Below are 72089 nucleotides of genomic sequence, written 5' to 3'. Positions count from 1 at the left end.
AGGTGAGTCACCATCATATTTGGCTTAATTCGCGTCCTGTCTTCTAGAGGCAAGTGTAAACTAGATACCTAATGGTAATCCTTTTGGAATCAGTTGAGCCCTAATGATGAAGGGACAGCTCTGACCCTCTTAAAAATTTACAGGTTAAAAAGGGTTCAAATTCCACAATAAATTATGTAGATTTTATATATTTTTTAAACTTAGTATCCAAAAAACCCCAAACAAACAAACAAACAAACAAACAAACGTGCAAACAAAATCCCCAAAATGTATTTTTCAAAGATACAGTACAAAAAGATATTTAATTCAATTGTCTGTACAGAGGCATTTATTGCTATTTTACCCCAAGAGATCAGAAGCAATCAAGCAGAGCTGATAAATTTGGTGCACATGATGGCCTTTTACTCCTACAAAATAGCAGCTGGAAGCAAAGTTGAACACTGCATGACGTCTCAAGCGGCACTTTGTGCAGGTGTATAGGAAATGTCACACTAAAATACTTGTCACAGGCAAGAAAAAAAAACCACTGAGAAGGTAAGACAAGAATTTATTCTTATTGTAATGAAAATCTTTGCGGTTTAGTTCAAAAAGTATTATTCAAATATATTTGAAACAAAATGAGACAAAAATAAAAGAAGATAAAGTATACTATTGTACAAAGCATCTCAATAATAATAAAAAACCCAATAATAACAACAACAGCAACAATATAATTCAATTTAAAAATGCTACACACTTAATCGTTACTGTTACTTTTCTTCTGATGGTATGCTTACGCTTTTGGTAGGTACTGTACATTTTCTGGGTACCAAGAGTGTACAGTACTCATCATCATCACACAGGAAAAGGGAAATTCCAGCAAGCTGTAAGTGTCTTTTACAGGAAGAAGTGAGAGTTGCATGATAAAGTTTCTTCTTCTCTCTAATATTCAAATTGGACTATTTGTCCAACACACTTTTACACCTTGATATTTCTTTCAAGGATGCTGATCTGCATCTTCATGTTGCATCCAAATTTAGTGTACCATATGTCGAATGTTTGTTATTCTTTTCTCCTGTTATCCCTATAACTGTTCCTTTCCAATTCCTATTTCTTTTCCTGATGATTGGTGAGTTATTCATAGCCTTGTAATCACCAGTAACAAGCTGTGCCTCCTTTCTCATCATCCCATGCACACTATGATCACTTTCAAAGCCCTTGTTTTCATTCCAAGTATTTATTTCTCTGTGCTACATCAATATATGAGGAAGTTATAAATACTCTATTTTTACAGAGAATAACTTTCAGCTGCTAATAGCTATATAAAAATTATGTTTCTACTAATTAATTTTAAAGATCTGATTGTTAGGAAAAGAAGTTATTTTGGCTAAATTAGGTAAAAGCAAAACTACAGACAGGTTTAGAAAAGCTCAGACAACCTGATAAATTTCAAATCTGAGGCCTTTCAAACCTGATAGTAAGCCTTTGGCTGGCAATTAGTAATGGCAATGTCATATTTACCGGTTTTCTGAGCTAAAGAAATAATTAAGTAATGAAAAACTGAATATAAGAATGGGAAATAAACCTCTGACTTACACTAATATTGATATTCTACATTTACTTAAGTCTTTACTGTTCAACTGTCATGATACTCTCTCCACTGAATATTTCTTTACTTTTTTTCACTAGCTTTTCCTTTATCACACTATTGTTTTTGTTCACAGTTCAGTACACTGGAGGAATTTGTAAAGCATGAAAAAAAAACCCACTCATGTGCAAGTCAAGAAACAACAGCATAAATCCAAATTAGAGGAAAACTGGGGCTTCATTGTACAGAGGTCAAATATCAGTAAATTTTTATTGCCTAAAGTCTGAAGTATTATATCAGGCCTAAGATTATTAATACTTTTAGAAAGGTCTCCCACATAACATTTCCGCAATATTTTTCTTCCAAATATGATACAGAAAACATTTAAGGGATATACAGGGACTTGAGCTCGTATCTTGCTTAAACTCACTTGAAAGTCCTTATAATTCATAAAGTCCAAATGAGAACAAACCAACCAAACAAACAAATTAAGTAAACAAAATTAAGAGGACAGTCTCATTGCTAATGTCAAAGCACATCTGTATTTTTCTCTGCATATTTCTACAGAAATCTGAGTTTTAAAGTTCATACTTCATCTTGTATTTAAAGTAAGAATAAATAAAATAAAATAAAAATAGCAAATGCCAGTAAGCCAATCTGAAATGGAATAAACAATATTCCCCCCTCAAAAAATATGGTAAAAAAAGGCTTTAGGAGGGTATGTAAATGAATAAACATAATTTTAAAAGTCTTAAATCCACAGTCTCAGTTCCTTCATACAGAGTTTTGATGCCCTTAACTTTGGACAGCAGAATATGATTTACATCCAAATTTTTGCTAAAACCCCCAAAATGGCCTATGATACAAAGGAGAATTGATGCACACACTGCAAATTACATGCAGTAAATTATATGGAGTTACAAAACTCTGATATAACAGAATTCTGTAATTTGTCGGTGAGACTGCTAAGAGGAACTCATCAGGATTTCAATATTTAATGAGAAAGCTATGATTGTGTTTTCTTTACTGGGTAAACAATGAAGATACTGAAACAATGATATGAGGTAATGCAGAAAGAGGATGCAATACAGCATGCTATTTCAGGAGACATTTCAAACAGATATTTACTATTACTATATCAGGAATATATTAGAGAGATCTATTAAGATGATAGGGAGAAGAAAGACCCTAAGATATGACTTAAGACTGAAAGAATGTCTATACCAAATAGAAGACAGTGGCAAAGAAATGTGACTTATGCAAAGGAACCTTCTTGAAGACATTGCCTTAACTTTGAAAAGAGATTTGCCTTCTCAGACTGGCATTGTGCTTATGGATGGGAGATTATTTTTATGAGGACGTTTGTATTATCATGCAAAGATATGCCTTTCACAGGATGTCAGATTCAACTAGGCTGGAAAAGACCTTTGAGATCATCAAGTCCAACCTATGACCCAACACCAACATGTCAATTAGACCATGGCACTGAGTGCCAGAACTAGTCTTTTCTTAAACACCTTCAGGGATGTTTACTCCATCACCTCCCTGGGGAGCTCACTCCAATCCCCAATCACCTTTTCTGTGAAGAACTTGTGGCAGTATCTCTTCAGCAGTGCCCAGTGAGAAGACCAAAAGCAATGGCCACAACCAGAAACACCCTAGGTTCTGTCTGAACATCAGAAAACCCATTTTTTTCTGTGAGGATGACCGAGACCTGTGCCAGACAAAACAGGCACAAACAGTGTTTGTGAAGTCTCCTTCTTTAGAGATGTTAAAAATCCACCTTGAGATCATCCTTGTAAAGCTACTCCAGATGACTCTAAGCAGGGGGAAGGGAGGAGGTGACCTTCAGTTATCACTTCCAACCTCAACCATTCTTGCGATTCTATGATCTTACGGTTCTAGAGAAATTTAGTTAAACTTTGGTAATTTTTACACCATCATTCACTGTAAAGTACAGTCCAAATCCCAAAAATATTTCTATTATTAAAATTGGAAAAAAAAGGTGGAGGGAAAACATGGCTGATAATCTAGAAATATAATTGCAGAAATAGCACCAGAGAAGAAAGAAATCAATGTAAGTGAACAGATACTGCTGGCATGAGATTGGGAAGGTACAGGATGCCAAGAATAAATTTGCATTCCAAAGTAGAGGTAGATTCCAAACAAAATGTTGTAGTAACCAAAAATAGGTAATAGTAAAGTTTTCTGGAAGAGCAGGGAAATTGTCTCAAGCTGCTTTTAATGTGAAGTTCACACATTTAAAAATGTGAGACTGACAGTCTCCTAACGACTGAGACTTGGCTAGACTTACTGAGAATATCTACACTATAAAAAAAAGGCCAGTGGAAAAGTGAGCTTGGAAGATGCAGTTTTGATTGTTATGCACCACACTTGAAAATTTCTTCTGAAATAATTTGATTTTAAGGTTACACAAGGAAAACAGGATGATTCATACTACCATTTCATGCCAAGATGCTCTGACCAGAGATAGTGTTTTATAAAAATAGCACAGGATTTAAAGGTCCAAGTGATTATTGGTAGTTTTGAGATATCATTACCTAGTGTCTTGCGAATAAGAAATTTAAGGATTTGAAACTGCTTAAAAAGCTAAGGAGATAATGTGAAGTTCTTTTGGGCGTGCATGGCAAGATTTTGGTAGCAGTGAGACAGGAGAGGTGGCTTCTCTCAGAAACTGCCAGAGGCCACCCTGTGTCCAGTAGATCCAATGTGAGCTGGAGCCAAAGAGGACCAATCCCTGGCCAAGGTAAAGCACATGAATGACAACAGTAGAACTCCTAGGATAAGTTTTAAGTGGAAAAGTTACTGCAGTACAACAACTGCAGCTGTGACAGAGAAATGAGAACATGTGAGAGAAACCACCTTGCAGACACCAAGGTCACTGGTGAAAGATGGGGATAAGGTGCTCCAGGCACTGGAGCACAAATTTCTGTGCAGCCCATGGTGCAGACTGTGGTGAAGCAGCTGAGTCCCTATAGCCTGTGGAGGTGTGTGGTGCCGCCTGTGAAGGACCTGCAGATGCATCAGAAGGAAGCTGCAATCCTGTGGGAATCTCACACTGGATCAGGCTCCTGGCAGGACATGGGGTCCTGTAGAAAGGCATGAATCCATGCTGAGTCAGGTTTGCTAGCAGGGTTTGTGACCACATGGAGGACTGCTGGAGCAGTTAAGGAAGAATTGTAAAGTAGGACTCACATTGGATAATATAGTGGAGAATAGTCTCCTGAGAAAGGGATTTCTCACTGGATCAGGGAAGAGTGTGAGGAGTCCTCCCCCTGAGGAGGAAGGAGCATCAGAGACAATGTGTGATGAACTGATCACAGTGTCCAATCCCCATCCCTCGGTGTTTCTGGTGGGGAGGAGATAAAGAATTAGAGAGCAAAATTAAGCCTAGGATGAAAGGAGAAAGAGAGAGGGAAGGTATTTTAAGATTTGTGTTTATTTTTCCTTAGCCCACTCTGATCTGGTTGTTAATAAATTTAGCTAATTTCCCCAAGTTGAATCCGTTTTGCCTGTGTCAGTAATTGGTGAGTGATTTCTGCCTGTTTTATCTTAATACATGAACCTTTCTTTATATTTTCTCTCATCTTCAGGGAATGATAGAGCAGCTTTTGTGGGCACCTGGAATCCAGCCAAGGTTAAATCACCACAGAACTGGAAGCAGAAATTGCAACATCCTACACATACTGAGATCTTTTGTGAAAATAAAAAATTATTAAATATTCAGTATAATACAAGCTGAGGTAATTATCAAATAAGTGTGTTTGCTAAGGTTTAACTATTATTGCTCTTAGATTGGTATAAACCTCATAACAATTTAAAGCTGACCATGCTACCCTGTCTTTCATCCTTCCAGACTGCTAAGCAGCACAGGATTATAACAGCAGGGATATTAAAAGTCCAATTAGTTTTAATAAGACTTCAGGTTCTTATCAGTGCTGATCTATTTCTACCACATTTCTGGATGTAGTTAAAATATCTAATGTCAGGATAAGTAGTATAAGAATTTAATAAAAAATCTCAACAAAACAAACAAACAAACAAATCACGAACACAAAGCAACCCCCCCAGAAGTCCTGATTGTCCTGGACCAGGAGCATTTGCTCAGAATAATATCATTGGGGTGTTGGAGAAGAGGAAAAGAAAAATTCAGTGGGATACCAGGAAGCCTAGATTCCTACATTAAGATCTTAGCAGATATAAAAGATTATCTAATTTGAACATCTGAGATCAAGTCTGTGATCCTGAAAAATTTACAGCTGTTGATGTGTGGGACTGAGCTCCATGGAAGACTCAGGTTTTCACTGTGAAATGTCTGCGGTATAAAATTTTCTCTATTCATACATCTCATAAAGTGTTTAATCTTGAAACAGGAAGAAAAATTTGCTACTTCTATATTGACTAAATAGAGTCTATGTCCAGAAATTGGGCATTCATCCACCAAGAAGCACAGAGCTTTCAACCTACTGGGCATAACTTGTACATAAATAACCACTTCAATATCTACTTTCTTTAAAAAAATGACTGGAGAGTGCTTCTTGCTTTTATACAAAATTTTTATGAGTATTACAGTTATGAAGCTTCCAAGCAACATAAATCTGGTTACCCATGTCAGTTACAGAATATTTCTTATGAATACTTCAGCATGATACAGAGAAGAAGTAGTCCATAAATAGTCAAAAAAATATTTCCATTTTCAAAAAATGAATGAAAATTGAATTAGGTGATAAATAAAGTTGTGGAGAACATATGTGAGATGAAAATAATCCAACAGCCCATTATTTAATATACTTGCTTAGAAAGGAAAGTCTTAAAACTGTTTAAAAATGTGGCATGGATTATTTGTTAGTCAAGATGAACAACATGACACCCATCAATATAAGATTCTTAATTTCCATGAGGAAGGGGATTTAGGATATGCCAAATCATACTGCTTCCCCCATATATAACTGGAATCAGCTTCCCAGTCAGCAGGATAGATATTTTATACTGACAGATACAGAATACCAATTAGTGAAATGCTGAATATCCCTAAATTCAATGTAAGGACAACACATGGTCTCAGGTAGTTAAATAGATATGTAAAATTCAGCACCTAATAAATTGTTCAGAAACACCTAATAAGTTGTTCATCCCAGTTTTACTGATTCAGTTTAGCTGAATCTTGAAGCACACCTTTTTGTATTGTAGTCACAGAAGAGATGGGCTACAGAAATCTGCTACAATAGTCTGCAAAAAACTTTATATGAATTTTAAAATAGCCAGACACATGGATCTGTAAGCTGTCAATCAATCTTACATGTATGTAAGGATACATACCAATATTGACAATTATCCCTTCATGTTCTGTGGAAAAAATGAAAGATGTATTTTTTCCCTTTTTTTTTCCTTTGGAAACAAATAGGAACTTCAGAATGTTTTAATTCCCTGGTTTTAATCTGGAATAAGTTAAAGTATTTAAATATAAGATTTTGAAAGCACTAGTCACTGGCTAGATATGAAATGTGTTGTGTATTTAGTCTTCCTCTAATCTAACTACAAAAAATATAATGGTAGACATGTACCAGTGTCTTTATGACAGCAGTCTACACATAATGATCTCATGTATCCTTCTGATTGCACACTGTAAATGCTGCAGAGCAGGTGGTCCTGCAGATCAGCTCAAATTCCTTCAGGTCTCTATGTTGCCACAGTACATAATGGAGTGAACAAAATAAATGGTGTGAAACTACTAGTTGCTATGCTTGAGCACCATGCTTTCCCATTTTCATGGACAAAAAATCTGTAGATATTAATTTTTTGGTTTGGCACATACTCTAAAAATGACTGCCGAAACACAATTTGTCAACAGAAGAGATTGCAGTTTATTGAGGTTTGGATATTAATATGCTTGAGCAGCCCTTGGAACAATAGTAATCTTTGCACAGTTAAGCAGAAAAGTGTTATCATTTGTCTTCAGAGAATACTTTGAATAGATATTTTGCATAACCTTTTGGTACCATGCTAAAAAGATTCCTGGAAATAATGGACCTCCAGACTAACTATAATCAGGCATAGCTATCTGAATGGTAGTTTTCAAATTAGCTCATTTGGTAAGCTGATTAACATCCAAATTAATTAATTCAGTTCTATCTGAAAATTAGAATGAAGTAACTCATGTAAACATTTATCTCTTTAAGATGTTGTCTATTAGCTCAAGTCAGTGTCAGAGGTTATCTCTAGGTTCAGTAATAAAAAATTTATAAATAAAAAAAATAATTATTTCCTGTCAGATAGGTGAATTAAACTGCATCTATATCCACTTACATATAAATACTTTAGCATTCCTGGATCCAGATGTACATACTAGAGACCAACTGACTGTACACAAAAGCCATAAGGGGATAGACATCAGCATTTTTTCCCATTTGATTTTCTGATGATATTTATACATATAAATTACATGTGTGTATATATAAATATATACAATATAAATATTATATATATATATATAAAAAATAAGAACTAATGTTTACCTAAAAATTGACTGCAAAAGGGTATCAAAGATAGAAATTTGTGTATTCTACTTGTTGCCACTTAATGTAAATTATATATTACACTTCAATTAGAAGGCATAGTAGACTTGAATTGATGTGACAATTCTGACAGGAAAGGCAGCAAAAATGACTAAATTATCCTGATTGATTGAATATTCTGTCAGATTCCATCAGTATAGAGATACTGCTGGTTTATATCCTATTTTCTGTTAGATTCCCATTAAGAAATTATGTATGAGGCTAACACATTAATTTAATATGCTTTATAAATAGGGACACATTAAATATTAATATGCATTTTAGTATAGGCTGCTTATAGTATATAGCAATTATTAATTTATACATATGAATACTATAAGAGTGTGTTGGAAATAGATATAAGTTCAACAAGGGAACATAATGAATGCTGGTTTAGGACTATGGTTTCAGGCAGATTGCTCACTTACAGAACAGTAGAAGTGGGGTTAATATTACTTTACTTTAGATGCCTAAAGCTCCTCTGAAATTCTGGTGAGCAATGGAAATCATGCAATAATCTTCTCAACCTTTCAATAGCTGCCAAATGTCAACATCTAAGTATGGTGAAGTGAATGCCACCACAAAACCTATGGAAATTGAGTAAACATACAAAGATCTTATTTATTTAAATGTAATATTAATAATGTAGACTGGTCTCATGTCTTGCAATAGACTTCAATAAATTAACTTTCTAGAAGTAAACTTTCATCTTTTGAGGGAGAGAAATACTTTTATATGTTACATATTATGAAAAAGGAGGGTAGAGACAGAGAGGAAAAAAAATTCATAATAAAACATTGAGTAGCAAACAATTTTCTGCAGCAAAAAATGTGTTTGTGAAGAATGTCTTTATCCTCACTCATTTGTGGGGGATCAATCTTAACTAACTTTAATCATCTAAACAATGTTACTCAGAATTCATTTATTGACTGACAGAAACCTTTTAAAGGTAATTCATTGGCTATATATCCAATTTTTAGATGGCAAAAGTAGAATCGGTTTCCACTTAAGATTTGTAATTCTCTTAACCAGGTAACAAAAATATATTGGTGGTGACATTTTTTTTTTTAAGGATTTAGAAATCAAGGATAGAATTATACCTAATACATAATCTGTGATGAAACTGTAGTTGATTTAATTCATTATTTTAGAATGCAAATGAATCTTCTTGTGGACAAAATAATAAGCATAGATGTAAATTTGAGCATATATTCTCCTTAATCAATTTTTTCTATTCTCCAGAACATGAAAGGTTCATATCCTATTAAATAGCTAACATCCTAACAATCTATTAAATAGCTAACATCCTAACAATCTATTAAATAGCTGCATTGAGCTGTTTGCTGAAAGTCTCACCCACTTCATCATCTAAATCAGGTGGTTTGTAGCAGGTGCTCAATGTGATCTCCTTGTTGACATCTTCTCTGATCCTGTGCCATATATGTGAGCTGTTCCTTTGCATAGAACACAATCCTCCCCCCTTGCTTCCTCTTCCCAATTTTCCTAAAGGGCCTGTGAACATTCATGAAAACCACCGTGTCCCTGTGATCCTCTGTGATGAGGTCATAACTGTGCAATTATTAATAGGTTTTCAGTTCCTTCTCTTTGTTTTCCATGTTGCCACAACTCATATAGGCTTCTAGACATACCATTCATTCCAAAAAGACATTGAGGTTTTTGCTTTTATTGCTGTCTCTGGTGTGCTTCCTACAATCTCCCCCTCTCTCATTATCTGCAGGCATTTATCTCCAGTGCCTGAAGACCTTGGCTCAAATAACTCCTCACAAGGTTGGCAAGCCAGTTGGGAAAGATAGTCTATGCCACTCTCCTTGGCAGCATCTCCTCAAAGAGTTTTGCACAGTCTCAGAAGTCTGCAAAGGACACCTGCTGTCAAGCCAGGAGTAAGCGTGTAAATGCATCCCTACTCCTGATTTGGCCTCTCCCATTTAATGGTGGTGCCAAGAACAGCATCTCCATGCTCATCCCCTATAATGTAGATTAAAGACCCATATAGTGACTATTCATTCAAGGTGAAGACTGCCAAGATCTCCCCTGGCAGTGATCATCAGAGTCTGTGCAGATGAGCAGCAAGGAGCTCAAGGTGACATTTTGGCTCTTGCCTCTGTAGAAACTCCACAAACGTCCTACTGATTTATCCTTCATCTGCGGATGTTGCTATGCAGTACTCCTACTTCATTATTCAGCTCCATCAGCAGGTGCTTATCTCAACCGGAGTGCTGGTCTTGAAGGGGAGGCAGTCAACACTCCAAACCCTGCTGGCTTCTGGAACAGAAGGCAGTACCTACAGTCTGTGATTGAACATCTGCATCCTTCCCTAAGATCTCCTCCTAGATTAAGGTCTTTGATGTGATGGGGTGCTCACAGCAGGCTTTACTCTACAGTTACCACTACTGCCCCATCAACTTTTGCAGCACTGAAGAGAATGTGCCATTTGCCCCTGTAGACCAATGGAAATGGTAGGTATACCTGTATGCCAGTCTTAGTTACAGGGCTTTTGGTCACAAATGTAGACAGATGTTAGTTAAATAGGAAGCTGGCCATGAGCTTATCTCCAGTTTCTGCATAAATTCCCACTCAGTAGGCAACTTATCATAGCCTCTTTTTATTCTCAGCTCCTGTAAATGCTGGGTTCCTAGAACTATCCCTTCTGTGCTGTGTTCCCCTTCATCTCATGCTGTGCTTGTCAGACAATGCATTTGCAAAAAACCTCTGGTGAGAATGAAAGTGTTCCCTAGCTATCTGTAATACTTGTCTTTTGGTAAAGGAAATGAGGAACTAACGTTTTCAGGACTAAAATATTCAAAAAACATCTGAAGATTTTGTGCAGGGTGCTGCTGTCATTGAAGTCAAAATTAAAAAAAAAAAAAAAACAGCAAAAGGAAATTCAATGAAAATTCTCACTGAATTTAATGGAAAAAGATCAAATCCTTTACAGACTCCCAGAATCCTGAAAGAACTTGGTCTTAGGGGAAGTCATTTTGGAATATGTTTTCTCTTCAGAAAAAAAAATGTTCTTGTTATTCTTTTGAAACAAACACAATTATAATTTTATTTTCACTTTAGCATCCGTGGCAGTGAAAAGCTGCTTGGTAAAAAAAAAAAAAATAAAATTAAAACATGCAAGCATTTTCTTATTAGCAGTCTAGTATGCTTTCTGAGACCCAGGGCCTTGAAAGATAAAATCACAGGACCATATGATAATTCAGGTTAGAGAGACCTTCAGTATATTTTAGTCTGACCTCCTGCTCTGAGCTACAGTGAAGTCAAGGCAGGTTGCTCAGAATGTGCCCATTTGGGTCTTGAAGCACCTCCACAACAGAGGCGACAAAGACTCTCTGGCCAACCTGTTCCACTGACTTTTTGTTCACATGAGGAGTGATTTTTCTTTATATGCAGTTCTAGACTGCCTTGTTTTAATTTGTGTGCCTTGTTGCTCACCCTCCCATAGTGCACAATTTTAAGGGGCTGAATCTGCCCCTTCTACGACCTTCCCACAGGCACTGCTGGCTGTTGATAGGTCCCCCTTCTGTCTTGGGATAAACAGGCCAGTCCCTCCACTATTTCACATGACACCACATCTAAGGCTTCCATAGATTATTATGTCACAAATCAGTTTTGCCTCATTAGTGAAGAGGAGATCCAGCTGTGTGTCACTCTTGCTCCCAAACCCAGCATCTGAATCAAAAAGTTATGTCAGAAACTATCCAGAGATATCAGGAGTCTGAATTTTACAACATTTTCTTTTCCTGTGTCTGGTTATTTAAAATCTCCCATACAAATAAGGAACTGTGATACTGAAACTCCCTCATGTTTTAGAGAAATTTTATCCACTATCTTGTTATGATGGTTTGAGGTTGGGTGGATGCCAGGTGCCCACCAGACCCAGTCTGACTCCCCTCCTCAACTGGACAGGGCAGAAAAAATAAAACTAAAGGCTCATGGGTTCAAATAAGGGAAAGGGAGAGATCAGTCATCAGTTACTGTCATCGACAAAACAGACTTGTCATGGGGAAATTATTTGAATTTATTACCAGTCAAAATCAGGGCAGGATAATGAGAAGAAAAATCTTAAAACCATCCACTCCCCACCCCTCCCTCCTTTCCATGCTTAACTTTGCTCCCGGTTCTGTCTAAGAGAATCAGAATCCTTCTCCCTGGAATGGTGTAGGGAGACAGGGAATAAAGGTAAGTCAATCCCATATTGTTTCTGTTATTGCTTCCCTCTCAGAGAGAGTCTTTTCCCTGATTCAGTGTGGGGTCCCTCCCATGGGATACAGTCCACCATTACCTTCTCCAGTGCAAGTCCCTCCCACAGACTATAGTTCTTGATGAACTGCTCCAACATGGGTCTCTTTCAATGGGGTGCAGTCCTTCAGGAAAAAACGGTCCAGTGTGATCCTTATAGAATCACAAATCTTTTCAGCAAACCTAGTGGGCCCCTTTCTCCAAGGGTCTGCAGGTCCTGCCAGGAGCCTGCTCCAGTGTGAGATTTCTACAAGGTCACAGCCTCCTCCTCTCAGGCATCCACCTGCTTTGGCATGGGGTCCTTCACAGGCTGCCAGTGGATCCTGGCTCCACCACGGACCTCCATGGACTGCAGGGGCACAGCTGCTTCACCATGGGATGCACCACAGGTTGAAGGGGAATCTTTGCTCCAGTGTCTGGAACACCTCCTCCCCTTCCTTCTCCACTGACATTGGTGTCTGCAGGGCTGTTCCCCTCACATATTCTTATTTCTCTCTTCTATGGCTGCAATTACTTCTGTGCCATAATATCTTATTTCCTTCTTGTTAAATATGTTATCCAGAGTTGTTACCAGCATCACTGGTTGACAGCCCTGGCCAGAGGAAGATCCATCGTTAGCCAGCTGACATGGGCTCTGTCAGATACAACTTTACCAGCTTTTTGGAACACCCACTCCTATAGTCCTCACCACTACTGAAACCTTGGCAGATCATCCTGATACAAATCCTCACGTTCATATTTCTGCATTCTGGAGTGTGGAAAAAAGGTAGAAAAAAATTAAAAAGGAAAAGAGGGGGAGTGAATTAAGTAGGAAGGTTCAGAATAGAATAAAAACATGAAATAGAAATATTTTCCTGACATTTGTCTTTCATATGAAATGTAGTAGGCTCAATCCAGCTAGCTCTAACATGAGTATAACTGCATACAGTATGACTAGAAGAGTGCTGCAAAGCAACAAGTTGAGTATTAGATGCTTGTGGATTTCCCTGGATTATATTAACCTTTCTAGTGTCCTACAGCATGAACTTTTGTCACAGGTTTAATATTTGTTGCATATTATTAGGTCTGCATAGCAGTGATCAGCTGCCTTTGCTTCCTGGAGTTCTTCACTTACTGTGGGAAAGACCCCTTGCACCACAGAAAATAAACTTGAATCCAAAATCTCTTTTTGTGAAAGATTGTTTGGCTTTCAGCTGCATTAATGTTGATGGCAAACAGGTGGTGATATTCTGAAGAGTCTAACATATTTTAGAAATGTTATTAAACATGAGTGTCACAGTGGTATGTTGTCACTGCAAGACCAGTACAAATAAAAGGCAAACTGTAATACAGCACTTTTTTGCATTGTATGCAATTATCTTAACAGAGAAAAAACAAAAAAATAATAATATTTTGAGATGACTGATTAAAACATTTTACAGTACTTTAACTGGTGGCAAAAATATAAAATATTTCAATATATAGACAAACTCATATTTTGATTAATGATGATGTTTTATATGTAGGTGTCACTAAATGTCATTAGGCAGGTGACATTTTATTAAGTTCAAAACTTCCTGAGATCTAACTTTTTCTGTGGTTCAAATTCTGTTTATGCTATCCTTTTAAGTCCTGAAGTTAAGTAGCCATTCCCAGAAGCCAGGCTTTTTTAAGGCAGCATTTTTGAGAATGATTTTATAGAAGCAAGAAGATCAGCATTTTCAGCAAAGACATTGCCAGAATTACTGAAAGCATCACTTACAGGAATTGTTAAAGAAACATACAACTTTTTTCTCTCATGTAGATGAACTCCCAGCTAATGAAATTACTAATATACCTGTGGGCCAATATATGCCTGGATATCCTAAGGTTCATGAATGTCTCTGTATGAACCAGAATTTAGTAGGCAACAAAATTTATCTTATGTCCTAGAAAAAAAAAAAGTAATTGACTTGAAAGAAAGATACAAAACTATATATATTGACATCTCTATTTGTCAAATTAACTATCCAAATTACTGTTAGGGAAGAGCTCATATATCCTTTCTAGTCAGATATTTCCTTATATTTCCTACTTGATTTTTTTTTTTTTTTTATTTATGAGACTATTCTGATATTGCAAAGGTAAACTTTCTGTATTTATTCTTAAAATATTTTCAGAGTTTCAAGTTGCAGCTTTTCGTATATTTATATGCTATTGTGCTTGTATCTGTGGACTTATAGATAGGTATACAGCTCTGATATTAATTAGGAAACTGAGAGAAAGATTGTTAATGAATGACCAATCACATGTTCATACAGAGTATTTGGGGTATGTTCTGACTACAGATTACACAAAAGCACAGTTTGGCTATACACAAAATAGAATTGGAAGGGGATGGGGAATTAATGTTTAGGTTTGGAATACCTATAGCACATAGATACTGGTGTTTCTTGGCTACCAGGAATAAAAGTTGCCAGCTATCACTGCAGAGTAACAAACATGTAGCAGAGCAGCAACCAAGAACTAATGGAAAAGTGACATTAAATATGGACAGAGACATTAACTACAGGAAACCCTATTTGTTTGAAAATTATGGCAAAGAAATAGCTCCTTGCATAATGAGATTGTTAATTTCAAGGCCTTCCTACAATTCATGCTCAAGAATACTAAAGGATAGAAGGGAAAAAAAAAATCATAAAGACAGACTAGGGAAGCTGAGGGGAAAATGGTTTTAAACTCAACCTGTCTTTGAAGCACTTAACTTTGAACTGATCTCTCTGGACCTATTTTTCTCATTAGGCAGAGATGACTAAGAGCAGCACTCATTAAAGAAGCATGAGATTCCCTAGGGCTATTGAAGTTAAAGCTTGAAGTTAAAAAATGTCTTAATCATCTCTTTTTAATCTCTGTATTTCACTCTGTCTTTTTTGCTTACTCTCCTTTCACCCATCACAGCTACATAATTACCAGGTGAAAAATTTTCTAAATCCTGAATTCAAAATGCTAACGTTATATTTTTTAAACAGTAAAACCCACACAGTTTTGCTGTAATTTTTGATTATTTAGGTGAAAGGATGGCAGAAACACCAAAAAGGTATGTGTTATCTATTTAAATGCCAAATGTGCTTCATGTTGGTTATGTCTATACTGCAAGACAAAGGATGTGACTTCCCCTTCCTTAGTTGCTCAACTGTGTGCTGATGTCATCTTGGGAAACAGTCTGGGTTTCTCTGAAAAAAATAAACCTAGTGACTGGATAAGAAGGGATCACAATAACTACTATAACTGTCTTCTTTGGATACTTAAGTGGGGGGAAAGTATTGTATGATTTATAGAGTGTAAGCAACCCACAATTAGAATCTAGAGAAGTTTCAAATGTTGTTAAAGAAGAGGAAGTTGTATGAAACAGCAGACTCCTTGTGAAGCTGACAGCACATAGCTTGGACAGCAGCCCTCCTCACTGGGTTAAGAACTGACTGAGTGGTCAGGCCCAGAGAGTGGTGGTAAATGGTGTCACAACCAGTGCACAGCCAGTCACTAGTGGGGTTCCTCAAGGCTCAGTACTGAAAATGTGAAATAATAATATTAACTATGTTTAATATCTTTATCAATGATCTGGATGAGGAGATTGAGTGCACCCTCACCAAGTTTGCAGACAACACAAAGTGGCGTGGGAGTGTTGGGTAAGAAGGCTCTGAAGAGGAATATGGACAGGCTCCATCAATGGGCCAAATCAAGTGATATGAGGTTCAGTATAACAAGTACCAAGTCCTGCCTTTCAGTCACAAAAATATCAGGCAAAATTACAGAAATAGTGTGGCCGGCAGGACCAGGACAGCAATCATCACCCTGTCCTCAGCACTGATAATGCCACACATTAATTTCTGTGTCCCACTCTGGACCCCTCACAACAAGAAAGTCATTGAGGTGCTGGAGAGAGTCCAGAGAAGGGCAACAGAGGTTCTAAAGGGTTTTGAGCACAACTTAGGAGTAGCTGAAGGAATTTACTTTGTTAAGTCTGAAGAAAAGGGGGGCTCAGGAGAGACCTTATCACTCTTTATAACTCCCAAAAGGAGGTTGTAGCAAGAGGGTGATTGGTCTCTTCTCCTGGGCAGCCTGAAAAAGGACAAGAGGGTGTAGCCTCATTCTGCAGCAGGGGAGGTTCCAACTGGATATTCAGAAGAATTTTTAATTAGAAAGGTGGTCAAGCATTAGAATGGGTCACCCAGAGAGATGCTGAAGTCGCCATATCTGAAAGTGTTCAAGAAACAATTGGACATGGCACGCTTGCTATGGTTTAGTTGATAAGGTGGCTCTCTCAAAGGTTGGACTTGGTGATTTGGAAGACTTTTCCAGATTTAATGATTCTACCCCTGCTTAAGACAACTGGTGGAATGAAAGAAACCGTTTCTGAAAAGTTAGGAGACAAAATGGAAGGCAAGATTTAATTGGTTTATGCATCTCCTCTCCCTCTTCTGCATATTAAGTAAAATAGTTCTTTCCAGTTCAGTGTGCTAGCTAGCTAGTTAGCATGACTTTACAAGGATAAAGCAAGCACCAAAATCCTGTGTAGTATCATTATAGCAGATATTGGTTACCGTTTCCCTAGAGATGGGAACCAAGCTCCAAATGAATTCACCTAAATTTAGTTTATTGCATGTGTGGTGGGTGTCTGAAGTACCACAACTGTCAATAGATATAAGCCCTGAATAAAACCTCATCCACTTGCCCAAATGTAAGTATCTAGTGTCATTTTAGAGCCTGTGGAATACTCTTCTCACCTCCAGATCTGTGAATGACACAGATCTCCTGTAAATTTTATGTCATAGTCTCTCATCTTTGACAGATGTATTGGATGACTTAGCTTTAGGATTATTTAGCTTTGTGAAAGTAAATTAATATCTGGATTTTTATTGATTTAATAGATGTTTATGTTGAGGAATACCTTCAGTGCTGATATATGTAGCTTAGGAGGCAGCTGTAGTTTGGGCTGTGGGTTGAGCTCCAGGTATTGGAGCCCCAGACAAGAGACTGTAAATGGCTGACCCTTTGCAGAACAGAGGGCACAGGGGCCTGTGTCCCAGCCAGGTGACCGGGAACTGAAGCACAGCCAGAGCCAATGACCCCACAATTTCTCACTGAGACTGTGAGGGTATGGAAGCCCAGGGTTTCCTATTACTGAGACCCCTCTCTCAGAGGAAGTAGCTCAAGGTGTTTTTTTGTTTTATAGTTATTGAACCAAGACAACTCTTTAAAATATCAAGAAGCCTGGGAAACCTCATGCAATTGTGTGAGTGGGGGGTGTGTAGCTGTGAAGGGGCATTGGCCCCAACTCAGGCGGTGCAGGTATCACTACCAGAGTGGCTCCTGGATGATCAGGTAGGGAAGTTTCCTTAACATTTATACAAATTTTTCCTAAAATTTATACACAAAGCTTGAGATGTAAGACTTGAATCCTGCCCCAGAAGGTAGTTAATGCAGGATTTAGATTTTTAAATATATTGAGACATATCAAGCAACAAATGAAAATGGCTGAGATGGCCACGCGAACCAGCAATTGCAACAGAGGGCTGACATAAATCAGTTGAGTCCTGTTACTTATTACTTCTGTGTCACCTCAAAGTTATTGCCTCTATTCTACTATGTGGGCAGAGGGAACATCCAGCCTGTAAGGGAATATTGTTAGCATATTTTCGTTGTTCAAAAAATAAAGACTCAATCTTTACTTAAAAGGACACATCTCATTCTCTTGTCAGATGACTGTTCTTGATTAAATCTTGAAAACAAAAAGTGATGCTTTCCTTTAAAAAAAATAGGGGATTTTACCTACTCTCTGTCTGTCTGTCTGTTTTTATCTCTCTATATATATTTATGTATACATATAAACCTGAAGTAGATAAAATAAATAAATAGAATACAAGAAATAAAACTTCTGGATGCATCTGCACTGCCAAAGAGGGACTATGAGTAAGCTTTGATCTTTTAAATTGGACACTTGCTTAGCTGTGAATTCATTTATTGACTATTTGGACAAATTCAGGTATTTTATTCCAAGACAGTACAAGGCATGTTTCCAAGGCAAGTTAATTTCAAGGAATATGACTAGAAAACAATGAGCCTAAGACTCCATTAGGCATAGCTTCAAGAACCTTACAGTCTGTCATTATTAGTCAATTCTACTCATATTTTTCACTTCTTTAAACTGAATTATTTTATTACTGATAAAATGCAAAAGATAAGTTCAAAGTTTATTTATACATAGTAATTAGATATGGTCAGTGTTGGTGTATGCAAAGAAATAAGTTTTCAAATGTGTCTTTTGTTTACATCATATGATAGCTTCAGTATCATAAATTCCACATGATGAATGAGGCCCAGTATTTTCAGTCTTCTTGCAGATAAAGGATAATGATCCAAGTGTCTGCTTTCAAGATTTTTTTGTTTGTTTGTTAGCCTCAGATCCATACACGTGTCATGGGTATGATAGTGGCATAAGGTGACACGTAAGTTTTTATGTGGTTTTAAAATAGGTAGAATCAAATTATTTTATCCTGAATTATCACAGGGACTAGTGGCTGCCATTTGTCTTATTCATGGGAGAACTGACAGATGTAGGACACTATATAAATAGAGTATATGCTAAAAAATTTTACAGTACTTCTCAAAGTTTTGCAACTAGAAATGACAGGAAAAACACAAAATAAAAGTGAGATGCCTGCATTAATCTATTTTAGTAGATTATTTGACTTAACAGCAGATATGTTTTTTACTTTATGGTTCATCTACTGTCTTGCTGGAACACATCTGTGTAAGGTCTTATCACACATTCTGCACTTGGAAGAGCAATCAAACAGATACAATGAGTTTTATTTTTATTAATTATTATTTATGTCTTAAACATAAACATCTGTGTGTTAATTTACTACCAAAGAACTAGAAATACTAATAACTGCTCAACTGATTATTAGGACAACTAAATTCAAACATATTAGGAATACTGAAAGGATGCAAAAAAGTTTGTACAGCCAAACTGTGTAAACTTCAGCATTATAGAACCACTTGTCCCGGTTAGTCGCAGACAGCAACTAACCATGCAGACAGCAACAGCAACCATGCAGCCTCTTACTCACTCCCCGTCACCCAGGTGGGATGGGAAAGAGAAATTGGAGTGTTCCTGGCTGAGTTCCCTCTTGGCTTCTTGTGCACCTGCTCACTGGTTGAACATGGGAAGCAGGAAAGTCATTCACTTAGAAGTAAGCATTATTCAGCAACAACTCAAATATCAGTGTGTTGTCAACGTTATTCTCAGACTAAATCCAAACTACAACACTTTACCAGCTACTAGAAAGAAAAGTAACCCTTAGTTAAAACCAGGACACCCCTTAAACAGAAAATACTATCTGTGAATTTGGAACAAATCACTTCATCTAAGATGAAAGAAAAGTGAGAATTAGGACTTTATCCAGCTAATTACTCTAAAAGTCTACAGCATAAAACATAATTAGAGAAGTTATGCTTCACTACAGGGTTATAGCACTTTCTGGATCCCTCTTTCTCATCTTTCAGAATTAGAGTTACCTTTTTCCCAACTGTGACAAAAATAGATGACATTCAGTGACGTAGCCATCACTTTGATTAAAAAAACTTCAAGATACTTGTTGGCTATGAGACATTATTTTTATACAGGAAGTCATGTTCTTGTAAATTTAGGTATTTTTTAGTGATAATGACACTGATGATTAAGTTATAATGTGATACTTTCAAATCCTGAATATTTAATTCACATTTAAAATACTAGAATTAATATTTTGCTTTTGAGAAATAAGTTTTCTCTAACTCCTGCAATATTGTTTTTTCCTTGTGAAGGTGTTGGCAGATAGAAGCTGATTTCACAGGAAATCATGTTGGATTACTTAAATTTGAGAAAAAGCTGTATAAACACTGCATGATGAATAATTATCTCTCTATCACAACAGACATTTTATAAAATATGTGTGCATAATTTAGAAGCTATTAGCAAAAAAATGTTCAACTAAAATATCATGAAAACTGAGTTAGTTTAATTTATTAGAAGACATAGCAATTAATATGTGCACTGCTATTTGTAGTGCAAAATTATGTTTGACTGTAAAAAGCTTAAATTAGAGAAACTTTGTAAATTTAAGTTATGTGATGGCTGACTTTCTAGATGAAATTAAATCCAATTTTGAAGACTGGGTAGCATATGTAGTGATTAAAAGAAATATTATAAAATATGGCGGAATAAGGCATGGCCTCTGCAGTATTAATAGAAAGACCTTTATTGGTTTCAAGCACTTCTTTTTATACTTTCCAAGGCTGGGATAAGATGCTCCACTTTATGCTTATTGATTACCTGCTACCATGCTTGCCTGGTGAACTGAGTGTGCTGTGGTTGCACTGCATGCACGAACAGGATGAGATGTTTCATCTTGGTCACAAGTCGTGCTGCCTGATCAGCTTCAAGGTTGCTGCTGCACAAGCTTTAACAAATCAGCCATGCTGCTCATGTCATTTAACTCATTCTGCTCTGCAACATATAAGTGTGTATTTGTAAATATATTAAAAGTGGTAGCAAATTTAATTTTGTGATAAACATTAAGGAGAGACAAAAGCAGAGAGGTTGTAGAACTTCCCTCCTTGAAGATACTCTAAATTGTTTGGACATGAATCTAAGCAGTCAGCTTGAGCAGGATGGCAGGTGAAGATAACCTCAAGAGTTCCCTTCCAAATTCAACTGTATTATGATTCAGTGATTGTCACTGCCTAAGGACATTGCTGAAGTTCATCAACAGAACTTCAGACCCAAGACCCAAAACAGAAAACATAATATCTCAATGAAAATTCAATAGATATGTTCCTATCCTTTCAGGTCTAATTAAAAAAAAATACAAACAACAACCAAAACACACATATTTACAGGAAAAAAAATACCCAAAACCCAGAGTATTGTGCGCTTGACTATTTTACATTTGTAAGTAGGTAATTTTTATTTGCCTAGGGTAAAATAAAATATTTTTTTCTTCAAAGTTGAGTGAATATGTCAACATGAAATCAGTAGAGAACAGTAAAACTCCAGTTCAGTGAAGCTTGATATTTACGTAGAGTCATAAGCACACCTCAAAAGGGAAATTAAGCACAATGATTTTGGGCTCTGCCTCTCCACTGACTATGTAATAGGTTGCTTATCTTAAAAGATATGCACTTCTAGAAAGATTCATATTGACACGAGTTGGGATGGCATGTGAATAAGCAGTTGCTTCCTTTCCCACAGTTTGCCATGGTGGGCATTTTTGTCTCAATAGGTTACCCAGATCTGTTTCACCAGGCCTGGCATCTTCCTGTTGCATCTGTGCTATTTCCACAGTCTGCACAGTAGAGTCTTGTCTGGTGTGCTAATTCCAAACCCTTCACCTCTGTGTAGGCCTAAAATTAACACCTTCCTTTTTACCATCTGTGCCTGTCTTAAGTTAGCTTATCTTGTGGGAACTTCCTCCTTTGTCAGTGTTTGAGAAAATTTATTGCATTCTTTAAGTGCTGACAAGAACATCTAGTGAAACGGAGCTTTGAAGAGTCCAGACACAATCCTTACCAGAAAATTTTGCAGCAGTAGTGTATGAAAATGAATAAAGGAATAAAATGAAACAAAACTAATTGCATGAATGGGATTCTTTCACCTCATCACAAATGTCACTGTTTTGCACCTGACTGCTCAAACTGAGAGAATCAGACTCTGCCTTTCTGTTTTCTGCTTCTTGCACTCCTGGCTGACAACAACACAGCCTCGGGAAGAGGAACACAGTGATTTTGAAAGGTCTCTTAGATGGTGAGGGCACCAGTCCTCAAGGGCTACAGAGCAGGAACAGTGTGCACCTGTTGCAGTGTGCACTTCACTTGATGGGGTGGGTAGGGAGGCTGGGCTTGGGGTTAGTATGAGTACACTCTGCACTTTGGACAAGAGGATATATAATGAAGACAGATTTTACAGAATATTTAATGTTTTAAAGGGAATGCACTAAACTAGTATTATGACAAAGGCTGGACCTGGATACTTGGCTGCAGTGAATCTCTTTTTTATCTGAATGTCTTATAACCTAGTCAAGAGACCACTTTCCCAAAATGTGAGCCATGACAGTTTATTGTCTCTAGGCTGAGAGGTTTATTTCCTGAAAATTTTACACCAGAAGCCAAGTCTTCCAACATCCAAAAATGCTTTAATAATTAAACTTAAATTCATAATGTAAATATCAGTCTGTTAACCTTATGCTCACTTGTCTGGGCAGGCATTTGACAGTTTGTGTGAACACTGGCAAAATTTAAATAATTAAATAATTAAATAATTTAGTTAGTTAATTAATCAATACTGAAAATTAAGCAATGGGTGAATTATCACACAGTCATTAAACCAATATTGGAAATGAGCATCACTTAATTTGACTCTAGGCATCTTCAAAATAGACCTATGTCTGAGCTACTAATGCAGTCATCCTAATATCCAGGAAATACACATGGAAATTTTAGAAATCTTTCAGTTGAACCATTTTTTGAAATAATCTCTTATGTTATAATTAATTCTACCTTCCATATCTAACAGCTAAATCTTCACTGCTGATAAAGTCTCAGATGTAAGTAAATCTAGATACAGTACAACTCCATTGTTAGAATACCTTTTATGACTAAAGTCTGTTTAACTAGTAAAGATATTTGGGGCACCAATTTTCTGAAACAGAGGACTTAGACAACTGTAGTGTATCTTGAAAAAACCTGCCCAGTCAGAATCAATAACTAAGAAAAGAGTATCCAAGTTGATTGAGCAAGGCACAAGGAAAAAAAAAAAGTGTTAGGATTCTAAAAAAATTCTGCAGATAAGTGAAAGAAACTGAAGTGTGTCAGATAGGGTTACTTGTTATATACCTGTCAACAAGCAGTGTTATCTTGTCAGCAATTCTTTTGGAAATGTCTATAGTATGTGCTTTATTGAATATGATTCTGTGAGAAACTAAGTTATACAAAGCAGAATACTATGCATAGTTAAGGTTAGTACATGACAGCTTTGGCTGACCTATCTCAGATGACCTGAGAACACATCAACCATGAACACGGATCTAATTAAATACTACAGAAAGGTAATCAAAGAAGTGAAACCAATTAGATTATAATTATAACAAGCACAATTTGAACACTGGGTTGTTTTGTTTCAGGTTTTTTTCCCCCTGTAGAATGTAAGGAGTATACCTCATGAAACATCCATAAGCTGTGTCTTTTTAATGATATATCAAGTCTTCGAGTGTGACTGAAAAGTGTAAGAGAAAACATGGCTTATAGATTGAGTGATTGTAGCCGTAAAAAGATATAATATTTCAATATGAAAAAAGACTCCCTATCAGGACCACTGTGTGTTGAAGTTAAAGAAAAAAATTTGCCTTGCCCTCAAGTAAAATAGCTTTATATATAGGCCCACTGTGCTATGTTATTGTTTTTTTAAAGCTAGAATAAGCATTTTCCTTATGCATTTAGTGGATTCCATCTCCTGAGATGCTCCATGATCTAAAAATACATCTGTATAAAGAACAGTTGATATGCTTAAGCACCATATGTGCTTAAGGCACCTTGACATATTGGACCCTATAAATGTAATGCATGGCTACTCTGTATGTTTATATTGAAAGAAAATGAAGTCTCGCTGCTGAACATAATTCTGGCTCAGAAGGATAACCAGAATTCAAATCAAACTTATAAAAAAATAGCAATTCTTTTCAAAGGCCAACATGACAGATCATGATCTGTAGGATTATTTTATTTTTCTGTCAACTTTATATATATATCTTCAGACTCCACATCTACATCATACACACTGGTAACATTTATCCTGAAAACAATCAAATTAAGGGAAGCATTTTTTCCTCATTATTCTGAATTAATTACAGTGAATTTTATCACAGATCAAGCTAAGATGAAGTATTTTTATTTAGTTATGATCTTGTATGTGTGTGTTGCCCTGAAAAGTGGAATCTAAAATACTTTCTCTCAGTGAGACTGTTATGGACATTTACCTTCTCTGTCTGGATTCATATTTTTACTAAATATACAATGAGTTAATTTCTTTTAGATTTTTTTGCCTTTCTTTCAAATTTCATAAATAGCAGACTGCTAGTTCAGAAGATATGAGAGATAAAACCATAAAAAAATCTATGTGATAAGCATTTGTAGTAAGACATCCACAGAGTTAATTAATGGCCTCCACACATTCTAGTATTTACATCTATCATCATAATTGCTCCTTGGGTTTGATCCCACAAAATTCACATGCAGAGCAACGTGTGCATTAACAAGTGTAATTTAAAGCCCTGCAAGCACACAGGAATTTATATTAATGAGAACCCTGCTGGAAGTCACTGCTGAGAGCCTCAGAAAAGGTAAGGCTTCTAAGAGGAACCAGAACACAAACATCCTATTAGCCTGAGAAAGCTTTTATTTTTTCTTCATTTTATTTATTTTTCCTTGTGTACCTGTGTGTGTGTTAGTCTTTGCACTCCCATTTATATCTACAGCTATTGTTACCCATATCATTACGTGAAGGACCTGTGTAGATTCCTGCATAACAGATATTAAACATGTACCTGATGACTGATAATAAAATATGTGATTCTCCATTCCTTTTAGGCTTCTGATTTATTAGACAAGGGGCAAAACTTTGTATATTTATGCAGAATAAATCAATACCAACCAAAGTAATTACTGAAAGCTACTTCCTCACCACCCAATTAAGGTAACCCTCACATTCACAGCCAATATCCAGCCAGCTCTAATGTGAAATCTTTTCTGTCCTTCAATTAACTTAACTGTTCTGTTTTATAAGTCTAAATTAAAAACAGGCAGATAAAGTAAAGGTCATGACCAGCTTTTGGTGTTTGATCTGTTTACAAAAAAATAAAACCCCACACAAATATGCCCACCACTAAAAAATAACCAAAGAGCAAAATACAAAATAAAAAATAAAACCCCCAGTAAACTCTTTCTTTAGAAACAAGACTGACAGCCAGCAGGATATGGTAGAGCAGGTAATATGCACAACAGGCCATTCATGTGGTGGCTTGTGTATTTTATCAATAAATAGCTTTTTCATGAGGCTTTTCTTACATTTAGGAAAGTTGAAGAGAACTTCTACTCCTCAGAATGCCTAGCTATTAAATGAAATTATTCCCAAACCTAAAGTTTGTTGAGACAAAATTGAATTGAGAAAACCATCAGTAATTTAAAGAATAAAAAGAAACCCAGAAAAGAATAGTAGCAGTTATTGGATAACTGACAAAATAAGACTCTGATCTTTTAGTTAGATACATACTTTTTTAAAAGCATAAATTTGTTAAAGAATGAAGGTGCTCTCACAATTATTTCAAAACACCTTTATTTTAAGGTTGCAATAAATAAGTGTTTGAACAACAATCTGTTTTACATTATATCAGAAATTATATTTAATGATGTGCTCATCACAGGGCACATGTGCTTAGGTCACAATGAACCCAGAATTTTTGAAGAATTAATTACTTGATCCTTTTCCATTTTGAAGATTTTTTTCTTCCTTAAATGAGGTATTCATGCATTCAAATTTAGTCTGGCTCGTCTTGTACAGTTGCGAGCAGATTTTTTGTTTCTTTTTGTTTGTTTGTTTGTTTTGGGTTTTTTTTTGTTTTGTTGGGTTTCTTTAAATACAATTATTGTTATCAGGAATGTTATTAATTAATACCCTCACTTTTAAAAAAAGTCATGGTAGTTCATATGTAGCTTGGGTATAAAATCTTAATATATGCATGAAATTTGAGGAATGTGTTCTTTCAAATAAAAGATAAATTTCTTCTTTTGAAAAAAGTGGGAGATTGATAATGCAGCTATATTTCAAAAAAATATTTACATTTTGAATTCTTTTAACTCCCAATCACTTGCAAATTCTCATAACACTTATCTTGTCCTCAAAGGAAAGACCAAGAGATATCTCTAGGTACTTAGATGTCTAATTTAAGACATTGTCTTATTTAGAACAGACAGCTCATATAGCAAAATAACCACCTCAGGATAGGAATTAACATCCCCAGAACAGCTGAATCTTTCCCTGAAAGAACCTATATTCCTCCATTGAAAACTTATATGGATATCTTTTAGTGAAGTACCTCAAGTTAGGCAAGATGTATGTAGTACTAGGGTTCATGGAACAAAGCTAAACAGTATGTCATTTTTATCATTTTTAAGATATTCTGGTTAAAATTATGATATTAATTTTGTGATCAAATTTAACTTTTTGAGAAAAAGTTAAAACCAGGACCAGTTATCTCATCTGAAAGGCCTAGACATGTGTGAAGTATCATCTTTGAAAAACTGCAAACATTTGTGGATGTTGTTTTGTGCATGTGGAAGACAGATGAGTATAAATTTTCAATTTGCTGATTTTCAGGAATAGCAGAGGTGCTGGGAGCTATGGCATCTGCATCAGGCCAGGTGAGGTGAACAGGGTCAGACACAGCCCTGGGACATAGATGGAGTGCCATGGGAAGAGGATTGTGCAGGCCAGACCAAGGGGTCAGCCCAGTTTTGGGGTCTGGCTCAGCAGGGCCAGGCAGGGCAGGGCTGCACTCGGCCAAAGGCAGAGCTCAAGGGCAAGGGTGGACCTCAGCTGTGACCATCCTGCAGCTCTGCCAGGGAGTCTCTTCCCACCACTCCTGGCTGTGCTGGCTCTACTTTGTTCTTGAGTTCCAAAACCTCTGGGGAAGGCTGGGACTGAAATAGTCTCAGAAGACTTCCGCTGATAAGCTTTGCAGATATAACTATCTGTGCAACTCTGTCTTATGTAACATTAGTTGTTACTTTCTTTTTCACATGGTCTCCTTGACAGGTAAATTAATTTTAAAAAGGACTGGCCTCAAAACTTTGACTTCTTCATAGCAAGGGAAATGACCATTTTCATGATTTTCACATCACAAAGCACAACAGCATGCTCAGAAGAGTTTCATTCAGTAGTTCTCAATAACACTGAATAAGTCCAAAATTAAATGCAACTCTTTGAAAGCATCAACCATAAAATTATTCACTGTCCATCATACATTATAAGATACATCCTGATACTCTCCAGGTTATACATATTACTTCAAAAGTGATATATGACATTTCTGTATTTGACTGTAGCTGTTAATGAAGTGCAAAAAAATTAGAGATATTTAATGCAGAATGTTGCGCATTTCAAAATTAATCTAAATTAAATCTTCCATTGTTCCCCTAATGACTGTCAAAATTTTAAAAGTAGTTGTTTGGTAACTTACATGATTTATACTTTTTAATGCCTGTATTTGGAAATTTAGATATAGCAGCTTTCAGGGTAAAAATATCTAAATATTAAATAACTATTGCTTAATTAATTTAAAATCATGCATATTCTCCATGGCTATAGTTCACTTATTTCTGAAGTGGTCCTCAGCATTAAAAGAAAAACTCTCAGAAACAACAATAACATAGTTACTGTAGCACTCTGGCTTCTGAGGCCCCTGTACATTTAAGAGTGAAATTACTGAGTTTCCTTTTTTCTCTCTCTTTTTTTTTTTATTTTAGCTAAATAATAAGAACACATAATGCAACAATTCTCTAAGCAGTTCTTAGGAAATTATCTTATATTGATGAAAAGAGAAAGAATCCCAACTTCAATTTCTATAAATGCAATACTTGATTGACATCTACTCAGCACAGTTGAGTTTACTGAACTATAGGAGCTCTTTCAAAGAATATTGTATTGGTCTAAGTCAGTGTTGTCATAGTTTAACCTCATAGACAGGTAAACAACACATAACCATTCACTCACTCCCTTACAGAAGGATGGAGAAAAGATTTATAAGGATAAAAGTGCAAAAACGTGGGTTGAGATAGTGATGGCTTAATAGAAAAAGTTGCTCATATGAATAAAGCAAAAAGAGGAATTCATTCACGACTTCTCTCAACAGGCAGGTGTGCAGTTATCTCCATGAAAGGAGGGTTTCATCATCTATATCAGCTATGTGGGAAAATAAAGGCCATAACTGCTGATGTTAACCCCCTCCTCTTTTTTCTCCTAGCTTTTACTGTTGAGTACAATGTCATGTGTACAATTGGCCAAAGGAATATCCCTTTGGTCAATTGGGGTCAGCAGTCCCAGTTCCGTCCCCTGCCTAACTTCTTATGCAGCCTCATCCTACTTGATAGTGAGAAGGCATGAAAAGAAGTAGAAAAAGCCTTGATGTTGTGCAAGTACTGCTCAGCAACAGCTAAAACATCAGGGTATCATCAACACTGTTTTCAGCACAAATTTAAAATATAGATCTGTATAAGCTACTACAAAGAAAAATCAGGACAGCCAGTTAAAATAGTTATATACATTAGTTGGTATTAATAGATGAAGATCATTTTGTGTCTTGTCATCCTGCTTCCACTGGCAGGGAAAGAGTGAATACTTCCCAGAAACAGACAGAAGTGTATTTATTAAATGCTGCAATCATTCAAAGACAAACAGATGGCTGCTATTCAAACAGGGAAAAGCAGTGATTATCCACATCTGTACAATACCAATAAACTCTAATATATTCGGAAGGAATTAACAGCTTTTTTTAGAGTAAAGCAAAGAGTTACTCAGAACAGCTTTCATTTCATTATTTGGTCAATTTTACATAGGAGTTCTAAGTATGCATAAATGGTTTTCATAATAGTGAACACAGTAGGCTTCAATGATTGCTTACTGTGAGCTGGAAAATGCTCACATGGAAGAATATTATAATTTCTTTCCGTCACAACCCCCCCCATTTCTCTGATTTGCTGTTAATAGGAATTTGAGTCAAGATCTCTTTGTAAAATTATTTCCCAGTTCTCTCTTAGCCCTTCACTGGACTGACATGCCAAAAATGTTAGGCCCAAATTGCATGCCATATGTCAAGCTGGAAATGTACATAGGAGATGAAAACTGAAAGCTCTTGCCTCAAGACTTATGCTCTCTTGTGAGTTCAAATGTACTGGCATCTATGGCTGCTACTGAACTTGAGTTTCACAGTTCATAGTACTGAAACAAAAGTTCAGCCATCTGGACAGATATGTTAATGGGTTATATTATCCTACTACATTCCTGTGCAGCTTTTCCAATCAGACTTTGAACAACTAAATCCCATCTCTAGAGTTAACATTCATAGGCAATGGATTGTTGTTTAAGTAAATTATTATACTTTGCCTAGCTAACCTCATTTGTGTTAACATCCAACCGCCTTTGACTATCCAATCCAAAAATATGTTATAAATTCCCAGATTTCGACCTATATCCAAAAAGCACATCTAAACAGGGGACTCCAGTTACCCACTGTCTTAAAGAGTGGGTTTGTCTCTTGACTCCATTTTGGAACATCCAAGCGGGTATAACCAGAGAAAATTTGTTTTTCACAGAACTAGCTTTAGTAATAGAGATGTAAGGTAGTCTGTCTTAATTGTCTTTGATGCTTGGTTATTTTTTCATTTCTTATACACTTTTGTTATCAGTGGTACAGTCATGGACATCAAGGTCAAGAGAGAATATCACCTTATTCAATTTTACTTTATGAAAATAATACACTTTATATTTCATGCAGATATTTGATACTAAGCACAATCATATTGGGTATCTTTACTTGGATAGACAGACCTTTTGCCTGGAATAAGACCAAAGCTTTGGTTTGGAATCCACCACAAGACTGTGTTAGCATAGACCTCTGAGAGCATGCTGATTTCCTTCTTCTCTAAAGCAGTGACAAAAATTCAAGGACAGATGTGACTTTCATCCTATTAGGTATACGTCAAGACAAAGCAGTGTGTGTCTGTGTGTTATCTTTCTGGGATAGTGAAAAAGTCCTTATTCTTTAGTAAGTCACTTATATTTTTCTGGTCTAAATCAGAAACAGATCAAAATTATTTAGTTTGTTCTGCAATATTAGTCTGGTAGATTTTTTTCTTAATTAGTTATTTTGTTTATTTTTAATAATTCTATAAACTCCAAATCACTTTTAAATTTTACTAATCAAATATTTTCCAAAATGAAACTAGGCATAACTAAGCCCAGCAAATGATTTCTCAGAGACTCCCTGAGAGTACGACATCTTCTCATTATAACAAGGTTAGTGGGTATTTGACAGGAAACTAGTTTTTTGTCTCATCTAACATACCTACTGTGAATTTTGCCTAATTTACATTTTTAGCAATATATAATTATGAATCCTCTGATCTGTAGATATCCACATATTGTCTTCACTATTGCTTCCATCAACCAGGAGATGCAATCCTATGGAAAATAAAACTATAAACATAAAAAAATCTTTAAAACTTTAAATTTATATTTAATAATATAAAAAACTTGAGTAAATTAGCATTCTTCATTTTTTTTACAGCATAAGTGTTTATATGTCCAAGTTAAGGATTCTAGTATTGTATTATTTAACTGAAATATGACTAATCATATTAATACATAAAGAAAAATATATTTTGTAATACAAAGAAAAAGAAAATTGGAAGAAACATCTCATAGACCAAATTCATGGAGACATATCAGTTCCAACTGCATTATTTTTCTATAGGATATGAAGGGGAGATGGAAAGGGAAAACTGAAAATCAAATTTTAACAGTTGATTGAGATCTGAAAGAAAGATACATTTTAAAATGTGAAAAAATAACCAAACAAATAAAAAAACCCCACCAAAAAATCACAAAAAACCAACAACAAAACTCCTATACAAACAAAAAAGCCCCCAGAACAACAATCATCACCACCCCCTTGCCCCTCCAAACCCTAATCCCACATATTACAAATAATAGCTACTTCTGAAAGGACAAATATATAGAAAGAAATTGAAGCTTTACAGGTAAAACCAGGCAACCTTCAGGAATTTGGTCTTGACATGCAGTGTTAAAAAATAAGGAAGAAAGAATTGCTGTCAACATATGCATAACATTTTATACACAGTAAAAATGCAGAGATAGTAAGATGTTAAAAAAGGGTCAGAGTCCCTACAAGAAAATGCACGCAGGATGGACAGAGAGAGAAATTCCATCAATATTAAGCATGCTGTGCCTGATCAGTGCTATTGCTTCTCTATAGCAAATTCCTCTTCACTTCCAGCAGGGAAAACTCTGCTTTTTGATGTGCCCCTCAGCACATTTTGCAGAAGGCATGTAAATATTTACCCACATAACTCATACTGTCAATATTGCAGGCACATATAGAGATGCCTGGGGCACAAACAAGCTTACCAGAGGTGTCAGATGTAATCTATGCAATGCTGCAATCAATTCTGAAGCAATATTAGATATTAATTTATAGAAAGCCAATTTTTAACTGTAAGATCACAATTACTTTGAGTAACAAGTGTGAAGGGAAACATCACCTTTCTCACACTTAATTCCCTTCTCTTTCGTTATCATACTATTATTTTAATAAAGACACAACATAGGGGAAATATGAAAGGGGAACACAACAAAGAGCTTTGATTGTTTGGGAATCTATAGATTTTGAATTACAAATACATTAAAAACCACCCACATGTTTAGGCAACCTGGAAATTCAGTCAGTATCTATTTATTAGGATATCTGTTCTGTTGTTCAAGGAAGATTCAAACTCTTCATGCCCTTTATAGTAATTGTCACCTGATTCACATAAGAAATAAATCTGGAAAAGGTGCTACTTATAAGTTACATAGAACTTAAAAATCAAGTTCATTCCCTAGTTCTTATCTGTATACTTTTTCAAGTGGATTTTTCCAAGACAACAATATTCAGCAATAACAATTTCCAGTATAATGAGACTATGTCTAAACTCTGAGAGTATAAACTGGTGGCCTGCCTTGGAGAAAGGCACAGGCTTCTGGCACTTTTTTATTTAGTATTATAGATACTGTCAAAGAGAACATCTCCCCTTCTGATTCTCCCCAGCAACTAAATAAATATGTACATGTGCATGCTAATGAACTTGCCTGAGTTTATAGACTGTGGAGAGGAATGTATTACCTTCAGATCTCATGTACTCTGAGATTCAACACAAAATAATGATGTAGCTTCACTAAATTGCTGGACACTAACCTATAGGATATAAACTATCAATATCAGTTATATTTTGGCATATTTCAAATTATAATCATAGTTGAGGGAAATATATGCAAAGTTTTATAGATGTTTTATACCTTGAATACCAGTCTTTCAGGTTATAGCTACTGAACAGGGCACCTAGTTTATGGTTTTCCTGTAAGGCTGGAAAATACAACAAATAAAGACTAATATTTCAGTATTAACTGAACAAGGTCTTACTTCTATGTCTGTCTGACAAATAAAAATAATTCAGGTAACTCAACATCTAATGAAATAAAGTGCTAAACTGGGTTTATTTCTGGCCAACTGAAAAACATGCAATCCTAATAACTATATTGTCTAATACTACCACAACACATTAAGTCATAGCTAGGTCACAAAACCATTGTCTTGGCTTGAGTTCAAACAAAAATATGAATGTCGGGGGGTCAGTGAAGTTGCAGACACATGAGCTTTCTTGAGCTTAGCAAAATTCTGCCTTTCTGCTAAAATTCTCAGTGAAGTCCAAATTTCCACTCTTATTTAGTTATACCAAACTGTAATTAGTAATCCTTTCATATTGACTTTGAATACTGTAGGCAGGTTTCTTTTAATTTTGAAACATTCAGCTATGTTTCAAAAGTAAGTTTACAAAAAGTGAAGGAAAAATATTTTGTAAATATAACTGAAAAGAAATGAAATCTTTTTTGCCTACTTTATCTTTCCCTAACCTCTTCATGTGAACATGACACCATTTTGCCTTGCACTGGTTACGTGTTTGAACTTCCCATTTTGGCTGTCTCAAAAATTAGCAATGTCCACCTTTTGGCATCCTAGACTCATCTGAATGGAAATCTGGTAGAGTTTCCTGCAACATTTCTTCAACCTAGAGGCCCCGCAGTCCTTTGTTTTCAAAGGAAAATGGCATTTTAGGTCTTAATCTAATTTCAGATGAAGAATCCAAATCTTAACTGAAAGTTTATAGCATAGGAGCAGGTTAGAATAGTAATAAGTTAGATGAGCAGAGAAAAAAACCCAAACATCTTAACAAGATTCTCATCAGAGACATATGTTTCAAAGAAAATTAAGATATTGAGTCTACTCAAGTTTTCTGAGTCTCCTAGACCTATCAGAAATTCAAAATGTAAGAGACTGATAACAAGAAAAGAATCTAAACACATTAACTTTGGAAAAGAATCACTCCTTGTGTAAATATTTCTGGAAAACATTTTTTAAAGCATAAAGAATTACATTTACAATGAATATTGGTGAAAATAAAAAGAACAAAAATCTCATGTTTTGTTACATCCTAATGATAGTCATTCTTGTTTATAGCAGCAAATATACAGCTTGTAGTGACAGTCATATTGAGTAATTTTTCCTTTATTTTCCCTCTCTATTTCTTAATGTTTCTTTTGCATTTGTTGTAACCAAAATGATTTGGTTTATATTGCAATGCTGTTCAGATTCTCCTAGATGAGCATCCCATCATTGATGGTAATTGATGTTGGCTGCCATGGAAATGCTAATTTGAAAGCAGTCAGTGTCAATCAGTCCTCGTTGGTTTTATTCACAGGAAATATGTGGTGGTCACTGTGATGACTCTAACATGTAATCAATGCTACTGACAGGAGAGGAAACTCTTAAAATACAATTGTGCATGTAGGTTCCTGGTCTTTTTTCCCTGTCATGCTCATTTAAGCATCATAAATAGATGTGATATGTAGCAAAATAGCTTAAACTCAGTATGAAAATTTCCTTGTCTCTCATGTGCAAATGGCAAGCAAATATCTACTTTTGAGTTTTAAGAAATTCAGTGTTTAAAACATAGTCTTCCACAGTAGGATTTTATAGTCAAATGCTTAATTATTGAAGGAAAAAAACCAACCTCTTTCTTCTAACATTGTCATTGCTAGTACTACAAGCATTCTAAGCATCTGTACCTGTAGGATTTCTCTAGCAGAAAAAAAATGTTTTTAAAGTCAATAATAAATGACATATTGAAGAGCTGTACACACCACAAAAATATGCACAAATTCACCAAGCACATTTTTGTCCTTTTATTCACTCCAAATGATTTTTTTGGTTTTATTCACTCCAAATTGGACTAACTGGAGTTGCTACTTTTTTGATAGAACTGTGCTAGCCATCATAAAGAATAAAAAGGTTCACTAAGATGTAGTTCTTCATAATTCTGCATGGCCTTCTGACAATGTGATGTGATCTCATTTTAGAATGACTACCAGCTTCTTCAATCACCTGAGGTAGGTTAAGATGAAAATATTAAATATTATAATTTACAGTGGGACTTATTTTCATCATACTGACAGTGTAAACTATTCCAATTACATTTAAATGGCATAGGGAACTATCAATAGAGCAAAAGAGGTCTTGGGGCTTGTGTGAATGCTTTTCACAATTTTCCTTGCAAATTTTAACCAAATATTCTTGCACATTTATTTCAAGACCTCTACCTGTTTTATTGCAATTGGAGGTAGTTCCTACAAGGAGCAAATCCCATAGCCATTACTGAACTTCATCTTGATTTGCTGAGACTAGGGAAGAGAAAGCCAAGGGGGTTTTAATTGTGTTCTTCAGCTACCTGATGTGTGAGTACAAGAAAACAGTCAAAGTTTTCTTGGAGAAGCACATCAAAACCCAGGCTGCACTATCTCCACCCTTGGAGTGTTTCCTACTTTCCCTGAATGAAGATTGATCTTTGTTGGTCCTGACTCGAGCAGTAGATTGGACTGAATTATCTCTCCCTTCAATACAAAGACATTAACTTTAAATATAACTCTTGAGAAATGAGAAAAAAACTTCTAATTAAAGGATATTGATGTAGTAATCTTAAAAGCTTGTTTGGTCTTGGTGTTGGTTTGGGGGTTTTGGGGTTGGAAGATGTTATTTTATTTCACCCTTTACTTTTAAAACAAAAACTTTGGTTGAAGTTCAGCAAAATTTTCATTTCAGATGTGAATACATCCAAAAGAAGAAGACAGAAGAAGACATGGAGACTGTGTCTATGCTGTAAACAAAAGAGAGTGAGAGACACATGTTTTTATAAAGCAAAGAGTGTAAAAGACTGTATTGCTGGTGTTTTTTCTGTTTTGTTTTCTCTTGCAGCCCAAACACCTTGGTATCTATAAATTATGAACTTCAGACTCAATTTTGCAAGATGGAAGGAGAGAGAGATGTGGATATATGGGGTAATTAAAGGTAATTGTCCAATTTATCTGGTTGAAGGATTCTGGATTCTGTTGAAGTAATAGGTAAGATACAAAGCATTGAAACTGGAGCAATCTTGGCCATTTTACTGTTTGGAAGCAGTCTGTAGAGTGAACAATTCCCATAGTGGTTCCTACGTCCAAACTTGGACAACCCTATTTCTGTTCATCCAAAACAGAGGAAGGGAACACAATAATACTTAAGTAGCAATAGTATGAGATCAGTTCCTTGCTCTGTATTCCATGTCAGTATAGATGTGCCACAAATCTTCTGAGCTCTAGTTTGTGAAGTCCTGAAGTTGAGTGAAACCCTAAATGAGAAGTTGGTAAATTAGTAATAATTTGGATAACATTTTGTGTTAATGGTCTTACAGTATGCAAACATGATTAGTTGGACAAGAAAAGGAAGTTTTATTTATATAGCAGTGCAGAGTCAACTATTTAGATATTTATGGATAATTATGTTTATAGAAAGTTGTTTCTTAACCACACACTTCAGTGGCATTTAAGTATCACTGGAGAACATCAGTGATGAACAAAGTAAATTTTCAGATTATTTATTCATCATTGATTGCCATTTGGTAATTGAAAGCTTCTTACTCCATCTTGGAGATAACAAAAAAGATTTTTATTTCTAGACAGTAAGTAGGGTCTTCATCAAATTAAGTATAGAGTTCTTTCTGTAGTTGAATCTAATGGAAGTATAATTAGAGAAAACACATGGAGATACTTGGAAGGACCAGATATAAACTCAAAAAATAGCAGTCACTGATATTTTTTAAAACTCTCCAGAGTTCAAGTAAATTTAGTAGGAATGAAATAATGCTGCTTAAACTGTGTTTGCACAACAATGATGCTATGTTTATATTATTTAAATAATAATAATATCTTGTAAAGATGAAATATGGCCAAGAACATGCAGTTTATTTATATCAAAGCATGATTATACTCTCTTATTTGTTCAGGTTTTACAGAGGCTATTAGAATATCTTGAACAACTAAGAAAATACCAGTGACCTCTAAACTTCATACAGATTTTTATTTTTCATCTCCATATGTTATATATTTCATGATACCTTTTCAAATTTTCCAGAAGAAGATAACCTGCTCAAGAATTTCCTATATTTATTTTGAAGAGCCTGTCTAAAATAGTACAGGGTGAATATTTTGTACTTGTTCCTTAACTTTTTTCTTTACTTTTCTATTTCTGTTTTGTTCAGCTCAGGGATTCACCTATATCAGCTTTGACTGAGTCGCCTTTATCAGCTTTAATTTCACCTTAATTCTCTTGCAGAAAACAAAATTTGTGTGTAAAGATTTCCCGTGCTAAAGATTGTTTCTTGATATAAATCATTAAAGAGCAGCAAAATCTAACCCATGCCCAGCAATACAGTTACTGTAATGTGAAGGTTATGAGAAGTTGATCTTCCATCACTTTGTAGATTATAAAAACCTTATATTTGCTTCATCCATTCCAATCTACCTACCTGTCAAGTGCTAGGGTTTTTCTGTGGTTAAGGCTGGCCCTAGGACATTCTCTTTGTTCCATCATTTACCTTACTCCTGAAAGAGGAGTAGCCACACAACTATTTAAAACACATTATATATAAAGGTATTTAGGAAAAACGAAGTGTCCACAGCTCAGTGACTGCCAGATTTAGAAAGAAAACTTTAGTCCAGACCAATGTCTTTCTAAATTAAATAGGATTATTGTTTTCACATCTTCAAACTATGACAAATCTGTTTTGTATTGTGCATTTTCCATCTTAATTTATCCACAAGGGCTAACTGTACTTAACAGTAATGGATATCACATGGTAGAGCTAAATGAATCAAAACACTCGGTGGAGAAAAGTTATGACTATGGTCTAACAATTTGTTAGTTTTGAAAATAATTGATTTTATGAGTTAGTGTCAACATCATCAAGAATAGGTCTATGATGTCTTCTTTGTTTATTACTATATAGCTTGATAAAATCAGTACCAAGTATCTCTGTCAAAGTCCAGACACTGTGCTCTAGAAGTCAGGAGACTGACATCCTAAAAGGCAGCATATTCATGATGCAGAGACTTAGAAAGGAAAAAATAAACACGGATTCTTTAAAATACGATGATTTAAAAGATTCTTCAAAATTCTTAAAAGTGCACCTTTATGTATTACCCACATTAGCATACACAAAAAAAAGGGTACATCTTAGATGATGATATAGGAATACATGTCAGTAACTTTCATAAGTGTCAGTGCGTGGGAATGTGGGTGTATGTGTGTACAAGTGGAGGCATTCAGTTTAACACATATACTGTTCAGAATTTGTCCTAGAGTCAACTCTTACCCAAAATTATATTACCATTTTATGTTATCCTTTTGCTATCTAATTCCCATATTTAACAGAACCCTCCAGAGAAGAAGAGTTCAAAACAATTTATTTTTTTGTACCTTGTTTGGCAGTTCTGCTATCTCTGTGATTGCCACCTTGTATATTTTCTGCCAGGCTATTTCACAGGCTACAAGAGCTGTTTGTGGAAATGGATGGCATGAGGGTGTTCTTAGGTGGCATTAGTGAAAGGGGAAGATGAGACAAAGATGAATTCTGTATGCAATACATGGAGGACTAAATCCATCATAGGAATTAAATTCCCTATTTTGATAATTTGGTGTTCAATTTTAGACCATAAAAGTCTAAGGATTGAGTTGTGTACAAAAGAGAATGTTGTGGGAGGAATAAGGAACTGTCCTTTGCGTGTAAGAGGAATATAATTAAAAAACTGAATAAATAATATGAATCACCTGGGAAGACTGTGTTTGTAGAAGTGCTTCCCTTCAAAAGTCACAGATATTGTATGAGATTTTTGTCCCATTTTAGGTGCAGAATTTATGGAATATAAGACTGTACGTATCACATGTATATTCCTGTATGTAGTTTGGTTGACTTAATTTACCTATACAACACAGGGTATGATGAACCAGGCAGATAGAACATGTCCCAGACCATGTAATAGATGATGTGTATTTGCAACACTAAAAATTTGTAAAAACAAACAAACAAACAAAAAACCACCCCAAAAAAACCAAAAATAAAAAAGCAAATTTAATGCAAGGAGTTTCCTAGTATGTTTTTTGAAATTTTTTATTTCTTGCATACACAGGATGTTTGAAAAAAATACACCAGTCACATCATCTTTCTGGTTTGAACAATAGATGAATGAAGGAAAGCAGAAGGAAGGTCTAACCTAAATTTAATATAGTATAGATACAATATAACATAATCAAAAATTATAATTTTTCAAAATTCAAATCAGAGATTTATGAGGGGTCTTGTTAATTTGCCAATATAAAATAATTTAGCTTTTATATATTAACACTTGTATTATTTGTTGAAATTGAAAGCTGTTTACAGTTCTTAAAACAAGATGAGTGTTTATATTCATTTATGCCTACTCTACCTGCATATTCTCCTGTGAAAAAACATTAAATTTACAACCTTAAACTCAGAATCATCCACTTGGAGCTAGAATTTAACAGCACCAGAACCAGCAGTCGGATACTGTACCTGTACTTTGGTGGACAGTCATCTCAGTGAACCATTACCAAGTTAAGGGACTAATTCCTTTAATTCCATTTCAGAATAAAACCTAGAATGAAAAGCATCAATGTTTCTTATCTATGAATCAAGAAAATTTATCATCAGATTTTTTAGGTAAGTCAGTCATGGTAAGATTTTTCTGTTCATATCCAAGACATAGAACTTTTAACGAGATCACTTTTGACTTGAAAAATATCTAGTACTGTGATTTTTAGATGGAATAAGTCTTATAGTAGTCAGGATCCCCTCTGTTTTCTTAATTAAAATGTAAAAGAACAAAAATAGTGATGCCCTGGATAAACAGATTATATAGATATTTTCAAGATTCAAAACTGTATCTAACACAAAAGGTCTATCACACTTTTTAACTAGGTGTTATTCTATGCCATTATGATATTGTATGCTAGGTCAGTGGGAATGAAAGCAAATTATTGTGGTGTTTTATTATATCTGAATTACTTTCTTATCTAAGAAACTTTATTTTAAGATTTTAATTTGTATTATTTACTTCAATTCTGTATGCAGATGTTAATGAAACCCTGAATTTTAACTCCACAATCCTACTGTGATTTTCAAGTGATCACTCATTTAAGTTCTGATAACATGGCATAGAGCATGAATATTTTTTATCCCCCTGAAATGTTTAATCATACAACTATTACACTTTTAAAGGTGTCAGCAGACAGATTTCAAATCTGCATGTCTCAAACGTGAAATGTCAACTTGATTAGTTATGAAAGTGGGAATGAGTATATAGATTTAACAGCAATGAACACTTAGAGTTTAAAATGACTCAGTCACACATCTGTACTGTCAAGATAGCTATCCTAAACTTAGATCTCTAATTAGAATATTTATACATTCTGTTGCTCTTGGTTGCAAAAAGATTCTTTCTGGTGTAGACCTAATATAAAAATATCATATATTGTCCCTGTTTTCCCATATAGAAATTCTGAATAGGTACTTGCTTAGTTTATGACTCAAAATGCACTAGAAAACTATGTAGATAAACAGCTGACAGCTTTTGGATATCACATTATTTTCTGATTTTATTTTACAGGATGAAGGACAGCTCCCTGAAATGTTTATTAATAAGGAAAATAGAATAGAACTAAACATTTAAAATAACTCTACTGAAGTATTTAGAGGACTTGTGGACCAACTGAGACCCAGTATATTAACATATACATAACTTAAAAGGTATTTATCTCCGGAATAACAAGTTCTCTGCTATTTCAATACAGATACATTGGCATGGATGAGGACAGAACGCTCGTAACCATGATCATAGAACCAGAAACCAGCGCTTGTTAAACTTCATCTTGCTCATGGTTGCCCAGCCCTTTAATTTGTCAAGATCTCTCTGCAGGGCCTCAGTGATGGGGCCTACAGCTGAAAGGGGCCCACAACTCCTCCCAATTTAGTGTAATTAGAAAGCTTAATTAGCATGCCTTCAAGTACTGCATCCAAGCCATTTATGAAGACATTAAAGAGAACTAGCCCTAAAATGGAGCCCTACAGGACCCCAGTGGTGCTGGTCACCAGCCTGATTTAACAATTTACTGTAGTCCTTTGTGCCTGACCTGTGAGACAGTGGCTCACCCATCATATATGTGTTTATTCAGCTGTCTGCTGGACATTTTGTCCATAAGAAAGACTGTGAGAGATATTATAAAAAGCTTTACTGAAATCCAAAATAAATTAGATCAACTGGCTTCCCTTGATCAGCTGAGTGACTTTCATAAAGGAAATTCAGTTTTTCAAGCAGGACTTGACCCTCAGTGTATCCCCTCAATGTAATCCCAATGCATTTGTGAGTGCAAAACTAATTGCCCACTGAGCAGATGAATTACAGGTAGAGCAGTGATAGTGCCTTCACTTTCAAAAGAAAAGGGTCAGTGGGTGAGGTCTACAGGGCTAAAAATGAGATTAAGACATACAGTAAGTTATTTAACTCTTTCTGTATGCATAGGTCTAATGGGATCATCTGCAGGGATCTTGGTAGTAGCTACCTCTTCTGATAGATCCAACATATAGAGATTTTGCTTCTTGTTGTTTTTGGTGGTTTTGTTTTTTTTCCTTTTGGCTCTGCAGCTGCTTCTGAAATGAAATAAGTACTTCTAGTGCCATAATGCTGCAGAAAGAACCAGCAACAATGAACACTATTTTGTCATCAGGGCATTACTCTTGTCTAATAAATTTTTCAGGAGAAGAGATAACCTCTGAAATGAGGTCTATCCATCTGAAACTCCATATATTAATTTTTCTTCTTTGTGAGAATTCCTCCTCATGCTCCTGCAAGTCCTCCTTCAAATACAGTACACAGAAGTACAAAAGCACAAATTCAATTCAGTCAAGCACCTAAGAGAACACCTGAAATATGGCCAAAAATCTGTGAGACTTCAACTAATTTCCTGTCTACCAACATCTTGTGCCCTCCAGACTCCTTGCTGGTAGGACACTATGAGAAACTGATGAGTCCTTGACCACTGCTCAGCAGCAACCATAATATCAGTGTGCCATCAACATCCTCATCCTAAATCCAAAACACAGCACTGTACCAGCTACTAATAAGAAAAACAACTCTGTCTCAAAAGAAATCAGGACAGGGATACATTCCTGTCATTAACTTATCCAGTTAAATATTTCAATGACAGAACTTGGCTGTAGGTTAGGAATTGAATTTAAGAGTAGAAAGTAGTAATTTTAAGTGGACAATTTTCTTAAAAGAAAAAATAAAGTCTGAAACAGTAACCAAAAAGAAACGTTTGTGCCAATAGAATAAAAATTTTAGAAAAAAATTATGTTAAAATACGGTGAAATGAAAATTGTCTCACTAATTGCTTTTTTTAGAGTGTTTTTGCAAGATGTCACTGGTATTATTGAAAGAAATTATTATTGATTTTTTTTGCTATTTTTCACCTGAATGAAGATCACTGAAATAAAAAGAATGAAATAGCAGGAAATAAAACCAAACCAAAACAACATACCCCTCCCACAGCAAGAAACACTCAACCGAACAGAATACTAACGAGTCAGCATAAGTCTTTAGGCAAAAATTTAAATGGAATGGATAATCTTGATTTGGAATTGAATTAAAGCCAGTAAGGTTAAAAATGGATGAACATTTGGACAACGAGAAGTTTTACATAAAACATTTTGAAATCAAACATTATATTTTAGTTATTTTGGTTGTTTTAATGGTAAGTATTGATTTATAAATTTCATAAGAATATTATAATGAGGATAGTGGTATTTCAATAAACAGAACAGAACACAGCAGAATAACATTGGCCCAGTACAAATTTTCTTTCCTAATTTTCTGATTAATTCTATTTAGTTCACAATTTTAGGATGTTAAACCTGGGACAGAAAGATGAATGATAGGTACCTACTATGGTTTTCAAATCTAGGTATCAGATCAGGATGCCAGTGGTTGCAGATTCCTAATCTAAATTAAAATTAAACAATATTGTTAATCCTGCTCTGCTCATGCAGTTGAAGTTATTGATCTGGTATCTGAAAATCTGGGGATTTAAAATAATTTTTCTTTGTTATTTCATTCCAGTATCTTTGAGGTTTAAGAGTGTTTGGAAAGAAATGCAGAGATTATGGTATCTCTATGCTAGTTCAGGGTTTTGCACAGGGAATATTCTCTGCTGGCTGTTTACAGTGATTATCTGTACAGAGCAAGCACAGCAGATCTAAAGACTTGACTTTTTGTGCAAACAAAATCCTTTCCTCCCCTGGCTATTGAGGAAGCAACATTTGAAATTAAGATATACATCTGAATGCCTGTGTATGTGTGAAGTCTATAAATTTTTTTCTGCTCAAAGATTTTTTTTTCTTCCCTAGGAGAATTAGATGACATACTTTAAATTTTGAGTAGAAAGTAAGTAGATAAAAATTTCTTAGGTCAAAGTTAACCTACTCCAAGTGCTAAATAAACAAAAGCATTTTATTAGCTAAGTGTCTCACTTAAGATTATATGTGTTTTTCTCTTTTTAAGATTCTAAACTTCACATATGGTATCAATATAAGGGTATGATTAATATTGTTGATCTGAAATGTCTCAGGTTCCTAAACCCAAGTTATTTGTCCGTGCTTTTATTTATGGTCAAACGAAGCACTTTGAGAATGAGTCATCAAATTTAGAGGTCAGTTTTAGGATGTTCTAATTGCCTTTGGAGGTGCCTATCTATCTTTTCCAATTAGACTCCACTTATTTCAGCTGTCTGTCTCTGACAGTAGCCTGTAACAGAACTAAGACTAAAAGAGTCCTGTCAGATTCTAGAAATTGTTGCAATCTGTTGGGTTGGTTTTTTTTTTTGGTTTTTTTTTTTTTTTCTGGCAATTAAGAGAGATTGCAGTTTTCAACAGACCTTTTGCTTTCTTCATTTGTAAAAAAATTTACTAATCTTTTAAGTGAAGAAAACTGTGACTCATTTTTTTTCTTACATAGCAGTTATATTTCTAAAATATGCACTCATATTTTAGAACTCTTGAGTTCTACTCTTTTCTTCAGTTTTCAGTGTACTAATGTAACAGAGAACAAGTTATTTTTTAACCTGTCATTTAATTGGAAAACTGCTGTTTGTGCATGATTTTTTTTTCCTGAAGATAAATACTATTATGAAAGAAATTATTCTGGAAAAATAAGTTTACAGTGTAACCGTGAATTTTTCTATGTATCAAAGAGTTCTAGTTTACAATTTTAGCACATTCTATTCAGTGCAGGCAACCACCAGTAAAAGGATCTGAACGTAACCAGGTAGATTATTGCTACATTTCATTAGTACATGACCTCAAATGCAGATGTATATCAGTTACCATAAGTACCTATAGCAATCTATCCACAGCAGACAGAATTTCAGTACAGGCTACTTTATTCCTATTTAGAATCACAGAATCATGGCTTGTATTGGAAGGGACCTTAAAGATCAGTAGTTTCAATCTGTCTGCCATGGGTAGGGACACCTTCTATCAGACCAGGAAGCTCAAAGCTCCATCCAACCTCACCTGAACACTGCCAGGGACTGAGTATTGGCGGCTTCTCTGGGCATCTTCCAGGGCATCATATCACTTGTTTGGCCATTTTTTTCCTCTCTTTGCTCCAAACCCAACACTGAAGCAGCCCTGTCAGCAAAGCCTGCACTCTAACACTGCTCACCCTGCCTGTACCTCTCCCTACTGCCCTGGCCATCCATGCCAACACACAGGAGGACCATTCACACCTGTGTACCTCCAGGCCCGTGGATGCTATGGGCTCTTGCATTCCAGCTGTGCTCCTTGGGTTCTCTCCATGTTCAGGGCTGGGACTGATGGCATGCAGCAGGGGAAGGTTATGCCAGTGAGATATGGCTGAGAGATTTTGCAGGCACCAGGTGAGGACAGGCAGCAAGCCAAAATATGGTCGAGCTCCTGTGAGTCATGTTGCTGTGCAGTGACACTGAGTGTACCTTGATCTTCCTGGAGGAATTGAACTGTCACCACAGAGCTGCTGGAGAATAAAAACCAACAAACAAAAGAAGATGTATGAGCCAGTCAGAATTATGGCCTGGTCTCTGGAAGAATGTGGGCTGAATTTATACTACTCCTTCCACATCCACAACCCCTTCTGGATGTCTTATTCCTACTTTTATTGCTATGGAGGGAAAGAAGTGCTCTGAGAGAAGAAAATGCTGCTGAGAGTTCACTTCTGACCCCCACAATGGGTTAAATGGTCAAGATTTCCAGTTGCTGGATCAGCAGGTATTTCAGTATCCCTGGCATGTACTGGTGGGTTGAAAGCTGTATTCTGCCCTCCCCCCAGTGCACACTGCCACTCACTGACAGCTGTGCTGCAGCATGCTCAAGCTAGTCTGGATTTCTGTCCCCAGAGAAGCTTTGTCCTCTACAATGTTCCAGAATCTGGAGCAAAGCATGCTCCAGAAGCTCTCAGCACCTCCCTGTCCCTGCCCTGCCTGAGCACACCAACAGGGTAGTGGTTTTCCTGGACAGAATTATCCTCTTCAGTGCCACTTTGTCCTCTGGAGCCATCCGGCCAACCCAGCACCTACCTGTGCTGCAGCCATTTCTGTTCCTGAGCATCCTCAGGGTCACCTTTGCTGCGCATCCTGCGCCAGGATCATACTGGACTGGCCAAATGAGGCTACTGCCATTCTCCAGGGAGGTCACAGCCTGTGGGTGCTGAGTACCTAGGAGAATAACCAGCACTATTTTCTCCCCAAGTGTGTTGTCAGTGGCAGCAATACTGCCTGGGTTCTGAGATTATGGGGAAGGGCTGTGATTTATTGAGTTCATTAGCTACTAAAAAACAAACTTTGTAAATAATAAAACACAATAATCTGTGTTTTATTATTCTACTCTCTAGATTCAAACTACTGTATGAAATAACTTCACAAAATGCAATGGACATTTCTCCTAAGTGTGGATAAAAAAAATTATTTCTTTTTTTTACACTGTTGATATTTCAAGATGACTACGGAAAGTACACAGACAAACATGGTAGAAATGAAAAACAAAACATAAGATTAGAAAACAGAAATACAAAAAAAGTAAAGAATTTAAATTGTTTACATTCCAGAATCATCCTGAAGCAAAATATACTTTCCTCCACAGAATCTTCTGCCTCTAAGCAAGTGCAGCATTTGGTATTGTTATAGCAATTAAAGCACAGATCTACTCACATAATGAATAGGTTTTACATTAGATTTCTGTTTTCAAAAGCACATAGCTGTGTAATTCAGAGAAAAGATGTAACTAATATTCTACTTTTGTCTGAAAGGAAGTCCTATTTTTCATACCACAGTACAAAATATAATTATCTAATGAAGATGATTCATATACTGAAGCTTCCAGAAAAGACACACCTCCTCACCTTCAAAATTAAGCAACAGGAAAAGTAAACAAACTGAAAAGGCATCCATGAAGGCTACACACTTATTTTTCTTTGTATTTCCATTCTGATTATTTAGTAGAGTCTAACCGTCTTTTAAATTTGGAATTTGCATTGATTAGACAGTTACCACTAAAATGAAATTGTTCCTGTAGAAATGAAAGTACAGCCCGCAGACTTAGGAAAAGTAGGATCTACTTAAAATAATTCATGCCAAAATAGCAATTGATCTTGCTTTTTACGTTCCATGATTCCACTTCACAAAAGACTATTATCTAAGAAGATGGGTAGACTGTTGATAAATGCATCTTTTCTACATTAAGATTGAGAAGGTTTAATAATAATTAAGAGCTTTTGAAAGGTAGCTGCCAGAAACATTCCTAAAATCAAAGCTTTATTGTGACTGTTACTGCACTATTGTAAAGAATAAAATGCAACACTGTCCAAGGAGCTGGACACAGCAAGTACCTCAAGTCCCTTGTAAAGAATCTGGATTTTAGCAATTGCATCTGAAGTGTAGGTGATGACATAGAAGTATTTTGCTGATTTCTCTGGGGAAGATATTGCTTTTGCCACCTCTCATTTGTAAAAGTAGTATTTGCTTGTTTGACATTCAAATAAAATATACTAGCTAATGTTTATAAGTGGGATTTGGATTCATTAAAGTTGCATTTTTCTATATTTACCTGGTTAATATATTATTATAACTTATGAAATAATAATATTGAAGTAAAATGTACTGTACAAAAATAATATATTATCATGCAAAAAAAGGAGGTATTTTTGCTGAGTTGCCAAATACTTGGCTTTAGGTTGCCTCTGGATTATATTCAGCAGCTATAAGAGCTTAGAAACAGGCTGCATTTTGGTCCTTTTATTATTTCCACACTTAAATTAAAATAAAAATGGCTTAAGGCATTGAGACTTCCAAAATGAAGCAAGAGGGGTGAGCATACAGCTAACAAAGAATACTCTGTTTAACAAAAAGAAAAGGACAAAAATAAAGGAAAAGGGAATCAGCATGATTTTTTTTTTTTCTATTCCTAGAGTGTGTCATGTGTGTTTACTATGGAAATTATTGTTTAATATGGGTCTCTGTTTCATGAAGGAATCAATACATGACATTTCTAATGATATAAGACTTATTACTGAATCTGCTAAGAGACAGGAATATTGATGTACAAAAACTATTTAAATTGAGATTATCTGAAATTAAAAGGTTAAAGTGCAGGATGCTGAACTACATGCATATTTTACCTTTACAGGACATGTATCTGCTGATAGGGCTGTTCCTGATAGTTTAATTTAGTTGCTTATTTTTATGACTCAATGTAAATACAAATGATATTACCAGAGTGATTTGGGCTAAAAAGAGAGCAGCATTATGGAACTCTTTGGGATGTAAACACAGCAGAACAAGTAGAGTATGATGCACAACTAACTGAGCATGAAAAAAAACATTCTGATACAGATTTAACAAATATTTTTCTCTTATGCCCTTTGGAATGTAGTATTTTTGAGAATTATTTAATATTCTGAAAATTCAGACTTTGCTGCATCTTCTAGATTTATATATCCTGTTCTGCTTCCATCACCATCATCACCTCAGTGATAAGCAAAACACCTTATTTTCAAATGCATAAAAATTACCACATTTTGTTGAAGTCCATGTTGCTGTAGCTACTACTTCAGAATCTGATCTAATGATGAGGTTGTTTGCACACAATAATTACATCTTAGCCCCTAAACCATTGCATGTGGTTTCTCTTAGAAAGTTTTCTACAAATTTATGGTTATAATTTAATTAAGTCTGTTTTCCATAGCTGTTTCTTTTTATTCTTCTTTTGTTATTTGGAAAGTAAATATTCAGACATTTTGAAAAATAAAAGTGAGGGAGAGTAAAGGGAAGGGTGAGAAGGTCATGGAGGGGGAAGTTAAAGTAGAGGGAGAAGAAAATTAGAGGGAGGAAGGCAACAGGATTGGAGGAGAACAAGAGAGGGAAGGAAAACAAAAGAAAAAAAAAAACAAAAGAGGAAAAAAAGTAAATAAATAAGAAATTTTAGCTCAGATGATGGATAATTTGAGTAGGAAGCTGTGAGAGATTTTTCCAGGATAGTAAGATGCTCAATGTGATGAGTGGAGTTCTTCAATCAGTAACAATGCCAGCTGCACTACTAAATATTCACTTGGAACAGACATTCTGAAGTGGGCAAGTCAGTGTGGAATGCTAAACAATCCTACAGCTGCTTTCTGCCTTTCTTTTGCATTAAAATTATACTTTTTTGAGAGGAAATTTATATTTCATATGCCAGTGTTTTTCTATCATGAATGAAGCCATTTTTATTTTCTGTGGCAAGGTAAAGGGCTAAAAGTCTTTCAGTATATTTCCTTTCTCTACTAAGAGAATCAGTTATGACTGGAAAGTATTGCACTGCAGGCATTTTTTGTCAGTTACTGAGAGTTTCATTTTTATTTATATGATGTTTTACTTTTTGCCCACTTCAGATGCTTTGCCTGACACCTAACACCAGCTCCAAGAGATATTTATCAAATTGGCAACTGGTAGAAAGAAGACACTGGTTTTATTATCCTTGTCTTCTCTCTTGCTCAGACCTGCCATAAGGCCCATGCATCAGTATCCTCAACCTTGTGAAGAATTTTGGAGGTTTGACTACTACTGGACACTTGAATAAATTTCTGTCAATTGTTAATTGCTTGCTGGTGTTTAGAAAATACTTTGTGACCTGGAAATCCAAATATTATCAGTGACATTGATGTCACTTAACAAACCACCTAGGTATCTGATTCAGTCATCTAAACATGGTTTCTCAGCTCATCTGAGATAGCCTAAAACTAATTTTTCATAAAGACACAGATCTCCTTTAGAACCTGTGTCCAATACGTCAGCCCCATGCACGTATTCTGCAAAGACAACATATTTCATAACAGTGGGTATGTTGCTTTGATGGGAGTAACTACAAAAATATATTTTTATCTGAGGATCCTTTCTGTGTAGAATATACATTCTTTCAATAAATTATATTAATGAAAAGTAAGAAATACATCTTAAAATGTGCATGTCTATATACATGTAGAAGATTTTTAATGCATATAGGGCTAACAGGGCTTGGAGAAGAGATTTTCTCTTTTGAGCAATGCTGCAAAAATAAAAACCCTGTGTATTTTATGGAAAATCAAGTACTGATGTCAGTAAGCCCCAGAAGTGTGATTTTACTAGCAGTTGCACAAATAAAAGCATAGCTGTTTGCAACTCATAGATGCGGGATGCACTTCAGTAAAATCAAATAAATGGAGGAAAGTACAAATGTTTTCTTTTTAAGAAGGGCCAGTCATGAAGATTTAGCACAATATGTAGGAACTGAAATATGTTAATTTCTGTTTTTTTCAGCAATAATAATTAGAAAATATCATTGCTGTTATTAAATTTTAGAATGCTCTTCCTTTTTCAGTATCTTACACATGCAGAAAGCTTCCTAGGGTCATGCCACCCAAAGAGTGCCATCAAAATTCAAGGAGATGTCAGCATCAGATTAGCATCCCCTAAACTGGTGCACAAATTGAAGTGTGCTGCTGTTTGTGCCTTAGTACCCTGGCTCCAGACCATTCCTGTGGCAGCAGCAATGTGGGATCAAAGGACAGTATTAAGGTCAAGTTTTATGGATTTGATAAATGTTTATCTTTTTAGGAAAACTTTTTTTTAGGAGAATCTACTTCTGGTGATAATGCTGGTGTTCCTGCTGCTGGTCACTGCTGGTGATAATGCTGGTGTTCCTCATATATAAATTATATAACTATTTCTGGAATGCAGTTTTATTACTAAAAGCATTAAATACTCCCATTTGATGCATACAGTAATCTTAACATAGTTTCAGTGCTTGGAATTCCTCTGGGGTGGGTTTTACCTGTGAGAGAAATCCTACTTTAATAGTTGCCATAATTTGTTTTCCTTATATTTTGATTATTGCTTTAATAAGAGTGAAAAGGGAAATAATAATCAAATTATATTTTGACAGATGTGTCAGACAAAAGATATCTTCAATGGTGTACCTTTAGAGCTGAGACATTTTCCAGATGACAGAAGAAAGCAAACAGCACCACAGGTTGTACTGTACCTGCTTTTTAGTTGAGCAGTAAACTACAGCATCCAGCATTTGTCTGACCCAATTACTTTTGAATGGACTTAATTACAGTAAATAACCATAAATAACCAAAAATAAATATCTAGAGAGTTTCATACATATACATTGCCAGAACTTACATATGAATTTGTATTTGCTGCATCATTTCTACAAACATGGATGCTAGAAATGCAGTATGTGAAAATGGTCGTGGGAATTGCTGGATGTCTTTAGACAGAAGGCAAGCACAAGGCAGACATTGTCTATGTAGCTCTGGTCAGATCTTTTGTAGCTACAAGATGGATAAATTTGCTTTCATTTTCTTCTAAAACATTTTGCTTTTTTGCATTTGAGGACAAAACCATTAAATGTATTAAGCCAAATAATTTTATTAGTTTTGGAATTCTGCTGTGCATCAGCCTATGCTACAGGAAAAGGTCTACTTTTGCACAAGCAGGTAATGCAAACCAACAGAAAGTAATTTTTTAAAGTAAAACAAGTGAAAATGGTGACCAAGCATCCTCACACAGATATTCCAACATTTTGTTTCTTTGGGCCAGCTGTAGCAATTCTAAGCACTGCAGCATTTAATGCATTCTGAAAAGCTGAACATGATGCCCCAAAACTTGCTCCGGATCCAAGAAATACACTATGTAGATGGAATAACAAATGGCAGAGTGTGAAGGGCTCTACTATGAACCCCGACTTTCCTTCTGGTGTTGTGTGCACCAGGAGCAGTGGTATGACCACAGTAGGTGCCGATCCCTCAGCATCAGATTTTGCTCTTGATTTTGGGGCTGCATATTTCTCCCTTCCCTCCCAACTACAGCTACAGATACTCCATGGTACACTCCCACACTGTGACACAAAGTAGTATTGTTCCCTTCTCCCAAGGCCCTGGCAGTTGCCATTGGAATGACACCTATACCCATTTCACAAGTCTTGCGATCCTTGCTTTTCAGTGTAACTCAGAGAACAAATCCCATTCAAGCTGGGAATACCCTTTGCCACAATTTTTGTGGCCCCTGTTTGAGCTACATATATTATATAACCCTGTAAAAGCAAAGAAAAATCAGGAAATGCTGCAGATATGTAAACCTGTTAGGAGAGAAATAAAAGCCTTTTTTATCCAGTACCAATGTGGAGACCAGGGCTCTGACAGCACAACAAAGCAGATCAGTTTGCTGCACTCCTGGTGGATCCATCTAGTTTGATACCTCTGGCACTTAGCGGCATTATGCTGTAGCCTGCACATCCCACTGTGCTAACAAGATAGAAACCTGTTAGTGATTCTTCCCGATCCTTATTAGGGCAATAAAGGTGTCAGGTGATGTATGCTGTGGTTGAATGACCATCTGTTCAGGGGTAAACAAGTCACTTGAACGCTGGAACAAACATCGAGAAGCTTCTCTGTTGTTATGGCTTCTGCAGTAAACGCTGCCACACAAAATGCAGCCACTATTTCAGACATTTCAAGATAACAGGCTGGCAACTGCTTTAGATATCCTGAATTTACCTGCATAGAATCACATCCTGAAGCAATTGCGTGTTTTGTAAGAGAACTGCTGCTGATTTCACTGGACAAATTCCTTCACAGATGGCACATACTTAGCTACATTTATGCAGTTGATTGCCCCAGGATAGTTTTTGTGCCAGAGCTCTTGCTCCCTGAGGATGTGTTTTTATTTTAGTGTCTTTAATTTTCTGGGTAGTTCTTGAAAACTGGTGTTTCTTGCTCTCAGACCAGAAGCTTGGAGAACTCACTAGACTCCATGGTGTTCCTTGAAAACTGGAAAATATAAGGGCTGTTATTAAATGCTCTGGATTATTATGACAGCATTTTTTTTATACATTTGAAACAAACAGAATACAGCTTTCCTGTTTTTATAAAACTCAGTGGGTTCACATTTTTTTCTCAGTAAAATTTCAAAAGCACTCAAAATTTTATTGGACTTTCACAGATGTACGTTAAATAATTATTGGTAATAAAAAAGAATGCATTTAGGTAGAAGATGATAAATTACATCTAATTCTGCTCTTTTATATAATGTGAAGGACATTCCACAGAAGAAAATAATTTCAAATTGAGCAATCAAAATGTTCCATTCCATTTTGAAAGGGAACACACTGACATTGAAATGCTCCACTTAAAGAAATTATCAAAATAGTTATTTATCCGAAGACACATTTGGCACAAGTCACTGTTTTCAAGCCCCTTTGTAATTTTCCTTTTTGACTTTAATTTTAGTCACAGACTACTCATTTTAAATGTAAAACTTATCTTTAATATGAGTATGCTGGACATGAAGTTTGTCCAAGTAGATAAAGATTTTCTGCTTTCCTAGACTATGTTTTGTCTCAGTACCTTTCTCTTGCCCGACAGGGACAAACCACTGCATTTAATCTGGACTCAGATGGAGTATTTATTATTCATGACAGTATAGCATTGCTGGGATTCATGGTAGGGCAGAATTATGGTTTGACTGTCCATATTCCCACATCATCCTCTCTCCCTCCCTCCAAAACTCATTGTTAACTCTGGAACTCATGGGCCTGCTCCTGCAAATGAAGACTGTTCTCAGCCATGCAGGAGACACAATGGGACAACTACTGCCTTGAGTAACCAGTAACTTCAATGATTACTGCAATAACTCCTTTTCACATATACATGTTTAGAACACGTCAATCCTAGTTTCCTATTATAGTATCTTTTCCCGGGGGGGGGGGGGGGGGGGAAATGGGTGGGCAGGAAGTACAAAAGAACTCTTCCTTTTTTAAAGGAAAACATTCTATAAAAGAAATTATGACCTGCTAATAAGGAATTTAAATTATTACTGTAAGACAGGAACTTAGTCATATTCTTTGTAGAAATTGATTGCTGTTACACTTTTTTACACCTGGTTTCCATAGTTTTCTTTGTTTCTTTCCCACCTGAATGCATTTCCACTCTCTAAGTAATGACAAAGCATGTTATTTTGAGGCTTGGAACTTGTTCCATCTGTACTATTCCTTTCCCAGTTCCTGTTCTGCTTCACCATCTTTTCAGCTTGCACTATAACTTCATGAATGCAGTCCTCACAAATTCCTCTAGTTCCTTAAGGCTGATGCATCTTGAAAGTCAGAATGAAGCTGCAGCTTGAAGCAGCCAATGCTGACAGAGGGTCTTTTTAACTGCAAGAACCACTGTTGGCACACAGTTTGTGGTAATTGGGAGTGGGGCTGCGGTCGAGCTTCATCCCTAACGGGCTACAGCTGTGAAAAGCAGGTAAGCAGTATTGAAAGCAATGAGACTTGGAGTGCCCAGGTGCACTGACCAGTCATGAAAGGGAACAGGGGACACATAGGTTCAATGCATGAACAATGAGGGGTATAAAAGGTTGGGCTACAGAAGAAGAAGGGCTGATGCTTGAAGCCTTCTAAAGTGGTATGCTATTGCTCTGTTTGGGTTGGTGCTTTCTGAGATTGTGTGGTGATACTCAATGTATTGTGACTGTCTCAACTGCAACATATGCTATGACACACTACAATCTCCTCTTTCACTTTGTGTTGTTGCTACTTCCTTTGTCTCTTTCAACAACTCACTTTTTTCCTTTCTTATAGCAATTATACTCTTATTTGTTATGTGTTTTCATGAACACTGTGGTTTAGATATCCCTCTTTTCTTTGCTGCCCCTCTTGTCTTCTGTGCATTATTTTCAGGTGCTAGAGTACTAGATACTGAAACATCTATCTTTGTAGGTAAAATTGAAATACATCTGCTCCCTGCCTCCCTTTTACTTCTGAAATGGTATGGAAATAAATAAAGGGGAAAAGACAGTGGCCTTTACATCATTTGCATTTTATCCTGCTTTTTTTTCTCTCTGCTATCAAAAGCCTAGAGTCTGGGGTGCATTAAGCACAGCATGCCCTGCTGGGCAAAGGAGGTGATTGTCCTACTCTGCTCTAAGGCAACCTAAGTTTGAATATTGTGTGCAGTTTATATGAGAAAGACATTAAGCTATTAGCATCCAAAGGAGGGCGTCGAGGAAGGTAAAGGGTCTGGAGGGGAAGACTTATGAGGAGCAGCAGAGGCCACTTGGTGTGTTCAGCCTGGAGGAGACTGAGGGGAGACCTCACCACAGTCTACAGCTTCCTCATGAGAAGAGGAAGGCACACATCTCTTCTCCCTGGTGATGAGTGACAGGACTCAAAAATGGCATAAAGCTGAGTCGAAGGAGGTTTAGACTGGATAGCAGGAAAAGGTATTTCACCCAGAAGCCCTGGAACAAGCTCCTCATGGGAGTGGTCACAGCACCAGGCTATCTGAGTTCAAAAAGCATTTGGACAAGACTCGGGCACATGGTGTGGCACTTTTGGTATCTGGCAGAGAGTCAGGAATTAGAATACACTGAGTTGGAAGGCACTTATGTGGATGACCAAGTCCATGATTCTATGACTCAGAAGCTATAACCTTTGGAGACTAGGAAAATGTAAATCCTCATTTTAATTCTAAAAGCAAAGATGAAAGTTTGTTTGTTTGTTTTTTTTTTTTTTAATTCAGTGTGCCTGTCTTTTAAGATAACTAAGCTTTTCAAGTATTAGCTTCATCTGTGACTACTTCTTTCCTATCTTTTCCATCTTATGCTCTCTGTAGCTGTTTTTGTCTGCCTCAGTGGTAGTAGATAGATAAGAGAAATAAGGATGACTATACAAGCTGAGAACTTCCAGGTTCTTGTTTGGAAAAAAACAGTAAGTTTCATTTTTTATGGTGATGCACCACATGTTTCTTCATTCTGAATGATTCTTCATTCCCAAATAATCTTTCTACTGACAATGCACACTAAAGCGTAACAGCTAGACATACTAGGACTGATACATTATAAGTAAAGTATCATGAATTGACAAAATGCTGAACAGTAGCAGTCCATGATGAGGCGCCTACAAGCATTTCTGAAGAGTACAGGAGCTTCCACTAAGTTAATGTCTGTTTTAATCTTGCAGTGACAGAAAAGTGAGCTAAATCTTTACCTTTGTAAATCTGTTATATTACGAATATGGCTGTAACATTTCACTTTTCTGCAGCAGTTGTGATGCTTGTCTACTCTGATATGTGATGAATCCATTGAAATTCAAGTTAATCAGGGAATAAGGCAAGGTGAAGCAAGCAACATTTTTGAGTTTTGTTTATTAATTTGTTTGTTGGGGTTTTTCTGCATCAGTTCAAGACTACAGTGTTCTTTTAAATATAGAGCCTTATCCCAACTATTGAACAAAAAGCAAAAGGCAACATTATCCACTGCAACAAAATCATGGGCAACAATGAAGAATTTACAGTGAGGTGCAATATTGCACTGCAGATTATATAAATTATAGGTGCTGTTAATTCTATGTGACATTCACTCAGTACTGTGATAAACAGCTAACAACTTTACATCTGCTGTTCTCAAACACATAAAAATTTTGATTTCATATCCAGTTTCAAATGTTTTAGGTTAGTAGGGGGTTGACCCAGGCTGGATGTCAACTACCTACTGAAGTCACTCTATCACTCCCCTTTGCAACAGGACAGGGGAGGGAAAATGTAACAAAAGCTTCATGGTTTGAGATAAGATCCATGAGAGATCATTCACCAAATACCATCACAGGCAAAACAGACTTGAATTGGGGATAATAATTAAATTTATTGCTAACAAAATCAAAGCAGGATAACGAGAAGTAAAATAAATTTTAAAAACACCTTCTGCTCACCCCTCTCTCCTTTCTAAGCTCTACCTCCTCCCCCAGTGCACAGAGAGAAGAGAAATGGGAGTTTTGGTTGGCTCATCACAGGTTGCTCCTGCTTCTGCCCAGGGAGAAGTCCTTCACCTGCCCTAGTGTGGAGTCCTTCGCAGCACAGACAGTCCTCCATGGATTTCTTCAACTGAAGTCCATCCCATGGGCAACAGTTCTTCACAAACTTCTGCAATGTGGTCACTCTTCCAGGGATGCACTCCTTCAAGGACAGGCTGCTCCAGTGTGGGTTCCTTATTTGATCACAAGTCCTACCAGGAAACCTGCTGCAGTTTGAGTTTCTCTCTCCATAGGTCTTCAGGTCCCTGCCAGGAGCCTTCTCAATTTCCCCCAGGTTCACAGCCCTCTGTCAGACATCCATTTGCTCTGGCATGAGTCTCCACCAAGGGCTACAAGTGGATTTCTGCTTTCCCATGAACCTCCATGGACTGCAGGGAACAGCTGATTTACCATGGTCTGCTTTAGCACATGGAGCATCTCTTCACTGTTCCTCTCAGGGCTTTGTCTCACATATTCGCACTCCACTCTTCTCTGGACACAATTACAACCGCACAATATTTTTTTTTTTTATAAATATGTTATTAAAAAAGTGGTTTCCACCATTTGTGGTTGCCCAGCCTTGGCCAGTAGTATGTCCATTCCAGAGTCTTCTGTCAAGCTTCTTAGAGAAGTTGCCCTGTAATCTCCCTACTACCAAAACCTGGTCATGCAAACCCAAAATTCAACCGATGTTCAAAATGGTGCTACATAAAATGTATGCTATCAGGCTAATTATACTTAGTCTTTCAACAAGAATTTCTACAATAGAACTTTAAACCAAATATTCAGATATTGTTGCTGCACAGTAGTTATTGCCTAGAAATTATTTTTATGGGAATAATGGTCCCTACGGCTCTCCTGAACTGAACACTATGGGCTTGTTGTAAGCCTCTGGCATGACATAGAATTTACACCTTACTATTCAATCCCCACAATGGATTCCATCAGTTGCATCCTGTATCCCACAGTTAGTTTCCTCAGTTACAACCTGAAATCTTTTTCTGTTTCTCAATGACATATAAGCTGTGATACCTATTTTTAACACCAATTTGTTTCTAATTCCTTCACATAATTTTTACTCTTATGGTATGGCAGTTGCATAGTCTACTCCATAAAAAATGCTTGAAAGCATTATTATAACACATACATATTTTTGTTACTTTTTCTGTAGAAAGCTGTAGACATTTTTGTTATTTCTCATCCATCTACTAAAATTAGAATAATATACTTGCTAGCATGTTAAAATAACTGTGAAAAGTAGATTGAGTTGTCATGCAGTTTGGTCTTTCAGTTGTTCATGAACCATTGGTGTGATTAAGGCAGGTGTATCCAAACAGTGAGTCAGAAAAGTCCAAAGATTTCCATATAGTCTTTTATGAACTGATTTAAAGAAGGTTAAGTGCATGAAATCACAAAACATAAGGTATATTTCTCATGTATTCTTGCACCTTTACTCTTCTTTGCAAAGTGTGCTGTCAGTATTTGCATATGCACAGTCATCCTTTGCCTAATCACAACTCATCTAAATATATATATGCACATGTGTATATATATATATGTATATGAACCTGTGGGGTAAAGTAGCTAAGATAGAATCAGCATGATTTTATTTTAGACAGTGAGAAATAAGAACAAAACAAAACCCAAATTCCCTCCACCCCCATCTTACCAGTATCATCTTCACTCCTGACTCATCTACCTCCACCCTGAGCACTTTGGCAAGGACTGGGAATGGGGGTTATGATCACATCACACTTTTTTTTTGCTGCTTCTTCCTCTTCACATCCTTACTCTGCTCCAGAATGGCATCCCACCTATGGGAGACAGTTCTCCACAAACTTTGCCAACATAAATCCTTCCCACACTATGTCATTCTTCATGAAGCATGCCAACATGTGTTCTTTCCATGGGGTAGAGTCCTTCAGGAACAGACTGTTCCAATGTGAGTTCTCACTGGGCTCCCAGGTCCTAAATGAAAAGGTGCTCTGGTGTGAGATCTCCATGGGATCACTTTTTCCTTTGGGCACACACATCTGCTCCCGTGTGTGATCGTCCATGGGCTGCAGATGAGTATCTGCTCCACCATGGACCTCCATGGGTGGCAGGTGAAGTGCCTGCCTCATCATGGGCTGCTCCACGAGCTGCAGGGGAGTATCTGCTCTAACTGTTGTAGCATCTCTTCCCAAACTTCTTCCCTGATCTTGGGGTTAGCAGAACTATTTCAAATTTTATCACTCCTCTCCCCTGCTTTTTACCCTTCCTAAATATACTGTCCCAGCACTATACCAGCACTGTAGATGGGCTTATCTTTTCCCAGCAGTGGTGCTGTCTTGGAGTCAGATGGACTTCCCTGACATGGAAGCAGCTTCTGATGTCTTTTCACAAAATTCACTCTTGTAGCCTCTGCAATACCAAAAACCTTGCCATGGAAATTATATATATTTAGCAAAAATAGTTTCCTACGCCTAAGTCAAAATAACATCATAGCACCAACAAAGAGTGACTAGTTGCACTCATTTTACCCTTTGCCTCTTCATCATTATTGCACACAAGCACAGAAAAACCCAATTATTCTGTCATTGGCAATGGCTGATCCACACTGTTCCTGTTACCTCTCTCAATTACTGTCCTCCTCTCAAATTTTCAAGTGTCCCACCTCAGTCACCAAAAAGTGACTATGGTGGGCTGATCTTGGATCGCCACCCAGATGTCCACAAATCCACTTTATGACTCCCCTCCTCTGCAGGACAGGAGAAAAAAGAAAAAAAAAAAAAAAAAAAAAAAGGAAAACTTGTGCATAAAAATAAAGCAGTTGATGCCCAGTCACTTCTTAGGAAGTAAGTCCTCAGGATCTGCAGCAGTGGCTTTTGAATATGAACAGCTTAATTACAAACACCTCCTTCCTCCTCTTTTCACTTAGCTTTTCTTTCAGAAAACATCACCTGCCATGGAATAAGCTTTTTAGCCAGTTTGGGTCAGCAGTCTTGGGTATGGCTTCTCCCTAGCTCTTGCTCACCCCCAGCCTCTTGGCAGGGGTGAGGAGTGACAGGAGAGATCATCTTGACGCTGTATGAGCTGTGCTCATACAAGCATTGCTGTGGGGAAAGCTAATTCCATCCCAGCCCTACCCGGTGTGCCAGCCTTGAAGTTATAGCAAAAAGAATTTCTTATGTAAACAGTTGTCTAGTCTTCCTATTCAGATGAGACATTACTCTGAAAAAGAATTGAAGCTGGGATGAAAGAAGCTAAAAAGAAAATTATCTGTGCCGTTGCTATTATGGCATTTGACAAGGAGAGTGGAATCTTCTGTATTTATCGGAATCTGTATATAATCCTTATATTGTGTAAAAAATTGAACAAAATTCACATAAAATATAGCATAAACCCACCAGTTTTCTGGTCTTGTGCCAATAATGGCTGTAAGGCCTCAAAACCTCACTTGAACAAGCCTCTTAAAAAGGCTTATGGTTTTTTATGTACACTGAGTTAGATGAACAGGAGAAATACAGACAAGATATTCTCAAAAGGTCAAAACAACACAAAACTTTACTGGCAACTTCAGAACATTACAGAACCTTGGCAAAAGTTTAGAGCAACATTCATTCACCGTAAAGAATTTTACAAAGCATTAATTTGGCACACCGGACTTAGCAAACTTCAAGCCATCAAGTCCAATTTTATGTTTCCCAAAACTCTGAGAAGAGGGAATTAGAAGAAAGAGAGAAAAGATATAGTGAAGAACAAGCACAAATACCACTCCTGGTTCCAATGTTTTACTGACAGAAATTCCATGAGGAGGTGAGATGAAGACCTGTTCACTTCATGCTTTGGCTTAAGTAACCCTTTGGCTTCCAGAGGTGCTGCCCCTAGGTGGGACTTGTGGTCATTTGGGCACTCAGGAGCTGAGGTAGGGGCTCCAGAGGCAGGTGTGGAGTATTGCCTCCGGTGTGCCAGGGATTGGTGGCCACTACAGGGATGGGGTACAGGCCTGGGTAGCTGGGGTGTGCAGAACAGAGCACCACCTCACCAGAGCAAGGCCCAACTTGACCTTCCCCCACAAATGCACCCAAAATGTTTTGAGCCAGCAATCCTTAGCCTCTTTTACTAAGTTTCCAAAATAATAAGTTGACTTCATAGCAAATAGTTAATTACTTTAAATATTTGTTAAAATCTTTACAATGTTTAAATCACTTGAGAGGGAACATATTTTTAAGAAATCTACTTCTAACATTAAAATATTCCCTCACATGTTTATATTTCTAGTGCAAAACCACTTGCAATTAGAACAAAAAATTAATAACATGAATTAATGAAGTCACAAGCTTTGATTTCTTGCTCTAGCAGACAAGCCACTTCAGATTTTAGTCTGGTACATCTCAGTGGCAATTCTAATATTACAATCAAGCTCTGTAATGAGCCTTCTTGAGTGAAAGGGAATCAGTTACAGGTCCTTTCTCTGATTAATATTTGAAATACTGATTGGATATGAAGTATTGAGTTTTTAAAAGTACCTACAAGTATTATAGAGATACCTAGCCATTTGTATGATAATAATCTAATCATTCATTCATTTCATCTTACTAATAATATTCCATTTCTCTTCCTTACCTCCTGTTATTGGAATTTTGAGCAGTCTGTATAGAGAATCTGCAAATATATGCTGCAGTTATCTTTTAGAGTCTTTATCACTTTAAAGACACTACCAGTCATAAAAGATTTCTGCACCATCTTTTTTTTTAAATGCAATATCATTATTTTCAGAAATGTATCTTATCATTAAGAAGACACTAATTAAGTGACTTCCCTTCTGGAAGTTTCTCTTCTTCCATCATCTATCTGGTGTGTAAACAATAACTAGCTTCTTCACCATTAAGCTGTTTGATATGGTAATCATGTCTTTGTAGAGCAAAACTTGGTGTTAGACTTTAATGGAATCATGGAAGAAGTATAAATCAGTAACCTTAATTAATTATAAATATTGGGCTATTCATGTCTCCTTCCTGCTTGCACTCAATTATAACTCTGCAGAAATTAATGACCATTTTTCAATTTATTTATTGGTTCCTTTTGATTCATCACTATTATTCTGTTTGCAACAGTCATAGGATTCTCAGCAGTATTTTTAGCTGTGGATTTTCACTGCATGGTAACAAAATGTTGTATGCAAAAGAATTTATCATTACTAGTTTTATGAGGAACATTACTGTTTGTGTGGTGTACGCTTGACTGCAGATTCATAGTCAAATGTCCAGCAAACTGTCACCTCTTATTCTCTTTTAATTTTTAAGTTCTTCACAGTTTCTCTTTAGATTGAATACCAATGCTTCAAATAAAGATACTATATCATTCAGGATTTTTATCTTTATTGTAATAAGTAATTCTTTTTAATTTGTGGGTTTGCATTATTTTTCTGTCTTAGCTTATCTCTCAATTTAGAAAATAACAAGTAAACAAAAAAAACCCTCTTTGTTTTCCTAATTTATTTTCCTAAAATGCAATATGCTAAATAATCCTAAAAAAAGCAGGTATTCCTTTACTATCCCAAGAGATGAATCTTTTAGTTAAATACATCTACATTTATTTTTTTCTTTACAGCCATTTACTTTTTGAGTTCCCTTGACAGCACAACCAAATAATCCTCTTGTGTTTAAAGATTATTCTATTTTTTCAAACCTACATTCCCCAGTTTTGTAATTATATTCAAAATGGTGCACTGTATTTGAAATTATGTTTAATTTAAAAAAAACAGAGAGCTTTACCATGTCATAGCATCCAGCAAAGCAGGTCATTTACATTCATATTGACTGAAAATGTAAAGGATGTTCCTCCCTTCTCAAATTTGAAGTCTTTTTCCTTCCCTTTTTAAGATAACAGAGCAAAATAATGTAGCACACATTATCCAATTCATATGTAATAGTGATTTTGCTTTTCTCTCTGAGAAATAATCAGCAATCAGCTTTCAAGTCTAATTCAAAATGCCCAGGTCATATAATTTTTTCTAATTTGTTTTGTTATTGCTTTGTATATATAAATATATGTCTTCTAATAAATATTTTTAGGAAGGAAATATCTCAGTAAATTTTCCTGCTTGTCTCAGCATTCTTAAGGAACAGTTTTGCCATTAATTTTATCTTTCTGTCATTTTCAGAGTAGAAAATCTGTTAATGATTTCATTTATGATTGCCTGAGTGTTTAGTTCCAGAAAAGTTTAGGTGAAAAACTGGACTTTATATTTTGGTTTTACTTCTATTTGCTTTAGTCACTGCTTTTCAGTTCACAACCTATAATATATTCAGTGATGACTTCCAAATGCAAAAGAAAAGATATTAAAATTGTAAATAGCTACAATATTTATTCTTTTCAGGACATTCAGGCTTTGTATGGTTCACTGTCAAACAGAAGACAATAACATGATAAATGCCTGAAGCAAATATTCCTTTAAGGTAGCCTAAGGCTCTTCTCTACCTGGAAAACCAGTGAATGCCTGAGAGGCAGGAAATATAAAGCTGGTTTTTCATCATTAATGTACTTCAAATTTTCATATTGTCTAACATTGTATGACAAAAGAAAACATGTTTTTACTGTAAAATCCTTTCCCAAATAATTTCAAAATATTATGCATTACTTTTTAGCTCAAAATCACCTATGGTGATGTATAACACTAACTACAACAAATTGAACTAGAATGAGAGATACCATGACAAATGTTACCTAGTTTCACATTAGCAAGACAGCTCTGGCTTCCAAGCACCGAACTTACCTGTGAGGTACAATCAGCAAAATTGCAATTGCTCCTTTATTCAAAGGCACACTGTCTTCAAAATACCAGCTCCTTTTTCTTGAACTACAGGAGGTATCTAACTGCTATTTGCAAGTTAAAAACAGTGGCCTGACTTTGCTCCCTTCCCTCTTTCAACACAGTTTAAAAAAAAGAAAGCTTAATTAAATGCTAATATTAAATGTTAAATGTTAATAAAGTTAATATCAACTCAAACTTTAATTTCCCTAAAAATTATTGCAGTTGTTCAGATGGTGCCTGTCATTCTATAAAAGTTCATTGGAAAATATCATAACAAATCCACTACCATGTGAAAGAAGACCACCAAAAGGATTAGCAGGAAGCATTTTACCTCAAAGAGCAGGGGATCTGCAGATTGGCTTACAGTTTATAAATGAAGTGAAAATAAGAAGGATCCTAGACCAGCTCACATATTTAGTAATAAATAGTACAGTCTGAAAGCATCTATATAGAATGGGAACAAACCAACTCCACCAGCAGATTCATTGTGTTGGGTTGGAAAACCTATTTCTGCCTGTCAAGATTCACAAAAAAAGAAAGCATGTAGATTGTAAATTATGTGGGTCATAAAAGCCCACTGTAATTTTATATGACAGTATAAAAGGAAAGTTCCCTGTCAGACCATCCAGAAGCTACTCTGGCTGCCACACTCCCACCATCTGAGACTCTGGCTGGGACCACAGACCATGGGCAGCTCCAGGGAGATGTCCTACGCACCCCACTGTCACACAGTCAGACCTGGTCTCCATACCGGTTCAACCCTTGGATTTCCACAGCAGAATCTCAGACATCTGGATCCCTAAAATAATTTAATCATGGTTCAATCACAGAATAACAGGCCAAGCTGCTGCCCCTGAGGACAGACCCTGAACAAAGGGCTCCCTAGGCTTTCAAACCCTCACAGTCTGTGCAGGGTACAGTCTGGGGTCTTCCAGCTGAGTGCTCGGCTCCTGCCGTGTCCCTGAGTCCCCGGTCACCTGGCTGGGCCACAGGACCCTGTGCCCTCTGTCCTGCAAAGGGACAGCAGCTCATGGCCTCTTGGCTGGGGCTCCCACACCCTGAGCTCAGCCTGCACCTCAAACTGCAGCTGCACCGTGAGCTACCGGCACTGAATGCATTCCTCAACAGTTGCAAGAAACCTTAATTGAATAATTATGAAACAACATTACCAAAAGCAGAAGGGACGTCTGAATTTCATCCATTTCAGAGTAAAACCACTTTTAACTAAGATTTAATAACACTATATCACAACTGTGAGAGGACAAAAAGGGAAAATCCCTGCCTTCATCACTGTCAGGTAGAGACCAGTTTACATTTGGACATAAGGGGGAGTTCTTTCTACAATCAAGGAGTCTTACCAAATTCAAGATCAGTTATTTCTGATTCAAAATCAAATTTCTTTCCAAGGTAATGAAAATGTGTACTAGTCCAGTTTTTATAGGGATAAATTGAGAAATTATCTAGTAGAACCCAACAGAATGGCTCAGAAACAGGGATTAATGTAATTTAATGAAATACACGATACTGACAAGATACAGAACAATGTAGCCACAGTACAGTGAAAAGCCATACCACTGCAGTTCCAAGTTTGTTCCACATTTCTGAACAGAAAAAGTAAAAAGGGCAGATAGGTTTTGTTTTTGCCAATATTATTTTATCTGGGATATTTCAACATTTTACACATTTTCAGAGGAAAAGATATACCATTATTTGTCCCAGAGGATTACATATATCATTAGTTAATAAACAAGAAAATTGTTTGCTTCTTCTCCATTTCATGCTCCAATTCCTAAAAATTACCTATTCACAGTCCTTCAAGAGAAAAACAAGAGGCTGAGCTTGGAGCCCCTTGCTGCTCTGAGGCTGGACATCTCTGTCTCAAGGACACAACCTTCATCTCTTGTTTAACAAATAAAATAGCAAGCCTGGTTGTGTTAATGTGGACAAGTTGCAGTTTTAAAAAATATCTAGTATTAAAGTATCAATTATCCAGTATTAAAAATAAATTTATTTTTCAAGTTTAGACATATGGTCATTTGATTGTAATCCTCTTCATATTTGCAGCAACCTCATACTGTTGGGCTATTGACTCAATGGTTTGATCTAGTGGCATGATCTCTGTACAAATTTGCATGGTTAGTGGAACTTTCCAGTTCCCCAAAGTATTATCAATACTATGCAACATTATCAGCAGATTTTACAGTATTCTAAAAACAAAACATCTGATTTGGCAGCACAACTCTTCCATGTACTTGGTTGTTGATATCGACTACGCCACCAAAGCTACTTTGAATACTTTAGTTTCTCCTCTCTTAAACAACCTCCCTTTTGAAAAGAACAAGAAACAAGGAAGATGATAACACTTTTTCTGTGCTTCATATCTTTCAAACTGACACACCAGAAGGGTTTTTAAAATTCACAGTAATTAGAACTTTCATTCAAAGTATAGGCCAGTGAAAGCTGAATCAAAATCCAGTTTAACATCTGGGAAAAACAAAAACAAAAACAAAACAAAACAAAACAAAAAAAAACCAACAAAAGAAAAAGCAAACAACCAAAAATTCATAAAAAGAAGCATCAGTCACCAATTGCAAACAACACTTCAAAGCAATAAAATATTCCTTTACTCACAAGAAATTTCCGGACTCTCAGCTGAGAGCAAGGAACTTGTATGAGCTGTTCTATTAAGGAAAAAAAGTGAATGCATTCCAGTTCAGAAGGAAAAATTCTTGTCAAATATAAATACATACCTTGTAAATTGGGAAAATTAATCACAAGGCTAATTTTGCCAATGAGGGAAATTAACAATACTTTAAAAACCTGATTTTTGTTTGTATTGAGTATTATTCCTTGACAATTTGACTTAAATTGAACAGTAATTTTGTGGAAGTGTTTACCTTTCTCCATTATTACAGATGGAATTTATAGTTTTAGCTTAGATGTATAACAGAAATAAAGATAGTCAGAGTGAGTCTGCCATCTCATATATATGACAAGTAGGATCTAATTCAAATCTATAGAAATTATTATAAATTTATTTCTATGTTTATGTTTGTCTGTAAATTTTTGCGCATGTGTATAAAATGTTAGGAGTAGAAACGATACATAAATTAGGAAAAAAAAGCTAAAAATATAGTCATAATTCAATAAACTTTGGACAGTCTGAACTGTGACATAAGACAAAAATCCAAGCAAATGAAAAATAACATTAAAAAGTGAAAGCACTGGATAAAGGAAAATAAAACCCACCAGACTAATGTTCTCAGATCTGCTAATGAAAATATTGAAGGACATAGAAGGAAATGAAGTCAGGTAAAAAGCTCTTTGAAATCTATGAAGTGAAAATGTAAATCAATGAAGCCAAAAGAAGTGATAAGACCTTTATACTTATATTTCAAATTAAAAATAAGATTGTTCTTTAAGATATTAATTAATGAATATACAGATCTTTTAGTTTTGAGGATAAAGTACAAGCAGCAGCTATTGCACTATTAAGCTTTTGGATACCTTATTAAAATTTTATAAATTAAATCTTAGATTCATCATGACAAGCATGTTTTGCTATTTCAATTTTTTTAAGTTTCCACATAATTTAAAAGAATACATAAAATGATCACATCTACTTACGTGACAGGATCTGCTAACCCTGTTTTGCTGAGCCTGAGGGGTAACTGAATGCTTGTCTCATTTTCTCAGAAGAGATTTGGCTGTAGTTCAGCCCAGTCATGACTGTAATGTCACCCACGTTAAGGTTATTTTTGTGCTTTTGCTCACAGCCTATAGGCTTATTCTGGCAGCAAGAGATCTTTGACTAACCCCATTTTATGAGGGAAACTTCTCTGGGCACAAGCCCAAAATATACACCATTACAGCAGTTCCATAGGGAATCCTCAGGAACTTAATGAATCAGCTTTATGACTTCTTTGCACTGAACCATTACAAATTTGCTGTGGAGTATCAGTGAATCTGATCCAAGAATTAATGTTATTGACTGGCTTAGCATGATTATTGGAGAGTTAAGCTTTAACCTAGAATTAAAGAAAGGGATTTTTTTTAAACCAGAATCAGATCCAAACAAGCAAATTTATGATTTACATGCATTCATTCAAACCTTAAAACAGAATTATGTGGAACTTACATGAAATTTCTGTGGTTATAGATATAAAAATAATGTTTTTTTTAGGGGTACATGTCGCTACCTTTGTATTAGAAATGGAATTTGTAAATGTTTTGAGTGTCACCTCCTGCTGACTTCAGTGAGAAATGGAGTTACTCAGTGCCTTAAAAGTATTGGACTTTTGTTTTTTTGCAATGTTAATAAAATTGTCAACTCAGCTTAAAATACCTGCTAAAGTTATAGAACTACTAACTGGTATATTTGTTGAATTTACCTTTGAATGCAAAGAAGTAGTTTACTCCAGCATAATTCTCTGGTCTAATCTACATTGATTAGATTATTATTTCCTTCAATTTTCTATTTTAGAAAAAACAATAAAAAAAAAAAAAAAAAAAAAGGATAATTCCTTTACTTACAAAGCTGAAGTGTCCTTAACATTTGTACTCAAAGCTAATAATGCTGAAAGTCTACTGCATTAGCTGGTTTATTATTTTTCCTGACAGCTTGGAGACAGATCCTTCTAATGTGGTATCAATACATAATGTGATCTTTTTCTGCAGAGGGTCATTCTTATTTGGAAGACACATCATTTTATGATAAATGGCACTCACAGTATTTTAGATAGACATAACTAAAAGGATACATAATGTTCAAGTGTTGGAAGAGGCAGGGGAATCTACCATTTTCAATATAATAGCTTTTTTTTACATACACTTTCTGAGGTTTGTACTCTTTTGTACAAATCCGTGACTTAAAAATTGTTTTAATCTTCTTGTTTTAAAATTATATTCATAAATTATTATATTCACTAAAAAGAAATAATTTTAATGCATCAAGATCACATTAACCTTGACTTTAAAACAATGAAGTAAATTATTTTTGAAGTAGACCTTTTAGCCTTCAGATTCTTCTATTCAACATACTATAATATATTGTTTAATACTGTCACTCAAAAATCAAATAATCCATTCTTTATACTTCTTAGCCTTTGTAGGGGTCAAATCCCTTATTGTATCTGAGTCAAAGACAGACTGCCAAACTTCTTCACAGTATTTTGGAGAAAAGGGAGAAAGAGATTATGCAAGGATTTATACTAAAAGCTTCGTTGAAATAATGAATATAGCACTGAAATAAGAAAACTTCATCCATAAGAATAAGAAAATAAGAAAAATTAATATATTCTGTCAGTCTTGTTGCAGTTTTGGCTTGCTCCATATGGAAAAGAGGTGAAGGATCCAGGGCACAAGAAGTTAAGGTCTGTTTTTCCATTGAGGAATGGAGAGAGTAAAAAAGCAAAAAAAGTAAAAAAAGTGGGGAAAAAAAGGGAAAAGAAAAAAGGAAATAAGGAAAAGGTAAAAAGGCAAAAAAAGGGAAGGGAAGGGAAGGGAAGGGAAGGGAAGGGAAGGGAAGGGAAGGGAAGGGAAGGGAAGGGAAGGGAAGGGAAGGGAAGGGAAGGGAAGGGAAGGGAAGGGAAGGGAAGGGAAGGGAAGGGAAGGGAAGGGAAGGGAAGGGAAGGGAAGGGAAGGGAAGGGAAGGCTCCATTTGAGTATTTAGAGTTTTCCACTATCTAAAGAGAGATTATTCAGAAGACAGCCATACTCTTCTACTCTTATTATAGACTTGCAGAAGAAACCACACAGTCACAAGCTCCAGCATGGAAAATTACAGAAGCAACAATGAAGCTTTACTTAACAATAAGGGTTGCTAAACACTGATACAAGTTGTCCAAAGAATTTATGGAATCTCCATCCTAAGAAATTCTTTGCTTAAAGTCCTGAACAGTTTGACACCAATTTTGAGGGTAGATCTACAAGAGTGAAATGTTGGATTAGGTGACCTTCAGAGATCTATTTCAGATTACATTTTTCTATGATTATGTGAATGGTTGTGTTACAGTGTTTTAAGGACACAAAAAATGTTAGATTTACAAAACTGAAGTCTGCTCTTAATAGTATCTGCCAAGTTGTAGCACTCTATTGGCTTGGCCAATGGTTTTGGTGATCTACAGAGATTTTGCTGGAGTGTGTCACAGAGGCAAACTTTGTTGCACCTGTTTTAAATCAAATCAGGCATTAAAGTAGCTTATTGATTTTTTAATGACATCAGCTGTCAAAGAGTTCAAGATCAATAGCAGCCATACACTGCATACTGCAAAAAATGTCAGTTAAGCCCCTATACAATTTTAAGCACCTTTTTATTACTAATACCAAAACATTCTAATTCCCACATATACCTAGAGTTTCACACTTCATAGGGCATGAAGAAGCACATCCTCCTTTCCTGTGAGCATGAGCTCCCCCACTTATTTACACCTTTTCTGGGAGAGATTGTAGTGCCCTTGCTTTACATCCACCCAGCTCCCTAAACCTGCTAATGCACATGCCTGTGAGACAGAACACAGGCCTAGTGGGAAAGCAAAACAGAACAAAACAGTCAAACAAAAAAAATCATCACAGTATAAAGAATGAGAATCAAACCTAAATGCCCAAAGTTGTCCTCTGATCCTCTGTGGCATACAGCTGACACTCCAAAAGCATGCAAATTCTCTCTGCATCTTGTGTCATGCCTGACAGCACAGCAGGGATGTCTTGGATGTCCTAACCCAGGGCAGTGTATTTAAGTTGCTGAGTCACACACCTGGTGCTTGTCACCATACTCATTCCACAGGCTTCTTTTCTGTATTGTGCTTTGACTAGAATGTGGCCAAGATTCCAGGGTCCATGTGACTAATATATCGTCACAGACATTTAGACAGCTTAATCTGAACTGGAATCCCTACCTAGGTTTCACTAGCAGTGTTCAACTGCTCTGTGGTAAACAAAAGACAAGGGGCTGATATGGGGAGGGATGGCAGGGGAAATGCTGCTTTTGATAGCAGGAGAGAAATAACTGGATAAAAATATCCCATGTTCATTATAGCAGAGAGAATAGAGAGTTGAGCATAGAGGGTCTGATAAAGCGTCATGGGAAAATGGGGTTTATATACACTTTGGACTGGTTTATGCTGTTCTGTACCTTGTGCACAGATGAAACAAAATTCTTTCATTCTAATTTTCAGTGTAAAAAAGAACATTTATGTTTCTTCATTTTACAGACATTAAAAATATAAAAATGAATTATCAGCATAGCAATTCTGTTTAGTTTAAAATCTGTAAATATTAACTTTCAAACAAGCTGTGCTCTGTTTCACTGTGTTTAGTTGAAGCAATTAATCTTATGATAGAAAAAGCAGGTTCAGCAGATGAAGTTTTAACAAATCTGGCTTTTGCAGATCTAAGACCCTGAAGCACCTGCAGCTCCTGCAGCTTGTCCCAGTGTGAAAGGCTTATTAAGCAATATGTTATTATTCCACTGGTCAGATGTATAGAATCACCCTGCCCTCTCTTCAGATCTCTAGGAAAACTTTTGCCTCCAGGGTTTCTTGATTCTATGGGGATTTAAGGACAAAGGTCCTTTAAGACCCAAGGGTCCTACGGTCCTTGGGGATTGAACATTCCTCAGGGGACACAAATGGGTAGTTTTGAGGATGAAGACAGTTTCAAATGCAAGAAATCCGTGAATGAGGATTATGAGAAAATAGAATCTGTGCATTTTTAGCATACTCTGCAATCACATAAAAATCAAAATGATGTACAGAATCTAATGAATCAAAAATATTTTTAAAGCTCTATTGTTATTTCCTCAGCTTGCTAAACCAGCAATCTCAACAGATTTTTAGAGGTTTAAAAACTCTATGCTGAAGCAGCAGATTTATGAATACACAGGAGAAACAGGTGCAAGGGATGTAGGAAGAAAGATGCTGAGACAATATTATGTGAAACTATAGCATTGTATCTAATAATGCATTTTAGTTTAAGTCCTTGCTAAAGGATAAACCTTTATTTTTTTATCTTTATGGATCCTCAAGAAAACTTTTAAGTAAAGTCCATCAGTCTGTTTCCTATGAAATTAAACACAATACAGAAAACATCTTGGATATTGTGGAGAATGTAAAAAGATGTGGAAGGAAAAAGCCATGTGATTTCTAAGACACTTTCTTGTTATTGTGGGTTTTTTAATTCCAAAATTTTATAGGCATGATATTTACCACACAGATTCTTCTCTACACTTAATTCAGAACTGATGTCTGAGTATCTTTAGCATAACCACAGTGCATCATCTGTAAGACCCAGCCTCTTTGCTGTTGAACAGCACATTCTCAGAACAGATGTTCATTTCCAGTTTGCTTATAATCACTACAGAATATAGTTGTATGTTGAGATTTAATGTCTTCTCTACCAGCAAAAAACATAACCCAAGCACTGGAATAGTTTCTTAGTAATCTCGTCAGTATCTGGTGGAAAGGAAAGCTGAAGCCCACACCACAGGAATTTTGCTTAATGAGCATCATGATCCTTTATAGGACTGATGCGGATTCTAGTCTCCAATCTCCAACCTGTCTCTGCTGGAAATAGTAAGCTTAGCTCTATTTCACACTAGCTGTAACAATAAAACCCCAACAAATTTATCTTCAAATTAATAGAAAAAAAAAAAAATCACAATTTTTTTTCACCCAGTATGAGAACTGGAGAGCTTAGAACTGATTTAAATCCTTGTATGAGTGTGTAAATCCATGGTAGTGGATGAAATATTCTACGGGGTGTTTTTCTTTGTAGGTAAAACTAAAATACTATTAACTTGTATTAGTTGAACAACTACTCATTTCTCTTTTATTCTAGATTGGCTCTGAGACGATCATCTAGAATGAATCTACCTTTCAGAGGTTTCATAGAATCACAGAGCATGCTGAGTTGAAAGGGACCCAGCAGGATCATCAAGTCAAATTGCTGGCCCTACGCAGGACTATCCCCAAGAGTCACACCATAGTATTGTCCGAATACTTCTTGCACTCTGTCAGGCTTGGTGCTGTGACCACTTCCCTGGGGAGTCTTTTCCAGTGCCCTTCTTCTGGGTGAAGAACCTTTTTCTAATATCCAGCCTAAAACTCCTCTGGCTCAGCTTCATGCCATTTCTTCAAGTCCTGTCACTGATCACAAGAGTGAA

General features: G+C 36.1%; 1 long non-coding RNA gene across 1 annotated transcript; it reads right to left on the bottom strand.

Annotated features, from left to right (window-relative positions):
- Nucleotides 1-38813: 38813 nt before the first annotated feature.
- Nucleotides 38814-70521, bottom strand: LOC146768654 (uncharacterized). Its single transcript, XR_014954195.1, has 2 exons — nt 66557-70521; nt 38814-45482 (listed from the first exon to the last, which is right to left on the bottom strand). It is a non-coding gene; the product is annotated as an uncharacterized LOC146768654 (long non-coding RNA).
- Between the last annotated feature and the right edge of the window lie 1568 nt (nt 70522-72089).

Source organism: Lonchura striata, chromosome 1 (genome assembly GCF_050655825.1).
Source record: "Lonchura striata isolate lonStrDom1 chromosome 1, ASM5065582v1, whole genome shotgun sequence".
In the NCBI taxonomy this organism is placed as follows: Eukaryota; Metazoa; Chordata; class Aves; order Passeriformes; family Estrildidae; genus Lonchura; species Lonchura striata.
Note: the sequence above shows the minus strand (reverse complement) of the source record. Positions and strands in the feature narration are given on the sequence as shown.